This window comes from Gymnogyps californianus, chromosome 15 (genome assembly GCF_018139145.2).
Source record: "Gymnogyps californianus isolate 813 chromosome 15, ASM1813914v2, whole genome shotgun sequence".
Lineage (NCBI taxonomy): Eukaryota > Metazoa > Chordata > Aves > Accipitriformes > Cathartidae > Gymnogyps > Gymnogyps californianus.
Window position 1 is genome coordinate 18,134,442 of NC_059485.1, and position 70,070 is coordinate 18,204,511.

General features: G+C 50.0%; 2 protein-coding genes across 2 annotated transcripts in view; both read left to right on the top strand.

Moving 5' to 3' along the window:
• Nucleotides 1–2,387: 2,387 nt before the first annotated feature.
• LOC127022641 (syntaxin-binding protein 4-like) lies at nt 2,388–50,016 on the top strand. Its single transcript, XM_050906301.1, has 22 exons — nt 2,388–2,455; nt 14,775–14,848; nt 20,446–20,541; nt 21,351–21,420; nt 22,456–22,530; nt 29,655–29,740; nt 30,541–30,661; nt 33,310–33,451; nt 33,647–33,753; nt 34,187–34,340; nt 35,983–36,055; nt 38,887–38,984; nt 41,455–41,551; nt 42,756–42,883; nt 43,443–43,535; nt 44,088–44,153; nt 44,249–44,437; nt 45,331–45,447; nt 46,675–46,724; nt 47,587–47,717; nt 49,062–49,119; nt 49,911–50,016. Exons 1-22 carry the CDS (start codon nt 2,388–2,390, stop codon nt 50,014–50,016), a joined length of 2,199 nt encoding a protein of 732 aa, XP_050762258.1.
• Nucleotides 50,017–60,261: 10,245 nt separating this feature from the next.
• The window catches only part of SEC14L5 (SEC14 like lipid binding 5), a 35,907-nt gene continuing 26,098 nt past the window's right edge, over nt 60,262–70,070 (top strand). Inside the window, exons 1-2 of the mRNA XM_050905899.1 lie at nt 60,262–60,331; nt 62,283–62,358. Of these exons, the coding sequence (XP_050761856.1) occupies nt 62,296–62,358 (63 nt within the window). The 5' untranslated portion in view covers nt 60,262–60,331; nt 62,283–62,295. The remainder of the gene's footprint in view (nt 60,332–62,282; nt 62,359–70,070) is intronic.

Genomic DNA, 70,070 nt, shown 5'->3' on the forward strand with positions numbered 1-70,070 from the left:
GGGATGCTGTGACCCCCCAGGGTTGTGGGCAAGGTGGGGGACGCATCCGTGGGGCATCCCTGCCGGCTCCCGGCAGCTGCAAGGAGGGAGATGGAAATGATGCTCCAGGGCACCGAGCACCTAGGCGGAGCTGGACCGCTGGCACTAGGGCAGGATCTGGGTGGCCTCGCCGTCCCTGCGGCCCCTGGGTGCTGTCCTGCCCCGAAGCAGGGTGACACCGCCTTTGACAATCCCAACCGGTGAGACCGGGAGAGGCCAGCCCAGCCCCGAGCCAGCCACGGCACCCCGGCACCCCTGCGCCCGCCTGTTCCCAGTGGTTTCGGCAAACCCTGCTGCCTGGCCTCTCCCGGCGGCAGAAACCGGTCCCGGGGCTCACGCCCGGCACCACCCGGCCCCGGGTTGCGACAGCCCCGGGAGCAGGCGGCTCTCCCCGTAGCAGCGTGGGGTACCGGCACCCCTCGGCAGGAGGGTTCACTGGGCTGGGGAAGGTGGTGCACCCCAAATGCACCATGGGGTGCCCCTGTGGACAAGAGTCCCGGCTAGGGATGCGTTGCAGAGGGCTGGCCGGGGGCAGGGTGTAAAGCAGAGCTGAACCCCTAAAGGTACGTAGGGACGAAGCCCCGGCGGTGGCGGCTGTCCCGGGCGGAGGACTGTGCCTCCTCGGGGGACCTGTCACCGGGCTGGGAGGCGGCAAGTGAAAAGGCTTTTGCCACCGGCACAGCCTGCACAGTCACCCGGAAAGGATGCTGAGAGGGATCAGCCTTAATTCCCCCCCTTCTCCCAGGCAGCTTTGTTAACGCCGGGTGAGCAGTGCCTGCGGGCTGTCACCCCGGGCACGGGCGCATCCTCCTGGGCGGCTGCCGGGTGCCGCCGGGCACCGCGCCCGCCTGTCCTGGGTCTGCCCACCGGCCTCCTCCCTCCTCTTCGTCACAGCATGGGCGGCGTGAGCTGGGGCGGCTGCGTTGACCCCAAGAACCGAGGTCTCCCGACTCATGTCTCGCAGGTGCTCATGCCCTGGCCGGAGATGCCACCAGCCGTCACCGAGTCCCCAGAGACCTGCCGTGCCCAATGCCCGTGGATGCCTCGGCTCAGGGCTGGGCAGCAGTGGCCGGAGAGACGGATTGCCACCATCTCCACCATTCGGTGTTTTCCCCAGTTAGTCCCCAAGTGTCCCAGCATTACCTGGAGCTGGGAGGAGCGGTGGGCACAGGACCTGGCCCCTGGTGGGGCTGGCGGCTTTCCCGGGCCATGCCGGATGGGGACAGACGGATGCATTTCCTAATTCCCGGGACTCACCTGATCCCCAGGTCCTGGCCACCCCAGGCTGGTGCCGTGGGACCACGCCTGATGGGGAGAAGGAGAAATAAAATACGCATCGTGCAGTGGATTGACGTTCATTTGTGTCTTTTCCATTGCCCTGAATCAGGGACCTGTCTGCCCGTCCTTCTGTCTGTCCATCCCACCCACAGCTGGATACAGGGAAGCATGACGGGACCGGCTGTGACCTCACCACTCTGGGATAATTTACACGGATGAGCCCCCCCGGCCTTCAAACAGTTTCCATCTGCCTGCCGGCGCTCGCTCCCAGGGCTTTCCTAATATTCTAAAGGATCGTTCGGATGCTGGGCTATGACCAGACGACCTTAAACAGGGGGGGAAAAAACTCCATGCAAGAATTGTGCCCCAAATTATATAAATAATTAGAAATGCTGAAGCCCTCTGGCAGCAGCTGGGGAGGAGGGGAGCAGTGCGTGTCGCCTGAGCCCGGGCTTAGCCACAGGTCTTTCTGGCGGCAGGTTAACCATCGATTATAACCACCGTTAATGATTACAACCATCATTAACAGCCACTGCAAGTGCAAGGCGAGGGGGGGACCTCACTGGTAGGGGGGTGAAGGGGTCATCCTGCTAAAATAAATGCTGAGTTTATTGAACCAGGGCCATGCTGGGCAGGGAGAGCGGGACGCGTGCCCCGCTGACGGCCGCACACCGGCGATGGGACACCTTTGCCGGGTGCCATGGGGGTTCTGCGGTGGAGGTGCTCGCCGTGCTGTGCCCCGAGCAGCTCCGACCCCGGCGAGGGGCTCGGACCTGGTGGCTGGAATTAGCTGTACCGCAGCATCCCCGGGGCAGCGGCACAGCCGCTCCGTGCCCGGCCAGTGCTGCAGAACTGGAGACATTGGCGGGGTTTAGCCAGGGGGGAGCCAGGAGAGGGGCGATCACATGCTTGCCCGCCTGGGATTAGGTGTAGTCGGCTGCGGCGGGGAGCCGTGCCGGGGAGCCGTGCCAGGGAGCTGTGCCGGCCGCTGGCACTTTGAGCCCATGGCCTCGGGCAGCGGGAGCCAGCCACGGCAGCCCTAAGGGCTCGGCGGGGACGGGTGGCCCCGGATGATGTCCTACCTCCAGCCCCCTGGCCACAACCTGGAGCACTTCGATGGGCTTTCTCTCATTTATTGGTAAGCAGGGCAGGATGCTGCCACGCCGGGAACGGGGCATCGCTCGGCATCTTGGACCCGATCTTCGGGAGTGGCGTTAGGGAGGATGCGTCCAGTGACCCCGTGGCTTTTTGCGAGGTTTAATTCACTTCATTTTGGCGGCCCCTCTCCGGAGGACAGGATCTCGTGGGGGTCCCACAGCACCCGCATCCGAGCTCCCCTGGGAGGGGCAGCGCACAGGTGAGGCCGGTATCGGCCAGGGGTGGGGAAGGGGATTTATTTTCCAAGCAGCAGCTGGGGAAGCACCCACAGCCTTTGCAAGCAGTTGTGGGTGCTCTTGTTCCTGTTGCAGCTCTGGTGCTGGGCTCTCTCATCTGGCAAAACCAGCTTCTACAGAGGGACTGTGTTCACCCTGTGCCGATGCCTGGGGGGGGGGCAGGTGGGTGCGGAGCAGGGACCCCCATGTGGGTGCGGGGAAGGTGGCGGGCACGGCAGAGGGGATGGGAGGTGAAGGCGGGTGCTGGGCGGCTGCAGATGTCTATGTAGGGCAGAGAGAGCCGGCGGGAGCGCGGCTGCGGCTGGGGCCAGGGTTCAGAGCGTGAGGCTTTAGCCGATTAACTGGGGGTCAGTGGGCCGGATCCAGAGCCGGCGGGGGCTCCGGCGGGCTCTCGGGGCCACCCTGAGGTTTCGCAGAGGCTTTCTTGGGCTGGCTGAGCCTGGGTGTCTCCCCTGGGGACTGAGAGCCCGGGCACCCTGCAGTCACCAGGGACCATGGACGCTGCTGGGGCATGATCCGTCTCCTCCTGAAGTAGGTCATTGGAGCGAGGGCTGGGGGGCTGTGGGGTGGCAGCACCCCACGAGGGTGCGGGCAGGCTGGTGAGGGCAGCACCCCGGGGTGACAGCTACCTTCACCTGAGAGGTTGGTTTGGGGCGCTGTGCTGATGCTTTCCTGCGGCTTTTGGGTGCAGAAAAGGCAGAATCGGTTGCCGGTGAGAAGGAGGTAGTGCGGGACAGGCTTGACCTCGTGGGGTGCATTTTGGGGAGCGCTGCCAGGTTGGTGCCACTGATGGGTGCCGATGTTACGGGGCCATGGTGTGTGTATGGGGGCAGGCAGAGCTACCCCCCTGCCTGGCAGCATCAGCAGCCTCACCGGGGTCCCCTGGCCATCCCTGGCTCCACAGGGCTGCTAAGCCCCGCTTCCCTGCACTTGCAAGGCAAAAATGCTCAAAACCCATTTTCTACCTCAGAAATCTGCTCATATGCCAGGGTTTTGGGTCGAAACCTCCCCCAGCTTTGTCCGCCAGGATGCGCTTTGTGCAGACGGAGAGCCTTGGCCGAGGGGCAGCCGGCTTTGTGTCGGGGGACCGGCCCCCGCGTGTCATGGGTGCCAGATGCACCGGCTGGTGTTTGGCTGTCTGCTGGCTCCGCCGGGATGCGGCGGAGGGTGGCGAGCAGATGGCGGGGAGATAACACCTCCCCGGCACTCCGATAAGTACGGCCCCGCTCTGCTGCTGATTAAAAGATTAATTTTAGAGTTTGAAATAGGAATTTAATAAATAAACGTGAGCTGCCAGTGGGACCTCGCCCGGCATCATCAGGGCGCAGGGTGGTGATTGTCGCGGCTGCACCAGCAGCTCATCCCTCAGCACCGGTTTCTCCCGGCAGCGATGCTGGCGTGACCCCATGGGGCTCTCCCGTACGGCTTCGCTCCTCCGGAGAGCGGCTGCCGGAGGCTGTAAGCAGGTTTTGCAATGGTGGCTTTTGTGCAGGATCTTTGCTAGACCCAGCGGGAAATAAAACAGCCCTGAAGGTGCCCATCGATGCCGGGCAGGTCTCACGGCTGGTAGCTGGACCATGCTGTGCGTGCCCCGGGTGGGTGCAGGCCCGCTGCTGGCTCCTCACCGAGCACGGCTGGGGTGCAAGACCAGCCTGGCGCTTCCCCAAATCCTCTTTGCATTATTATTGCTGCCGTGTTTACGGCTTGTGCCGGGGTCTGCGTTTGAGCACGGGGATGTTTGCAGCTCGAGGATGGGTCAAAGCTCTTCCCAAGCCTCTGCTGCACTCCTGGCTCAGTGGCACGTTCTGAAATCATGCCCCAAAATATGTTGTTTTCCCGTCTTTCCATACCCAGCCATTTTCCTCCCCTCCTTCTTTCCATCTGCTTTCTTATGGATTCACTTGGGTGAGTTTCCTGCCATCATTCTCATGTTTTCCCCAATTAATTTGGGGAGCACAGACCGGTGGCCTGGCCGGCAGAGCAGGGTCCGTAGCCCCCACCAGCGACCGTCCCCTGTTAATAAGTTTATAACCAGTCCAATCCCACGGCCCAGGGGATTTAGAAAGGCAGGGAGGTTTATAATCCTGCTAACCCTTCACAGGAACTGACGCCCAAACTGGGGCCGCAGCACAAGTCCCCAGGCAGAGCAGCAGACTGCCTGCCTCATGGGAGGGTGAGGAGGAGGAGGAGGAGGAAGGCAGGCTTCCCCGCGTGCGAGATGCCACCACGCCTTGGTCCTGCTGGGGTGAAAATGAAGAGAGCTCGTGCGAGCTTTCCTGCGTGATTGTATTTAAATTGCGTTAATCCCCATCTCGAGTGGGTACATCCAAGGTCTGGGCTGGAGCAGATGTTGGGGGACACTTCTCTCGGCTGGGTACAGGGCTCTGGCGTAAACACCTTTCCCAAAAACCTCTGGCAGACCAAGCCTGACCTCGCTTCCACCTGAAACAGCCTCCCTTCCTAATTACTGCAGGACAAGCTAATTAAAGAGGCCCTTTTGCCTTTTCCTCTGCCAAAGCCTTTCAGAGCAGCACGGGAAGAGCTGCATGTCGATGGAGGGGTCTGTCTGTGGGGAAAACACTCATAAGCCCTCCAAGCCCCAGCGGTCTCCGAGACCAGCTCTGCCAGGCAGGTACCCGCGGGCTGAGCTGCTTCTCACTGGGCGAGAAGCACCTCTAGAAAATGTTCCACCTCAGTTGAGCCCACCAGAAAAATATGCATCAAGTCATCTCCCTCCTGGAAGCCCCTGTCCTCACCGGGGTGTAGGTGGTGGGCAGCAGAGACCTGACTTTTAGACAGCAAAGGTTCATTGGGATCAATCCCTCATGCTGAAGAAATCCCCTGGCTGAGAAGGACATTGGAAAATGGGATGAAGTTTAGAGGAGGGTGACAAAAGGGGTTGAAGAACGGAAAAGCTGGGTCAGCAGTGAGAGATGGCATCTCCACCTGCCTGCGGTCTTGGTGGCTGGGTGGTGCTGGTTTGTGGGGCAGATACACTGGGAGAAGAGGGTCTTTCTCCTTGAAGGGTGAAGGCATCCGGCCCAGGCTGGAGATATTTTCCTTCAACAGATGGAGGGAGCAAGCATTGGGAAAACTGCCCCAGCTTTAAAACCTCCTCACGTCTCCATCTTTAGACTAACAAGCAGGCTTTGGTTCAGGCAGGAGTGAAGAGTAACCCACCAGCACAAGGAGTGGGGAGCTGAAATGCTCCCCGGGAGCCACCCTCTGACCTCTGCAGCTGGAGGAGACCCGCGCTTGGCTGCGGGGAGTGGAGGTGGCTTGGCGAGGGGGTTGTTAGGATGGGGTAGGGGTGCTACGGCCTCTGGCTTGCCTTGGAGGAAGGGCAGGTCCCTTTCCCTCCTGGTCTAGAGGACTGAGCCCCTTTGCAAGGAAGGGACACTGTGGAGGTGAGGTGTGTGACAATGACCAGGGCTGGCTGTCCACCTCGGGGAGGAGGGGATGGGTGTGCAACCACGCAGGTGGTGGTGGGAAGCAGTAGCTGCCCCTGGGCAGCCTCTCTGGTCCCCTGGGATCCTCCTCTGTGCCCCAGAGGAAGGGGATGAAGGAGCACTGAGGTCTGCACGGCCATCGGGAGGAGGAAGGTGCCCGTAGGGTGTGGAGACATCGATGTGTGACTGCTGCCAGCCCGGCAGCCGTGCTCGTGGGGATGAGGTTTCACCATGAGTGGTGTCACCGGGAAGAGGCAGGACCCTGGGCTCGGGGGATTGGTGTCACCCGGCCGGGGCCAGCAGCACCGCTTCATCTGCTACCACCCCTGTGCCTGCCTGCAGGTGGGTGGCCAGGGAGCTGCTGATGCCCAGGGCTGGGACGGGTGCACGGAGCCGCCGGTCCCTGGGTGTTCCCCATAGTACCCGCCTGCTTTCTTCACCGGTAATTTCGGCAGCGTGGTTTTGTTTGGGTACAAGTTACTCCTGGGGCGATTCCAATAGGACACAAGAGGAAAATTTTTCACAATGAGAGCAATCAGCCATTGGAGTAATCTCCCCAGGGAAGTGGTGGATTCCCCCACACTGGACATTTTTAAGATTCAGCTGGACAGGGAGCTGGGCTATCTTGTCTAGACCGTGCTTTTGCCAAGAAGGGTTGGACCAGATGGTCCTTGAGGTCCCTTCCAACCTGGTATTCTATGATTGTTTGTGCCCTCTTTTGTTCAGACTTGTCTGTGAACGTCCCTGATCTTATGAGCTCACCTGAAGCGACTCCACGGGTAACATTTATGAAAACGATGTGGGCTGCACCGTGACTGCGGACAGCGGGCAGTTGCTTCCCAGCTCCATAGCAGCCGATTTATTTTGTTGGATTTATTATCAACGCTTTGTAGCTGATCCTGTAAGCAGCACAGTTGCATTTTTCTGTTTTCTAATCAGATGTAAATGCCTCTTCAGCCTACGCTAATTTTGTTTTGTCATGAAACAAAGGTTGGGTCGTTATTAAGCAAGTGCCTGATGCTGCCCGGGCAGCCCTTTGCTCCCACTGCAGCTCCTGGCGTCGGTGGGATGTGGGCAGAGACCATAACACAGCACCCTGCCGAGGGCTGCACCCTCCCACCTCAAAACTTCTTACTACCGCTTTCCGGAGCCGAAAGCGCTCAGAGAGACGTCACCGCTGCTGCAGGATATCTTTCCACCTCTAATTCCCACCCACGCAAACCTGCTCGGACCCTGTTCCTCTGCTAAGCCGTGCACAGAGGCTCCCTGCGGGCTCAGTGATGCTGCTGTCAGCACAACCCACCCGTCCCCAGCTCTGGCATCCTTGCGCCGTTGCTTCGCCGAGCTCAGGATCCTGCCTGGAACCGCCACCTATTTGGGATGATTTGGTCCCGCCTGAATCGCCTGATTCAGTCAGGGATGCTTGCTGCGGGACCTGGCCAGGCTGGGCAGCCCCACGGGGTCCGGCCGTACCCGGGCTCGGCTGCTCCCCGCACCCAGGGCGGCCAAGCCTGACTGCTGGTGTGGGGCAAACCCCTCCCGGCTCGCTGGCAGGGCTGAGAGCGCCGGGTCCTTGTACCTGGCCCCCTCCCTTGACTTTCTCATCTTGCCCTGTGTTTCTGCCAGGGATGCACCTCTTCACTTCTCTTCTCACACTCACCAACACGCCTGTCCCTGTGGTTGGGTCTTCTCTCTTTCTGCAGCTATTTTTTCATCATAAATCTCACAATTCCCTATCCTGCAGCCAGCACCGACCGCAGTGAGTGCCTGCCTGTGAGGAGCCAGCCCTGGTTTGCGGGGACAACCACGCACGGCTCCTCCAGCTGCGAATGCGATTCGGCGGCCGCTGTTCACCTACTTTGGTGCTCGTGTTGGTCTTTCCCAAGAAGCAGGGAAGGAAGGAGACAGAAGACAGACCAAGGAAGAAAAGTAGAAGAGCCTTTTATCCACAGCCAGTCTAAAGGCTGCTTTCCTAGAAGCTCCTTTGACCAACACATAGAGCAGAGGTGGATAAGAACGTAGCAGAGAATTGCATCTGCTCGTGATTTTTTTTTTTTCTGTTGGATAGACAAGAAACTCTCATCGATTTTGTTGCATCCCTACCTAAACCATTACTTTATATCTCTGATCCTAATGGTGCTTTCTAAAGCAAGAAGACTGGGTACTGAAGGGGAGGGAGCCTGGAGGCAGCTCTCCCATCAGGCAGCACACGGCTTGGCTGGAGGCAGGGAGGATTGTGTAATCGTATTTAGGAGAAAATCCAAATTTAAAATGTGCTGCCAGGAAAACTCAGGGGGGAGAGAAGCAGGAGAGAGCACCCTTCCCATGGAATCTGCAGACCTTCACAAAGGGATTGAAAATGAACACCTTGGAAGTCCAGGAGCTGGTCACTTCAAAGCCTGGAAGTCCAGAGGTGCTGTGTGTCCTGGGGCAAACAGCCCTGCTCTGGCACAGCCATATATGCGGGTCCTCTTCAGTTGGGGAAGCGGTGGAGTTGTCTTCTTGGCCATCACACCAGCAGATAGAAATCTCCTTTGACACGCTGGAGACGTTTCTTTAGTTCTAGTTTCAGACAAAGTGGCTTTTCCACCTGCCAAAGGAGCTCCATGGGCTGTGGCTTGGGCTGCACAAGCCTTCCAGATCTCTTTGCCATCAGTCAAGTGCTGAAGGCTAAGCTGCATGAAATGATTGGTTCCTGGGTTTTAGCCTCAATGCTGGGGCTGGAATAATTGAGGAGACCGATGGCTCTATTTCTTTGCTTGTATGGCCTTAGCGTGACCTGGAGACGACCCTACCTGAGCGGACAGGCTGCAAAGAACTATTTGGCTGGGGAGAGCACTCACTGAACCCCTCAATTTCAAATGAAAGCGTGTTTCACAAGAGATGAGCCTTGAGCAACGTCTTCCCATGCAATTTTGCGTTTTCTGCTGGGCATCGCTCTGCCCCCGTGTTGACCACGCAGTGCCGACGCTCCCGATGACATTAAATCCATGACCTCCACCTATTGTGGGCCAGCTGTTCCCAGCACTGTTTGCTTGCAGTCTGGGTAGGAAGGGCAATGGGAGACTTGAATGATGAGAAAAAAATAACTTTACTGTTGGTTGTGCTTGTTTCAGCCATCCTCTTGCCCTCTTTTCTTTCTGAAACCCGGACAAATATATTGCCCCCATCTTCTCCACCTGCTTCCCCTTGGCGGTGGTCAAAGTTGGATGGTTTGGAGAAGGTGCGATGCCCTGGAGGAGGAGGTGGGATGGTGTGTAGGGCCCAGCCAGCCCCAGTAACAGCCTGCTCTGCCTCCGTGCTCCTCAGTAGGAAGCAGCAGCTCAGCCAGCGGCTGTGGGATGGGGGAAGAGCACCGCTGCAGCAGACGCAGTCGCCGGTGCGTAACCTCCCTCCCTTCCCAGCCTTTCCCCAGCACTCCCAGTTTCTTTCTCCCCCACTTTCCCCTTCGTAATCTCTTAGAAAAATGTATTGGAAACGCGCCTGACTTGTGCTATATTTTGCTGTCGGCATTTTTTTACCTTATGGTCCTGCTCTAAGACTTATTTTGATTCCACTCATAGCTTCACCCACCCCTGCTTATACATGCTAGCGTTAAGTAAAGCTGACTGATACAGTTTCACTCAACTTTTTATATTAAAAATATTTTTTCCAAGCAAAAATAACTTTTTACATAGGGGGAAAAAAAAACCCAAACAATTTTTTCGGTGAGTTCAATGAGTTTTCAAACTCATTTTTCTAGCAGTCAACGAAAAGGTGGACATGCAAGTTAAGCACGTGTTTATACACTGTCAAGCCCTGTGGTGTTAGTTTGTACTTAATTCGTGCTCCTTCCATTCACTCATTTATTTAAAAATGTAAAGTCTTGTTGGCAGTTCCCTGGGGTAAGAAGCCTGGGCTTTCCAGCTGACTTTCCTCTGAGTTGCTCAGCTAGGTCTCAGCTCAGTAAAGAGCTTGAGCATATGGCCAAGTGGGATGTTTGCCTTCCACACCGGTTATACAGAGCAGGACTGGGACCCTTGAGCAGGTTATATGTGGCTTATAAATCCTTCCAGAATGTGAGCCTGAGTTTTAAAACACTGAAAAACTTCTGAAATTACTTGCTGAAACTTTCTCTAAATAAGACAGATGTTAATCGGCAGGAGCAGCATCAGCGTCTGATGCTTTTGCCAGAGTCAGTCTGTGTTTTGGAGGATGGAGTCGAGGATCTGAGGGTTTGGAGATAAACTTGGAAGCTGAGCCCCGCTCCTCTTCCCTGAGGGCCTCTTTGATCCGATTTTCATTTACTTCACCACCTTGCAGACAAACGTGTGGTTTATTGCAACATCCCACCCGGCTGGTGTGAAGCATCGGCACGCAGGAAAGGCGAGCATCGCTCTGGGTGCAGCTGGCAGCAGTCGGAAGGACCGTGGTTGGTGGGACCATGCTTGGGCTGCTGAAGGATTTGGTTTCGAAGGTGCTGAGCACCCAAGCCCCAAACACACACATGTCCGCTTAACGTTGCGTGTGGAAATTGTTCCCTGAGATGTAGAAACCAGGATGGATGAATTACTGAATTGCCAGGCAGGGAAATTCTCCCGTTTGCCTTCACGTTTTGGGTCAGGCTGGCCTGGCTCCAGCGAGCTCTCCTGCAGCCACTCTGAAGCTGGTCAGAGAGGTCATCTTGTCTTGTTGACGTTGCCTCCAGTGCTTGTGCTATCCTGGCCCTTCAGCAGCACTGATTTATTCCAGCCAAGGCTCTGGCCCGTGACTCAAAGGCGTAATTCCGTGAATTAATTTATTAGCAGAGTCTCAAAGGACCTCAGAAGGTTGTACATTGAATTCTGGTGGTGGGATGGAAATTGTCTCTTACTGTGACCGGGCTGATTGTTAGGGCATTAGAGGACTTGGAGGATGATCATTAGTGTAACCGGCAGGAGGCTGGTGGGTGACGGCTGCTTGGGCATCCGTTTGCAGGTCACCAGCCCAAAAACGTCACCCCAAGGTGGGCATGGTGCCGGGGCGCTCCTGCCCCTCGAGGAGCCGGTCTACGGCAGGGCACAGCTCCCCGTCATAGAACAGGCATGGATGGAGGGTTACCACACCCCAGCAGAGTTGAATTTGTGTGTCTCTTCTGCCACAAAACTTTCCTGGCTAGCCTTGACCGAGTCACTTAGGGTCAGAGCTGGGGGTCACCGGGCACTTGGACCCTCCTGCCTTAACGGAGCGTGATGTTTGGCTCCCCGCGCCCTGGACATCATCTGCGGGACTGGCAGGAGAAAGAGCATCTCCCCGTCACCGGGTCACTGTGAGGATGAGTAGTTTTGTGAGGCTCTCAGTGCAGAGAAGGCTGCAGCCGTCCAGCAGACTAGGAAATGGCCCCACGTGCGGCCCCTCGTGCTTAGCCCCATTTGGCCAAAGCCTTTATGCAGATGTGGACTAGGTGCTGGGCACACCTTGCTTTGGTGGGGTGCGCGTAATGTATCACTAGATGGATCTACATTTGATGTCTAGTTGGCATTATTTATCCAAATTTTGATCTTGTAGCTAAATGAATTCAGTTTTCAGGAGAGTTTTGGCCACCTGAACGTCTAGTCTGCTTGAGTTTTTAATATTTCATCTGAATGCGCTCAAATGGAAGTCACTTAAAAAAAAAAAGCAATTAAAATGCAGGAAAACTTTTCACATTTGTCATTGTTTTAAAGCACCTTGCACTTGCCCAGCAAGGCTTCACACGGCCGTTGGGGAAGCTCTTGCTAATAAAACTAGTTGTTCACACATGGCAAAAGTAATATCCAACAGCATCAGATTCAAGGAAATGTTTGGCAAAGAGTTTGCAGTCCCAAGCAAGCACGTCCATAGCTGATCCCCAGCTGAGCTGGACTGAGGTACGCTGATGCTCAGCTAACGAGGTCTGGTACCGCTAACGGGGTCTGGCCAGGAGCCTGCAGAAAGATGCTGTGGGAACAGCACGAGGAAGACACCGTTGATGGAGCCAGGGCCAAGAGCTTACCTGGGACCTGAGCTGGCAGGGATGCAGGACCTGTGTCCTCCCACCGCCCGTAGTGCCAGGGGAGCATGTTTCCTGGGAATTTCTCTTCATTTCACGCTGTGCCCACCAAATCACAGCCTTGCTCCTGCCGAGCCCCGAGGCGGCTTGTTCCAGCTCCGTCCTGCTCACCGGCCAACCTTGGATAATCTCATTTCATGCCTCCATCCCCGCACCCCACAAAATGGGGCGACGCTGCTTCTGCGGCTGGGTGATGTGCATCAAGACGGGGGTGGAAGACGCTGTTTAAGGGCAAGTCACACTTTTGACCTCCTAACAGATAGTGGAACAGCTGAACTTGCTTTGTATTAAGGAGGAAATGCTGTGGGCTGGAAAAGATGCTAAAAGAAAAAAAAACAACCAACCCTAAACCCCTAAGTGCTACAGTCTGTTATTACTTCCAAAGCTTTGCTACAGATTTTAAGCCTTTAGGGATGGTGAGCACACATGTCTTGCACTGAACACTGCCCTCCATCCCTGGAGGTGCTCTTCCCAAAGGCGCACAATAGGATGCATCCAAATAATTACCCCGTTGCGTTAATGAGGAGTGCGGCAGCCCTGCTGGGGGGCTGGCAGAGCTCCCTCCCGCCTTGGTCAGGAAGGCGCTTGCGATGGGCCACGTTGGCTTTGGCTTGCGTAAGCTTTAATCTAAAGTTGGAGATGTTTTTAGCTGATCTGTGTTAATGTTGGGTGGAATTAACATGCATACGGGGAGACCACGTGACCCCCTCCGACCTCCCCCCCCCCTTTTTTTTTTTTGTTTTTTTTTTTCCCCATCATTTTAACGGATTCCTGCCAAATCGGAGTGGCTGGCGCCCGGCAGGGCTGGGCTGCCGCCGCCAGCAAAATGCCTGCCGTCTCTGTCCTCTACAAGGGAGCCATTATCATCAGCAGGTAATCCCCCCGCAGCCGGGGCAGGAATCGGGGAGGGGGCACGGGGCAGCACTGGGGGTCCCGGTGGCCACCTCCATCTAGAGAGCCACGGGTGATCTGCTGTAGCTTCTGCAGGACCAGGGTTCGGTGGCAGGGATGGCTCGCATGCAGCAGAAAGAGCCGAGGACATCGTAACTAGCGCCTGCTGTTGGGTTTCTTGCGTCTCTGGCATTAGCAAAGCTCGCTTCTGCTCCGCCGTTCGTGCATTGGATCGGGGATAAAAGTTGATCGTATCAAGTAGGCATCTGCTTTACCGAAACCTCTGTCCTTATGTCGTGTTTCAGCCCGGTTTGAGCTATTTCTGTTTACTCGTGGTGGAGTTGCCTCAGCGATTTACTGAAAATACTCTGAAAATCCTGGATGGTAAATTGAACCAGTCTGGGCCCAGGGCTGCTCTGGCTTCCTGGGACACCTTCAAGCTCTGTTTTCTGACAGCCAGATGTGGCCAGTTGTTTGTCCAGTCTCTTGAATACGTGAAACATTGCAAGAATATCACGGGGGGGTATTTTTAATGAGGAGAAAAAGCTTCCAGTCTGAATCTTGGAGGTGAGTGTTACTGGCTTTGCAGAATAGCTTGATATTTTGAGAGGTATTTTGGATGCCTGAAAAGAGAAGTCCCCGAGGTTTATTCCTCTCCTGCATCCGCCGGACTCGGAGGAGCCTGTTGTGCCCCACGGTGTTGTCCCTCCTCAGCTGCGTCCAGATTTGGGATCCAATATTGATTCAGAAACTCCTTTTCTCTTGCGACTTAAATCCTGGGAAGTGGCGTGTTTTGGGAGCCCCTCACCCCTGGTTTCCCACCTGGCACGCCTGGCTCTGGGTTTGTCAGATCAAGGTCCACCCATCCTCACGTCCACCCGTCCTCACGGGGGTGAGCACCACGGGCCACCCAAGGCGGAGAAGCACCGGTGGTCCCGGGTTTGGACTCTGGCGTCCCCAGCTAGGGCAGAGCGGAGCCGGGTGCTTTCGGTGTCATTTATTTGGGACACCCACCTTGCCAGAGGGTGTTTAGGGGGAGACTGTGGGGCGGTTGGGAGAGTTACTTGGCACGGGGGAAACTCAGGTGTATGACGCTTGAGTCATACACCCGCTTGGGCTTGCGATGAGGAGCTCCCACCCTCGACCTGGCGAGGCAGGGACTTGAAGCGGCTCGGCAGATCTCGCATCCCCCTTTTCCAGACCCCCTGCCAGAGGGATGGAGACTGCCTGAGTTACAAAACCTCGGGAGCGGATCACGCCCGACTGTCTTCATTACAAGCTGTCTGTATTTGTGAAACCGGTTTATTCCCGGAACATTGGTCTGAGCTCTGATCTCATTTCCCGGGAGCTGGACAGCTGTCTAGCCCCGTTAATCTGGGGTAATGAATCACAGACAGGTCCATCAGATTTGCTGGGTGGGGAGGATGATGTCCAACCCCACACATATTCTCTCATTTATCTGTATAAACTTCGGGGGGAGGGTAGGAAGGGGTTGATTTTTGCCAGTGAGGGCTTAATATGCGGGGCCGAGTCCCTCAACCTGTGTGTCTACATCATTTCGTGGGCAACGTCCGGGGTGGTGGGAAGGATGGTCTTGCGTGCATGTTGGTTGGGCATCTGTGCATCTGTTTATTTGAGCCCGTGAAAGAAAGATGCTTCTCTTCTCTCTCCCAGGACGCTCATGGGACCATACGGGATGGATCGAACTGTGCATTGCTTTGATTTCTACGACTGTGCAAACGGGCTGGGTGAGTACTGAACCTCTGCAAGGGATGTTAGGGTGGGCTGCGGCAGCTCGGACATCCCCCCGGTCCCCAGCACCTGTGTCGTGATGTGCCTCCCTACGTGAAGTCTGATATCTCACAGAAATACTGGTTCTTGTGCCTGCCTGTGTCGAGCATCTGATAGCACCTTTTGCAGCTGGGAGGTTAAAATAAGGTCAAAATCCCGACTAATTCCCCGTTGATGGTGAGCAGCCGCAGTGCTGAGAGCTGTGCAGGAGCCTGGGGCCAGAGCCCCTCCCCTGAGTGGGATGGGGAAGGGGGGGGAAAGGCTTTTTACAATTTTCTGAATTAATTAAATTAAAATTTAAAATTTAAAAAAAAAATTAAAACTTTAAAAATTATAATAATAAAAAAGAAATAAAATCCCAAGCACTTCCCAGCTGCCTGCCCCTGCTGGCTGCCCCTGCCCCGCTGCAGGCAGGCCCCCCAGGAAGCCACCCCGATGGGTGACGCAGGGCGTTGCATCTCTCCTGGGGACCGGGCTGTACGAGTTGGGTTTGGAAAGTTTGGCCCACGGGTAAGGGTATGAGCACCGAGCGAGTCAGATGTCCTTCCACGGTGCTCTGAACATCAAAGTACAGAAGAGAAGGGAAAAGAGATGGTCATATCCATCAGAACGTGAGAAAGAGCCACAGATTCATGCAACTCAGCCCAAAAGGATCCAGCATAGCATCTCACCTGACCTCTGTGTATCCAGCAGCGTAAATACTGGTGCTCTTCCATGGGCTTTATAAAAAACCGCCATCCTGCATCCGGATTTCTCGGGGTCCACCACGCAGTCTCCTCCGTAATTTTGAATTGCGAGTGCAGCCCATCGCCCCACAGAGCAGCTGTGGGCCCCTTGGTCAGGTCCCTGGGTGACCATTTGGGGACCCCTCCTGAGAAGTCAAACTCACCAGGAGAAACAAGTTCAAGTTTCCCGAGACCTGAGATTAATTACAGATTCATTATCGGCTGCTTCCAGCTCTTGGGTAACAGGGCTTTCTGCCATGGAGGAACAGCTTTGCTGACTCTTCCTCCGGTCTTCTGTTCATGAGGTTCACGGGAGCTCAGAGAAATGTCTTTGCTTGGGGAATATGATATTTTAATCTCCAGAGGTGGATTTGGTTGAGTTGATGGGATTTTAGCTGTTGGGTTAGATTAGCTCGTTAAAGGAGGAGACCCAGGAAAAGCCTGACGGGGCTGTCGCTGACCTCTGGAAGAAATGCACAGATGTTGCAGCCCACTGCGAGCCACTTTGCTGGGTCCCAATACTCCTCCTTTCCCCCAGTCTGTGGCCAGAGGGTCTTTGCAGGGTCTTGCAGACCCTCTGCAAGGTCTTGGGATGTGCTGCAGGAAGGTATAACGATGTGGATTTTCTAATGCCATCATCAGCTTTCTTCATCCTCTCTTGTGAGGCTTGAAACACTCAAGACAAACGATCGTCCTCCAGAAATCATCCCTCTCTGCTGAGGACCAAGCAGTGCTTACAGGACCCCATGTCTGCCATAGGTGTAGCTGCTCAGAGTGTGGGTTTTGGGGAAAAAAAGGTGCCTCCATGAGTTTCTTATGTTCAGATGCGGGTGTTATTCCAGCAGAGTTTCTTTAGAGCAGCATCAGCCCGCTCGGTGCCGGCGTGGCAGGTCAGCGTTTGGCCCCGGGTCTGTTGCTCTGTGGCTTTAGGTGGAAACCCACATGTGGACCTCAGCAGAAGTTCAAAGGGGTTACCTGGCGGCTCCTAAAACCTGAACTTTGAATTAAAGAATAGCCATCAAAGGGAAGCGCTGATTAAGAAGCATTTCTCAGAAACACCGAGATCCCATTATCTTGACCTTCATCTTCTTAGGACAGGGCAGCGAGTGATTCACCTCCAATCTGTCCCTTCCTCCAGACAGAAAAAGCTGGCCGGGGCTGCAAGATCAACAGAGGGATTAAGGGAAATGTAATTGAACATTGCTAGCTTAGGCGCAAAGCGGGCGGCCGCTCTCCATGCAGACGGCCGGGAGCGCGACACAGCGGCTGGTGGGGTCGGGATGCGCCGGAGATGATTACAGTTGGGCCAAACAATCAGATTAGCCAGGACACCCCTTGACCCCTGGTATAGGGAGCCGGGAGCAGGTGAGCTTATAGCCTGAGAATTTGAGAACTGTGGCACTGGCATTAGTGGGAGCCGGATTAGATGCACCAGAGAAGCTCGAGGGTCTTGAAGAAGTTTAAAGGATCGCTAAGAATCTAAAGAAAACGCCGTCTCGGTCAGTCTAACCTGTATGCCCACCTGGAGTTTCCCCGTAAACATTTATTCTGCAAAAGAGAAAATACCGGGGATGTGGGCATCAGCTCCAGGACCTTTGCCAGAAAGGAAAGATTAAATAGAGGGATCCAAAATAGGCTAGATTATCTGGCCCTAAGTATGACTTAATAAGCATTATACTGGGACTTTGATGCTGTGATAATTAAAGAGCCGTTATTTACCTACACTGGCTCCCAAATATACACTTGATTGAAGTAAGTGTTTATAAAATACGAAGACTCCCAGGAATGCTACCACCACAATCTCTGATGATTCACCTTCATTGCAATCAGTCCCGGGCTGTCCCACGGCTCGGTCGGAGCCCTGGCAGGGGTGAGCCCTTCCTCCTCCTCCTCTTCCTCCTCCTCCCCACCCTGGTGGGGACTCCCCGGTGCATCTCTCGGGGGGCAGGACCGGCATCCGCAGTGCCTCCACGGCGCGGCGATGGGTGAGAGGGCAGAGCGGGCAGAGCCGGGCAGCACCCGGCTGGTTTGCCAACAAGGGAGTTAAAAGTCAGGGTTTCTTCCTCCCCCTCGTCAAAGTTTGAGTGTGTCTGAGAGCAATACTGTGAGTAATCGCCGATTTTAATAACAAGATCGGATTTTCTCCTGACATCGTTGGGGATAAAGGAGGATTTGTAGATACTTCAGCTATATTAAGCCATTATTACAATTGATTTGCAGACACAAAAGGGAAATGAGTCATTATTGATTTGATACCTCAGCCGAGGAGCCTGTCACAAGCAGGTCCCGTTGGGCTGCTGGGTGACGCTACGGCTGTGCCTCTTCTGAGATGCAGATTTTTACGTGATTTGTCTAAAGTGTTTTATCGTTCCTAATTACTTCATGTTCCTGTGTGAAGAAAGACATAGGATGGCTTCTTGAGTCATCACCTTGGCTTAAGCCGGACTTCCAGTGTCCTCCCCATCCAGGGGAACTGATGGGGCTTTGCCTCTGCAGGACCCCCCCATGCCAGGGGTTTCCCAAACCTATCCCAAGTGCGAACCTGCTCCCCAGGGTCTCTCTACCAGCTGGTGGCAAAGCCCACCGCCAGCCAGCCCAGCCCGGTCGGGAGCCGAGAAGCTTTCCAGCTGAGCATCCTCGGTGATAAGCAGGTTTTACCTTCTGTCAGCGGGCTTTGGGGCTGCAGCATCTCTTCCCTGCTTTGGTCCACAGGTGCCTGACCTGCCCCCATGCCTTGGTGAGGCTGGTGCCGCTTGGAGATACCTCTTTTGGGCAATATTTCCATTTTTAGTGAATTTCTTTAAAAATGCAACGGAGAACAACATTGGTGCCTGTTCCTGAGGTGTTCTGCTGTGAGTTCCCAGTGCCGTCGGTAAAACAGCTCCTCACAGACGCCTGGGAGTTGTACGGTTAATGCATCAAGCTCAGGGAATAAACTCCAGCGCTCAGACGGGGCTGGGGTTTTGTGCTTGGGACAAGAGGCAATTGGTGCGTATAGGAACGGAATGAAAAATTGTAATAATCTGGTTTTAATCAAAATTTTAATGTAAAGGGGACTTGAGAGACAAGGTCTTTCCCTAGAGGTAGCTGAAAACTGCGAAGGGTCCTTAGAACAGAGCTTGGGTTATGAAAGGAGGGGAACTAGGGATGGAAATAGTGCCGTTGTCCCGAGTAATCCTGATCCAGGATCCACTCCTCTTCCCTCCTGCTTGTTTCAGAAAGGGTTCTAGTGTTTTGGGGAAGAAGCTGTGCTCTGCTTCCCTGGAGGGAGGTGTTTCTCGCCTGGGGTCACTTTGTGCATCCCAGGGCCTCACCAAGGCTCGGAGCAGCTCATCGCCCCAGCGCAGCAGCCAGAGGAGGAAGCTGGCTTGATGCTGGCAGTGCCCTTCTCTGCGGTGCCGCCTGTCCTCAGCGTGCCCTCTTGTCCAGAGCAGCAAAATGCCTGACTGGTGGCTCTCAGGAGAGATTTGTTAATTAAAGCCGGGCTTTTTAATCCTTCTGTCCACAGCCTGGATCTTTGAAGCGGGACTTAATGAGCCCTGGACAAATAAGTCTCTTGGGCCTTTTCCTGCCAGCTTACGCACGCCAGCAGGGACAGGTCCCGTGGCTGGAGCGGTGGCCGTGCGGAGCACGAGCCCTTTGCCAAGGTGCTACAGGGCACCCGAGCCATGCTGCCGCAATGGGGGGTTTCAGAGCCGCAACAAAGGCCATCTCTACACCCGGCTCTGCCTCTGGGCTGCTCCTCCCGGGTCCAAACGCTGATAAAAAAAGGCTGCTCCTGATGTGCATCTCTGCCATCGGTGGCAGCTTCAAAGGCTGCGGTGGAGATGCTGCTGGAGCCTGGCAGGCAGGCGAGCTTGCAGCGGGGATGTTCTCACCACTGTATTGAACCTGGGGCTTGGCCAGACGTTGCACCTCGAAGGGGGTCTCCTGGGGGAAACGCTTGTCTCTAGTAATGTTTCCTACGACAAGTCTTATCAGAGACATGAGCACAGGCTGAGGCCTCCGCAGTAGAATCAGACCCTTTTCCATCAGTGATGAACTTGGACCTGTTGGAGCGGGTCCAGAGGAGGCTACAAAAATGGTCAGGGGCTGGAGCACCTCTCCTGTGAAGACAAGCTGAGAGAGTTGGGGTTGTTCAGCCTGGAGAAGAGAAGGCTCCAGGGAGACCTTCTAGCAGCCTTCCAGTACCTAAAGGGGGCTTATAAGAAAGACGGGGACAAACTTTTTAGCAGGGCCTGCTGCGATAGTTTAAAACCATTACGCCTTGTCCTAAAAGAGGGCAGATTCAGACTAGATATAGGGAAGAAATGTTTTACGCTGAGGGTGGTGAAACACTGGCACAGGTTGCCCAGAGAGGTGGGAGATGCCCCATCCCTGGAAACGTTCAAGGTCAGGTTGGACGGGGCTCTGAGCAACCCGATCTAGTTGAAGATGGCCCTGCTCATGGCAGGGGTTGGACTCGATGACCTTTAAAGGTCCCTTCCAGCCCGAATTGTTCTATGATTCTATGAACTGGGGGTTGGGGAAGGTGGTCGCTCCTTGCCTGTGCCTTTCTGAGCAGCTTCGTCTCCACAGCTGGTGCTCCGAGCGGGTGCTCTCATCCGATGCCTTCAGCCTTGTGTTGTGTCAGCAGCCGCATCCTCTTGCTTCTGCTGCTGCTGGTGTAGGGCAGGGGTACACGGGGCTTGCCACAAATGGTTTTTAACAAGGGTGTCAGGCAGTGCCGGGGTGCCCGGGTGCTGTACCTGAGGCCGCATCCCTCCGAGGCAGCCTGTGGAAACTGTGATTCTTCTGCCTTTGTGGCATGGGCACTTCTTTTCCTCCAGGTATTAAGGTAATCGGTGGCATCAAGGAACTCGCTGGAGAAGAATATGGAGTTTATGTCAAGAGGATCCTTCCAGGGGGTGTTGCTTACGTGGACGGTGAGTTAAATGTGGTGCGGAGTACCATGAAGTCTGAGAAAAGCCAAAATCCAGTGTATTTATATTATACGTTGCCTTATTAGCCATTTCAGGTGCTTCTTCCCAGATTTTCCAGCAGTGGGGGGTATTTTTTTACTGTGGCAATCATTGTAACATCCGACTGCAGCCTCGTCTTGGCTTCTACAGCATATACATGATTGCTTCGTGTCTTTAAAGCAAGATCCATCTCTGCCACACAAAGAACTTCCCTTTGCTGCCTGTCCTTTCCCACATGCCACTGACTGCCCGTAGCCCCAAAATGACCTGAGATCCTTTTGCGAAGTCAGCTCTGCTCTAGGCCACTGATTTCATTCTGAGTATCTCCAGATAAGTAGGTATTAGGCAGGAGTTTGCAGAGTTCACCTTTTATAACTTAAGCCAAAAAGATTTTTTTTTTCTTTTTTTTCAAATGTTACAACATCATTTTTCCATCCAATAAAGAAAAATAAATCCAGAACAGGTGGAAATGCCACTCGTGGTTTTCTACCTGACCTCAAACTGAATTAAGTAAAAGCTTTACTGCATTTTTTGGTATTTACTTTCGTAACTTCCTACAGCAGAGGAAGTGCTGCAACATCGGCACGGGTTGTTCAGCGAGGTTGCAGAAACTCCGTCTACGGACGTCTTGAAAAACAGGTTGGATGAGCATCTCAGGAACGACCTATGCATATTTCATCCTGTCTCTGGGCAAAGGGAGGAACAGCCCAACCTCTCCCAGTCCCTTCAAGCTGTATTTTCTGCAGTTTCTATCCATTAGTTTTCTTTTCTAGGGCGCCTGCAGCCAGGAGACCAGATCCTAGAGGTCAATGGAGATTCCTTAATTGGGGTTACAAGCGAAAGGTACCATATCGAAATGGAAATTTTGCATTCCTGTTGTTTTTGTATAATTCTGTGAAGTGCTTTAGGCTGCGGGTTGCACGGAGGACACCAGGGCATCACTTTGTGCTCTAACGCAGCCAGCGCTGCTCCCGAGAGCCAACTTGGGAATTATCAAACGAAAAGTTTCTATATAAAAAGAGACCGGTGAACCCAAACTGTATTTGTGCGATATTCAGACGTTTCCCCCAAATGCTGTTTTTTTTTAACAGCTCCTGGCATCCCCACTCCATCTGCTGCAGCTTCCCAGCAAGCCCCGCAGCTCCTAGCACTGGAGATTAGCCGGTGCCTAAGCCCGACAGCGCTGCTCTGGGCAGGGGGATTCCCTCCGGAGCTGCAATCCAGCCCCTCAGCTCCCTGCCAAGAAAATAATTAACTGATCCAGAGGAGTACCGCACTTTTGGGGCACCCCTTTTCCATAAAACGTGGTGCTAGCCTGCTGGCTGCCTTGCATTCCAGCATGGCGTGCTTAGGCTGGCTGGATGGTTGGGAAGGAGCACAAGGAGCTTATCCTGCTCCCAAACCCCCAGAGCTGCTGGGTTTGATGCAGGAGGTCCCCGAGGACATGTCTGCAGCTGCAGGGAGGCTGCGTCTGGCCTCCAGCACACTGCCCTGACTCCCACGGGGACGCGTGTATTTTGAACCAGAAAGTGGCCGTCCCTGAGACAGAAACTTTCCCGAGGGATGAGATGTGCTGAGAGGTATTTGCTCACCACCGCGGGCATCTTCTGGGTCTGCTTCGTTATCAGGGACTTCTAATTTATTGCAGAAGTGGGAAAATCAGGCTGTGACTTGCCTGCCCTCTGGCCCCGCTGCCAGGGCAGGGAACGGGGGTGTTCCACCGGCATCCAGCCGAAAAAGGTCACTTGGCTGCTGACGGGGTTTGCCCAGGCCATGGGTCTTTGCCCAGTTTGCCATGAGCTTTGATAGGTGGCTGGGCGAGCTCTGTGGAGCACCGCTGCGAGCCGGCGTTGACGTGCTGCGGTCCTTGTCTCGCAGGGCCGTGGACATCCTGAGGACGGCGTCGGCCACCAGCCACATGCGCCTTCTTATAGCCCGCGATGACGACGCCAGGTAAGGGGTGTCAGCTCACGCTGGGAAGGGGGCTCGCAGCACTTGTCGGCACCGCACTGGTGCCACCGCTGGACTGACTTTGAGCTAACGGGGCTCGAAGCCCATGGTGAAGCGGAGGTGGCCAAGGCTCTTTGATAACTGTACGCCGGTGGGAACGCGCTGGAGCTGTAATGGGAAGGGAAGCAAAGCTGGTGGCTCCCAGCTGGAGATGTGGCTCCAGCCCAGCCTGTGCCAGGTCCGTGGGGCATCCTGGCATTGATCAGATTTCTGCAGTTGTTTCCCCAGCGAGGACCAGGGCAGCTCCTGCCTCGGCTGTAGGGTGGCACAGGCTCCTTCGCCTCTGCTGTGCGGTGCTGAGCTGCCTGTGGCTTATCACGTCCTGCACAGAGCTTTGGATAAAGACATCGAGGGACAGCAGGGCCTTCCCTTTCCTTTCCAGTTAGACACGTTGAGTTAAGGTCTTCTTTCCCCAGAAGATTCCTCCTTCGCAGGGAGGATGAGCAGTTTCTCCCTGAAATCTCTCCCCTCACCACTCCCTGGAAAACCTTGCTTTCTCTAGAGAGGCTTGGAGGATTCAAAAGGAGAAGGAAAGAGTTCAGTTTTGTCTTGGCTGGATTTAAGCTGTGTGGGACAACGATGGTGTCATGAGAGAGGGCAGGGTGTGGAAACGGAGGTGTGGGATTAGTGGGGCCCTTTGCTCGCATCCCCTGGGAGATCTGGCACAGTGTGCTGGAGCATCCTCTGCCTGTCGAATAGAAACACAGGTCTGGAAACTTGAGGTGCACCAGGAACCACCGAAATGAGAGTGGGTTTAGGCAGAGCGCGGTTATGGGCAGGCAGGCTGGTGGCACCGAGGCTTTGCACTGCGTGTGGGTGGCTGGAGATCACGGAGTCGTTTGCTCAACGTACCCGCATCCCGTTAGCATCAGAGATGATGGTTTCATTCCTTATCCATCAGCAGCCGTGGAGCGTTACTGCATTAGCAGAATAGTGAGAGTGCTGTAATGACAGGGATGAGACTAATTTTGACACAGTAATATACTGGTGGAAGAATTATTTGCTATTAATGACAGACTGCTTTTTACCTACGCTCTTCCGGTGAAAATAACATCTCAAATTATTATATTAACTGCAAGTCCTTCAGCAGCTGCTGAGGAAGCACGGGGTGAAGCGAGCAGGTCACTAGAGCTAGGCTCGGGAGTTTGACCCTCTTTTGGTCCGAGCAAGGATGCGCAGGATGCGCTTCTGTGCCGCAGCGGTCCCCTGCGCTTGCCTTCGTGGGGGAAGTGGCAGTGGGCATCTCACACCGTCCCCTCCGGGTGGCTGTTGCCAGGGCTGGTCCCCAGCAGGAGGGATGGGTTCCCGCAGCTGAGCAGCACCCTGTGCCCATCAGCAGCAGGACTTGCTCAGGGAAACACTTTATTTCTCAGCCGGAGCCCCCAAAGCAGGTTTTCTGCCTTCACCCATGCTGATCTGTTCCAAGCTGTTCAGGCATCTCGATGTGCCTCCTAATATCTTAAATTGCAGCAGATGTTTCTTAAAACTTACGCGCGCGTGGCTTTGTCGGCAGCTCCGGCTCCTTTGTGCATCTGTCAGCGGTCCCCAATCGCCCTGCGAAGGAGCTGCTCGAAGGCCGACTGAGGGAGACCGGGAGGGCAACGAAACTTTAAGCAATTTATTTGGCTTCCGTTTGCTGTTGGTTATCTGTTAAATCTGCAAAAGGTTAGCCGGCGGGAGAGTGGGGAAGTAATCAGTTTATTTATTTATTTATTTATTTTAAAGATTTGCAGAGATTTCACTTACATAATCATCTCGCAAACTGTTTAATACACGAATACACATCTCCAGGATTAAGGGCTGTGGAAACAGGGGAAGGATTTTTCTGCTTTCTATTTTTTTTTTTCCCCCCTTAGTTTTGTCTTTATTTTATTGCTGCCCTATTATCTTTTAAGTCTGTCCTTGAGCGTGGGCGAGCAGACAGCCCTCGGTCTGGGTTGAAACGTGCTCTCTGACTTCCCAGGGACTGTCAGCTCTGGAGGTGATAGCCACGGAGATGCTGCGCCGTGAGCTCCCAGGAGTTGAGGGCAGCCTCACACCTTCCCACGGCCCAGCAAAGTGGCTCACGAGACACGAAAGCCGAAGGAAGGCACGGGGAGGAGTGTAATTCAGTGTATTCGCAGATACTCGCATGCAGGTCGTCTTCATAAACGCTGAGCGCACAAGGCACGCTGGAGGAGGAAACGTAATGGCTCCGGGTTTGGAAGACGATCCAACCCGCCTGCCAATTTTCCCAATGACTCAGCTGAGTAGCATTTTGTTGTGGTTGCCCTCGGGTGAATTTGACTCATAAACGCTATTATTTGTCCCTGGAGTTAATTATAGGCCCAAATTACTTGTGCTCTTAATGGAACTCAGTCCTGGCGTGTATAAGATGCATGTTTTCAGCCTGTCGCATCAGACATGCTGCAGAGAGCGGCAGTAATGCTAGGGCTTAAAGCAGAAAATTCAGATTTAGAGCTGGACACGCTGGGTTTGGATGATGGTTGGATCTGATTTTTGCCTGTGCTCGTCTTTAGCTAATGAGGATAATTTCATCGCATACGCATAATTATTGTTTATTCATTCTCAGCCTGAAAGTTACAATAGTTCCTTGTTTCTATGTGTTGCACAGATATCATCCTGGTCTTTCAGGTTTATCACTGTGAGAAAGCCAGTTTGCGCTGCACCTCCTAGTACTCGCATGATAAAATGCTAAATACATTGCATCTCCGCATGATATGCACAGTCATCTCGGTGAAAATGGGCGGTTGTATTAATAGAGCTTGCACAACAAGCAGTAAGGAAAGTAGTCTGCTTTGCTGCAAGCGCACACCCAATATCCAGGAATCAGCAGCGAGGCTGTTGCTGGAGTTCACGCCGCGGTGTGAATGCAAGGTAATCCCTTTTTTCCTGCAAGCCCTGCGTGCGACAGCGGCGGCTCAGCCCATGGGTTTGTTCGTCTGAGCGCTTGGTGCTAAACTGGAAGGCAGTGCTGGGGCTGACTCCGGCAAACCTGGGGTGTCCCAGGGGCAGCGGCTGCTCTTTGGGGAAAAACACGCATCCTTTTACGCAGAAGCCGAGATGCACCCGTGCGTCATGTCACCGCTTCCTAGGCATTAATGGAAAAGCAAAGCTTAGCAGCGCCGTGCCGTGCTGCCCCACGCAGCCAGTGCAGGAGGGCTCACAGCTCGGGATGTGCTGGTTCCGCACAGCTCTGTCCCCGGCAGGACTGTGCCGGGATGGACTTTGGCTCCGTGCCGGAGCTGCTGCTCCAGAGCATCATCCCACCCGGACAGCGGTGGAAATGCTGCGGCTGCTGCGAGCTGGGCACGAGAAAATCTGCTTTTGTGATGCTTTTGCAGTGCTTCGGGTTCACAGTTCCCACTGACCTGCAGGCTTTGGGTTTTTTGAGACAAGCTATTAATTTATCTGGTATCACAAGCTCCTCTTTCTCCCCCAGCTGTGGTGCAGAGCCGAGGTTTCCAGACCCTGTGCTCTCACATAACCTTTGATGTAGGATTCACCCCTTGTTCTCCCAAGAACAAAAGGGCAGGACAAAAAGGTATTACGAGATAAAACAACAATATTCTACGGGAAGACTGACCCCCTGCTGCTTAATCTGTAGCAAAGTCAGCCTACAGCTGGCTGCTGCTGGCAAACCCCATTATCCCACTCCACGCCGTGGGGCTCACTGAAGGCTGTGCGGGTCCGAGCTCTGTTACAGGGATCCTCCAGACCTCAAATATCTGCGTCTTAATGAAAAAGAACTGGAGAAGGGATTGTTAAAATGAACTTTTCACCTAATACAAGCCCATGATTTTTTTTTTTTTTTTTAAATAAAGCTGGGCATTTTCGTCCTGCAGGCACCTGACAATTCAGAAAGTTTTAGTAAGGGTCAAATTTTAAATATTAAAGACATCTTCTGAAGTCTCTTGTTGTCTGAAAGCACAAAGCGAGACCTCTTGGCACTCCTTCAGTGCACTTGTTCATTAATTGGCAATGTTTGGGCATCGTCTGCCCGCTTGCAAATTCCTTCAAATACAGCACTGAGCACAAAATTAATTCTCGGGAGATTGACACCAGAAAGTGTATTGCTTGCTGCTGGGATAACCGTGTGCTTCAAGTTACTCATGTGTTTATGTCCTTGGTGGAACTGGGGCTTGCAGCATTGACCAACAAAGCAGGAGCCGGGACAGTGGCGAGTGACGTAGCATTTAGTCACATCGCCCCTACAGCAAACGGCTGGGCTGGACCCGGGCTTGCAAAGCAGCCCTGGGCTGGGAGCTCGTTGTTCGGGCTCCTGAGCAAATAATGATAAATACTCCTTTGTGGATGAACTTAACGACATGAAATAAACAACAACAAAGAATGCTCAAGTCATACCTGCCCTTGCTTAGAGTTTGACAGCATGGATTGGTGATTGGGTTTGCATTGTTTAGCAGGGTTTAAAGAGCATAAGAGCTGCCAGACTAGTTGCATTTGCATTGACTAAGAGTTTTTTAGCCATTGTTTTAAGTTCATAACCTGTTCTGTGCTCTGATGGATTATTATCTGAGGAAAATGTAACAATAAAAACACCCAGCCCAAAACAAAAACCCAGCTGCTGATGTCTTGGTAAGCACTGGAAATAATGCGTTAGCTTCCAGCATGTCAGACCTGCCATCGCAATAGGTCAGGGAAGGATACGGCCATCGGTGCATCAGTTTCCAGTGCAATGGGAGCGTGAATCACTATAGAAACACAGAGGCTTTACTGGAAAGTCGGGAAAATTCTGCTAAGGTAAGATCCATCCAAGGCTTAACCCAGGGAACCACAGAACAGCAAACTGCTGTCCTACTGCTATAGGATCTAAGTTGTCCTTCCACTTTCTCAGTGCTTTTACATATGTTTCAGTGCCTAACGCTATGAAACTGCCTGTTAGAACAGTTTTGTGGAAGGTGGGGTTTCTGAACCAAGTAGTTGTCTTTTTTTAAGGTCACAGGTTTAGTTGATAAAGACAACAGTGTTGATGCAATGTATTGGGATTGACCAAGGCATTCCACTAAGTATTGTGTGACACTTGGATTTAAAATTAGCATTAAATGGAATGAATAAGGCATACATCTGATGGCGATATTAGATAAGGCAGGCACTGGTCTTTGAAGTTTGTTAATGAGCTGGTTGTTAATGGGAAGATGTAAATTACTGAGAGCATTTCCAGCAGGAACCTAAGGAGCTGATGATTCATTCATCATTTAATATTGTTGACTCTAATCTAGCCAATAATATATAACATCTGCCCCAGTAAAGTACGCAGATGACACAACGTCTGCTTGTGTGTAAGAGCAGTCTCCTCGCTGAGGAAACTTTGCTGTGGCTGGTTTCCTACGGATTTATGTCTTGAGCTTGTCTGACTGTCAAGTCTGAGAGCTAGCCACTCCTAACCAGGCTTTTCCTGTGGCTATAGCATCAAGAAGGCACCTTCCCATGGGGATTCCCTCATGCCTTCAAAGTGGACATCTAATGTTACTGTGGCCACAGAAACAACACTTTCAGCGTCTCTCCCCATTGTCTGGCTGCTTATTTAATGACACGTGTAAGAAATTAGTCATCCTTGAGGCTCTTCTCTCTGCCAAAAGGTTGGCTTGATCAGGTAGCGTTGAGTTATGAAGGTTATGAGAGGACCACACAGTCACAGAGGGACAGCACGCTCCTGGGAGCGAAGAGCCAACGTGGCAGGGATGGGCAGAGGAGGCCGATGCTTGAACATGGCATCCCCTTTCCGTGCCTCCTCATCCAAAAGGACGTGAGAGGCTGATGGCAGCTCAAAGAAGGGTTACAGAAATGATGCAGGAGCTGGTGAACATGGTCAACGGTGGTTCTTAATGGGGTTTAAAAACTCAACATGCTACACTGGGCAAAAGGAAGGTCGCGAAGCAATTCACCTGTTGTGTACAGGTAGTTACAGCTCATCAAGGACTCGACACGCTTGGGTAGTTATACGGTGGTCACACTGAACCTGGAAGGAAAGCATTAATGAAGGCACTTGGGCACTGAGCCAGCTTTCCGGGGATGTTGTGGATGAGATTGCTTTGCAGAGAGGTAATATAGGAAGCAGGGGGGTTTACCTCAAGACAAGAGGGATCATGCTAAATGTTTGTGGGCTGCCATTCCTCCCTGCTCTTGAATTCACCAACAAGCCCTTCTGATCTTGATATCTGTAAATTTAGCATGTGCCTGCTGGTTCAGCATCTTCAGCCAGGAGCTGCTGGGAAGAGTACAGAAGCCTGTGCTGCCCCAGAACACTTTATGCGTGCAGGTCTTCGTGAAGGTCTTATGCTCCGAGAGTTTATCCTGTGATGTTCATGGAGGATATCACCATGGATAGATTCAGAGAGTGGGACGCTCCTTTTGCATATGCTCCAGAAGCCACCTCCCATCTTTACCCCAGCAAGAGCTAGCAGGAACTGCTTTCTGTCTGGGAAAGGAGGAGAAAAAACAGAGAATAATCTACATTTAACTATTCTGGAAGCAGTCACAAATAGGCCAAGCATATTTGTTTTATGTTTGCGTAGTTACAGCTCCTTCTGATAGTCTGTTTAATTTGTGTGGTGTGTTAGCAAAACTTTTGAGCCTTATAGCTGGGGGTGAAATTATTCCAGCTGATTCTGGGAGGGTCCATGCGGCGGGTGCAAGGCAGGGGTGCAAAGCAGGGTGCAAGGCAGGGCTCCTGTGTTCATCTGCCCTCTCTCAGGAAGGACAGTCCCCAGCACCAGTGCCTGTCCATACATCCCTTCCCAGCTCCTCTTGCCCACGTTCACCCTGAATACTTTCCAGGGCAGGGAAGGAGCACATTGAAGCTCCAGCCCGTTGCAGGAAAGCTGCACTGCCATGAGGTTGATTATTGACCTTAAGCCTTGCGCAACCTCTTGAAACCAGGGGGCTTACCCTTATGCATGAGGAAGGTCTGTCTGCTCCCCATTGCTGGAGAGAATCAGCCCTATAGACTTGGTAGTAAGTCACTGCCATCAGAGGCACCGTTGTCATATAACCAGGTGGGGAATAGTTTTGAGCAGCAGCTGACTATACCATGTTTTTCTTTCCAGGAGAGAGTTTTCTGAGCTGCTGGAAAAGTTCGGCTCCCAGAGCAATACGGGCTCAGCGCGGAGCTCGCCGATCCTGCACGGCGGCAGTGAGTAGCTCAGCATGCCTTTGGAGGGAAACCAAAAGCCCCTCTCTCTGCTGAGAAAGTTTTCTTTATCCCAGTGTTATTTTGAAGGAGTTTTGATTTGATTTGTGTAGGTGTTTGGGTGGAGGTTTGAAGGACGAGAAGTCCTGCTCGTCCTTATTGCAAGCACTTAGTGCGTCCCCGGGTGCAGAGCAGCAGGCATGGCCAGTCCTGCCTGCACAGAGCAAGGACAAAGCGAGGCAGCGAGCCAGCATCCTCAGGTGAACTAGGGAGAATTGAGTTGGGGTCGTAACCGCTTCCCAGATGCCCAGACTCGGCTTAACTGACGTGCTGGGCAGGTAACCCCAGCAACACCCGTCTCTGTAGGTGCAGCTTTCGACTACGGAATTCAAAGCATTTCAGCAATCATTCATTCAATGATCAGTATTTTTCATTTGCAAACGGGAAATGTTTAATGAGATGCAACAAGGTTAACCTAAGCGAGGTCCCGGCACATCGCATCACGTGTGCGTGGGGAAAGAAGCTGTCCCTCTGGCTTGGCATCCCACCAGAAGGCTGCCAACCCTTCCCCTACGGCAGAGGTATGTAGGGCTGGCAGAGGGGTGACAGTCCCACGCTGGTATTGTGCCAAGGAGGCTGAATGTTTCCTCTCCATGAGCGATATATTGATGTCTTTTAACTACCATGTGGGTTTCCCCCCAAAAAGCTAGGAAAACGGTGTCAGCTCTCAGTGGTAGAGCAGGGGAGGAGGGCGATGCTGGAGTATTTGCATTCCTTGGACTGACTCTGACTTTGCTGTTCAGGTCGATACCTGGAAAGTACATCCTCGGGCTCCTCCTCGCGCTCTCAGAGCCCGCTGCTGCTGAGCCCCGCCAATTCCCACGGCCCCTTCATTGGGAACCCGGCGCACCCCCCGCACGCACAGTACGTATGGGTCGCGCGGGGCCAGCCCCGCAAAGCCTGTCCCTTGGTCAGTCATGAAGATATCACCGAATGTCTACCGCTGTCTTAGGGATAGATCCAGTAAATAATTCCAGTGCTTGAAGAACTGCTTTGTTCATCCTTATGTCCTCCATACTGTTGTATCACCACAATGGCTAGGGGACCGCAGCATCTTCTAGAAGTCCTTGTTGCGGTGGCATCTTGACTGTTCCTGGGGAGCCTGTGCCCAAGAGCTGAAAAGCTTCCCTGTTGAGGCAGGCAATATGTCTGCAATATGGTTAACCACGCAACTGCTCCTCTTCTCTGAGACCTAGGGAGAAGCCGTGGCTTACAGCCAGCTGAGAGGACCCTGCACATCACCTTTATAAACATATGTCATGAGCGGAGTGTTTCTGCGAGGCCAGTGGTGCTTTCAGAAGGTGTTTCAGGAGGAGCTTGTTTTCTGTTGCCCTGCTTCTGGCACGTTGACATCGTGCAACAAGAGCACAAGCGCTGCCCTCTTGATGCAAACACTCCTGACACCCTTTGCTTTGGTGTCAACAGCGGTTGCCTACAGACACCGCAGCCTTTTGTCTCCAGAGCATCTCCTGGAGCATCTGTTTTCATGTGGTCATCTGTCCCTTTCATATTTCGCAGGGTCAGAGATTTAGACAGGCAGAGCTTGTTTTTCTGTGGAGTCTCGTCTCCAGGGTGCTCGGGGTTGCCCTTCTCAAGAGGGACAGCTCGAAGGGTGTTAACAGTCATGGAATTGGGACCATTCGTCGCCAGGGTTTGCAGCTTCCCTTCTTTTGCCAGCATAAACAAGCCAAGTCGCTGGTAAAGAGAATCAGGTCTCACTGCAGAACCAGTAAATCCTCTTGCTAAATACCAGCTTATTAGGGATTTGCAGAGGACAAATATTTGGCACCAGAGGTTTAAGCTGCTTGCATGGAGTGAGAGACCCTTACAGAGGAGAGGCCAGCTCATCTACTTGGCAGCTGGTTTGGACAAACTAGACATCCTTGCTCTGCTGTTAACCCGCTCCAGGCTGCGATATAGGCTGGAGGGGACCTGGTTTGGTGGCCTCCTCGCTCAGCGCTGCCATGCTGTGCCATGTTCTGCTTGTCTCCGTGCCAGTGCCAGGGCCCAAGTGGCCTTCTCCTGGGAGCAGCACGAGCCATTTGAAATCACAGACCGTTGATTGCAGCTGAGCGTTGGTGGTCAGCTGCAGAGATGTCATTTGGGCCGCGGGTCTTTTCATGCATGTGGCTGCCATCCCTTCTGCTCACCGCAGGTTGTCCCCAGGCTGTGGCCTCTCATGGTGTCATCTGAGGTCCTGCCACCCCATTGAGCAGCGGGACTCGGATATGATTCAGTCTCGTCACAGAGAGCGTCTGATATTTTTATTTGAATGGAGGGTTTTAATGCTACATTTCGTGACATCGTTTTCCTAAAGCATTTCTTAGAGCAATGTTTTTTCATAAGACTAAGACGCATGCTGCGTGAATGCAGTCCCTTTCCCCCGCAAAGCCAGCTGGCTCTCCTGGGGGCCCACTGCCAGTTTGGGGGGTGCTGGCAGCACGCCGCTCTGTCACTGGGGTGTCTGACCACCGAGGATGGCATCGCTGGGGAGCACGGGGCGGTTACGCGCTGGTGTCACTGTGAGGCATGGGATGCAGAGCTGTCGTTGCGTCTTAAGTTGTCAGGTAACACAAGGAGGACCAGAAACTGCAGACCATTTGGTGAGTGGCTGCTATGGAAATAAACTGAAAAGGAGAAAAGCCAGCTGCACCCACCCTATTAGGAGGAAAAGGCTTGCTGACCCTCAGATCCCACCGAATCCTTCCCCAAAACCTCCCTGTTGCAATGCCGCCCACCGGCACGTGGGTGGTCAGTGAAATCTCTGCTCCCACAAACACTTACTGCAACTGCTAAACCTTCCTCCCGGCACGGAGCCGTCTGCGGTGGCCCAGCCTTGGTGGCCTGTTGGGTCCCGTCTAGCAGGCAGCTCTTTGAGGGTAGGGTCCAACTTTATTACTGCTCCATTTGCAGTACCTCCTTGACTGGGCGAGTCATCTGTACCACTGCCACAGAAGTAAGTCACAGTGTGGTGAGTATTGCTATAAAGGTGCTTAAGGGCTCATTTCTTAGGGTATCTTGCAAGATTTTGAGTCCAAACCTCGGTTAAGACATAGTCAGCTGTGTATCCTGAGCTTCACTTTGACGTTTGCTAAGGGCTGCTTAATAGTTGACCGATCTGTAAATTGCTGTCTGGCGATTTAGCTGGATTCAAACAATAACCACCTCGATCCTTTGTGTGCTTTTGGCTATAAAAACCAAGAGTGCCAAATATATTCTGGTTAAACCTTTAGTTTCTTCTCTCTTTATTTTCTAAATGCAAATGAGTATTCCCCAGCATTTGGGATTATGCAAGTCAGTCATCTTCATAATGCTGAACAATGTCTGCTGAGAAATGGGAGTCCTCTCCTCCTCTTTCCAAGCTTGGGTAGAAGAAAAGATGCAGAGGCAGAAAAGGTTGGGAGAAGTTAGAAGGATCATGCACGGAAAGAAAACCAGGCAGAGTTTGTTCAGCGACATGGGAAAATAAACCAGATCACCTTGAGTCACCTGCTAACATCTCTCCCTTGCAGCTACTCCATTGAATCAGGAATCCAGAGCATTTCTATAGCAAAGTCCTCCGGCTTAGGGCTGACAATCAGTGGTGGATCTAACAGGCCTGATGGCCCCATGATTTATGTTCAAGAGCTTATGCCAGATGGTGACTGTTATAAGGTAAGTCCGTGTGGAGACCCTCAGTGACTTTGCAATGGGGACCCCTCCTAGAGGCTGTAGCTGTTCTGAAGCAGCTTTTCTAAGAATAGATGAATAATGCACTGCACGGACTAATGAGGATTTGTGTTGCAGGAGAAGGCTTTGGGCAGAGAGACATTCCTTCCCAATGCTGTGACTTTCTCCCTCTTTGTTTAGGACGGTCGGCTCCGACCTGGTGACCAACTAATCGCTATCAATAAAGATTCTTTGGTGGGCAGCACACATGAAGAGGCCAGAAAAATAATCGCAAAAGCCAAATTCAGGTAGGCATATAACATATTTCCTGTCATCATCATGGTGCTGTTGAGTCTTAGGCAGAAACCCTTCACATCATACCAATGTTTGGCTTCAAGAAGCATGAGGCTTATTAGTCTTAAATGATGCTCCAAGATGGTCCTGATAGGTGGTCATAGAAGGCAATCTTGAATGCATGGATCATCCTGAAGTGTAATCCAGACCTTCCCAATGTTCCAGTCCTCATGAATATCCCATATCACTGCCCAGCAGAGCTCTGCAACAGAACTGAAGTTCAAACAAGCAATGTAGCTGGTGGAGATCCAGCTACACTGGTGCAGGCTACACGGGCATAAGTGAGATTGTCCTGGAGAAAGAGCTACAAGCATGGAAATTCTGCAAATTTGTGCTTTTTTTGTTGTTGTTGTTAATAAAATGTTCCATATTTGTGGTTTGTTTAAGACATGAGGGAAACACAGAAGTGGCCTTTATTCCTGGAAGGGGACGATTACATCCTGGACTATCAGTTCATAACAACAGCCCATCGCCACCTCCAAAGGCTGTGGGAAACGGTCTGAGTTCCTGCAGGCTGAAGGTCCATGTGAGGTCCCCAGAGGTAGGTTGAAGTTCATATCTAAGACCACAGACATCAGTCCTGTGATCTTTCTTTGATCAGAAAACTCTTCTTTAGGGACTCCATGGCAGTCCTTCTGGACGGTGGAAAGTCTGTAATGCTGATGTATGTGGCCCTGTTTTACAGCCAGGTTTTTTAAAGCTGAAATATTGTTTCTTCTGTCTTGGGTTTGAGACGGCGAAGGATCTGTGGAGGTAATGAGAGGAGTTTCATCTCCAGGGCTTGCATTCAGACCTGTTTCAGAAGTCTCAGGTTTTAAAAAGACAAAACCCTTCCGTGGATAGTAACCTGCATCTCATTCAATACCAGTCATAGAGCTGGAAGGGATCTCAGGAGTCAGTTTGATCTAGTCTCCTACCCAAAGGCAGGAACAACTCTTTATTCTTAAAGACCTCTGATGAGGATGAATCCGCAGCGTTCCTAAGCAGCCCATTTCTGTTCTTCACTAGCCTAATGATAAGCCAGGCTCATTCTTCCTGTGAAGCCTAGCTCCATGTTGTGTTTGCAGAGACAAGTGCTCAAGCTGTGCGTGGTGAGACAGGGTTTAACCACACAACCCTCATGATAATTTAGGTCTGCGGCTGGATTCTGTGCATTTGTCGCTCCTCTCCTGGACTGGTGCAATGCCGGGTGTATCTTCTGCCCTCTTCCACATAAACTTCCTTTAGAAAAGGCCGGCTGGATGTTCCTTTCATACAAGCATCATTCACAGAAGATCTTTCTTTCCAGATCCTGTGGAGACACGGACTTGCAGGAATGTTACATACACGTTGCCTTTGGGTGTACCAGGCTGGAGACGTGCTTATGAAAGTCAGCCTTAGCCCATACACATATAGCTGAGCAGTATAGTTAGATCCTTCATCACTCAGCAGAAGGTGTGCTTGTGTAGTGTTGTGCACCTATATAAAATTACATCGCTGGCTGGAATGAAATTCCTCCTTTCTTCACTTTGCTGCCAAAAGATGGAACTTTTAATGAGGTCTGGGCTTCCACGCTAGGGAAAGCGTGCTCAGGCACCCGTGCTACCTGTCCGTATGTCCTCAGCACCAGTCCTGTGCCCCTCTCTGCATGTACGTTCCCAGCTGTGGAAGCGCTGCCTCGGTGGTGCTCAGCGTATCTACCCTGTGACTCTATTTTTCCCTCTTACTTGTGCTTTCAGCCATGACCTGGCACTTATGAAAGGGTGGGCAATGGCCACGGCTTCCTGTCATGCTCAACTGTGATAATTATGTATTTTGGGTAAATAATACAACCAGCTGCAGTCAGACTCAGGACCTCACTGGTGGGTTGGATGCAGAGCTTTAGGGAGAACCTCTATGGAGAAACCATACAAGGTCAAATTCATCCTCAGCTCTCAATCACAGTTACAGTAATGACCAACTCGTTTTTCTGTGTGTGTGACCAGAGATTTTGAGATGGCTCAGGAACGTGCCTGTGCCAAGCGCTTCCAGAGAAAGCCCCGGAGTCTCTTTTGGCCCATCTGCACAAGAGGCGTACGTGGTGCCTTTGCTGTTTATGGGCCAGATGGGTTGCTCTCTCTTGAACACCTCTATCTTCTGCTGTTTATTTACACCAACAGATTCTGCTTAGCGACTGTCTGTGCCATTTTGTCTTGTTTTTCTAGAATAGACGTGAAAATCATTTTCCTGTGCCTTCTTCGTCACCGGACATTTGCCCACCAGAGCTTACTGTCTCAGGTAAGAGTCCTGCTAAATTGTTTGCTTTGTGTGGGTGACAAACACAGCCTTGGGTCCTCGGTGCTGAGGATGATGAAATTAATGTTGATCAGTGTTTATACTGCTGTAGTGGAATCCAATGGGGTGATAATGAGACTCAGCCTCCTAGGAGAGAGGGAAGGTAGTAGCTTGGCTTACTCAACGGGTAGTAAATATGTCTATGTTTGTCCATAGTAGCAAAATTCTTTACTGAGGCATTCAGAGGACTGAGGTATTCATAGGAGACAACTTCTTCCATTCTCAGCCTGTGGTTCATTTGCAGCAGTGTCTTTGCCCACGTGCGAAGATCACATCAGACTTGCATGCAGCAGGTCTCACTGCAGGCAACATTCCCTTCTGATGGGAATGAGTGGTCCTCAGAGACACAGTATAAAAAAGGTCAATTAATGATCGTTGTAATGTACACAGCAACCCTGGGCGTTATACAGGCATTAAGGATGCCCTCAGTTGGTCAAACTGGGAAATTGCTTATAGATGTGATTGAGTCAGACTTCTCTCTACATCCAAGCTTCACTTTTTGCTTACTTTTCCATGCTGTGTTTTCTCTCCATGCTCTGAGTCCTCTACTGAGCTCCTACCTTTTGCGGGAGAGACCGACTCTGTTCACTCGATAGGATGGCAGCGATGGGGGGTGAATCAGATCACCCTGCAGCTTCACAGGTCCCTTAGGAATCGCAGGAAACCTCAATAACCTCCATGATCCAGTGTCCAGGCAGATGACCTCCAGCAAGATACCCCATATCCCTATGATATGAAGGTTACTCCTGCCCTGAGGAAAAGATGGGCTTTCCCTAGTGAGTCCCTAGCAAGCGCTGCCCATCTTTCTCACGGCCGCAAGTCCGACGGCCCTTCCTTCCCCGTGCGCTGCGCAGGCACTGGCCCCGCGTGCGAATCCCTGTGCCGCGTTGTAATTTCCATCTGGAAGGCAAAGAGCGAGCATTGCAAGGTAAATTGTGTTTAGTCTATACCTGGGATTAGTGGGAGAGACAGGGAGCAGACGGTGCTGGGCTGGGTGTGCGTCAGCGCCCTGCTCCCAGGGATGCCTGTCTCACCTTGGGCAAGCTCAGCAGGCTTCAGCCTTCGCCTTCCATGCTCTGCACTGCAGAGACCCTGGGACAGGGACTGCCCTCGGTCTGTCCTCCCTGCCCTGAGCATCCTGCAGCCAGAGCTCCCGGTGACAGGGAGCAAAGCCCTGGGTCATGTAGGCAATCCGGCAAATAGCAATGACCTAATCACTTCCTGACTTAGCTAGGGGATTTTATTGCCCACGGTTTTTTTAACGTGAAATGCTGAGGAGGCTTTGTGTCGGTGTTGTCATCCATGAAAACAGACAACTGGCTTTCAAAGAGCAGCAGCCAGGCTTGGAGCCTGGGCCAGTGACTGCTTCTCTCTGGGTGCCTGATGGATGCCCTGGATATCTCCGTGTCCAGAGCTGACAGCGAAGCCACGTGGAGCTAATCCTGATTAGCCATGCGTCGAAGGGTAACAGCTCTGCCCTTGAACTTGGAGAGTAAAGTGTTGGTGGCCGATCCAGCAAACCCATTTATTACCTCTTGCTGCTTCCCAGCTGCTGGCGTTAGCAGAGCAGATGAACACCCGGATTAGGAGGATTACGCTTGTGCAGCACCTCCGCTGCTCCTCGCTGCCTTCTCCTTGCGCCCGGTCTCTGCCCCGACGGTCGAGGAGGGTGCGGTGAGAAGTGCTCGAGAGGTTCAGGAGAAGCGGTGTTACTCGGCAAGACGGGACTTCCCGTGGTGTTAATCAGATCCCAGGCAGGCGAAAGAAATTGCTGCCTGGGCAAATCCTGTGCCACTGGCACAGAGAAGGAATTCTGTCACTGACCTGGGCTGATAGCTTGAGGGTGAGCAGGGGCAGGCAGCTGGGCGGGCAGGCAGGCAGCAGGGCTGCAGGCACAGCAGTCCTGCACCTTTCTGGAGTCTGGCAGGGGAACTCCGGAGTGGGTAACGCCTTCTGCAGCCCTTTTCCCAGGGAATGTCACGGTTTCTTACGGACAAGGGTTAATCGTAATGGAAAAGGTGGGGTTCCCTCCAGGGATGGAGGAGCACAAGTGGCAGGGCATGGCAGCAGGGCTTGCGCTCTGTGGCGGTGCCGGTCATGATGATCTCTCTTCTGACCTCATGACAGCTTTTCACCTGCAAAGCAGCTGCTGTTTCTGCCTCTTTCTCCCTCTGTGCCTGCCTCACAATGCATGTGGCTCCTTCTACCCCCAAAAAAACTGCCTGTCCAGCTGAGGGAAAAGGGTTCAATGCTTTTTGCAGTCTTGGGGAGGGAAAAAGTCTTGCACCGGTGTTTTTCCGCATCGCTTTTAATCCATCGATTCCCTTTTCCGCGGGTGTTGTGAAAGCCAAGGCTGCATTTTATAAAATGCTGGTTTCAGTTTTGCTTAATCAATTAGAGAAGACAAGAGCCAGGCAGATTTTATTTTATTTTTTCACAGATCACCATAACTACAGACCCCAAGACTCCACAAAAACTTGTGATTGGAAATTTCCAAAGTGCTGTTTTTGCAGTCCTCGGTCCTTGGATGAAATGTCCCATTTTAAACAGTGCAGAAGCCCAGTTTCAGTAAGGGTTTGCCCCAGTATCCAGTCTTTTCAACGGTGGCCTAGTTCAGCCTTCCAGGACTGGATTTAGTAAATCCTGGTCTTTGATTTTCAGCCTGCTGCACACACATTATATTTCATGCAACAAGAGTTCTGAATTTTGCTTTGCAGGCACCTCTTTCCTCTACCCGAGTGCTCCTCCATTAACATTTATTTTTGGTTTTTCAGCACCTGCTTCGGCATCTAATCATAAAGCAGCTTCAGGCACCAAACCAAAAGTAGCGCTGGATCCCCATATCCGGCTCAAGGATGGGAAACTGGAACTGGTAAGTGGAAGGGGTCCCTCTCCCCAAAGCGAGGTCTCCTCTCAATCCTCTCCCAAAGTGCACTATGCAGAAAAGAGCCCACTGGCATGATGCCTCCTTGCTTCCAGCTGCCACATCATTGGCAAACACAATAAGCTTACGGGAATGGTCTCCTTGTATTGCTTTTCTGTGAAAGAACAGATCGAGGCCTTTCAGCTTTGATTCTTGCACCAATGTCGCACTCAGGCATGCGAGGACCGGGCCAGGTACTAGCATGGGAGTCACTATGTCACTTGTTTTTTGGAAGGATTAAAAAATGCAAACCTGAATAGATATAGTCGAAGCGAACGAGCCCGCCTATTTGCACAGAATAAAGCTATAGCACTTGATCAGTGCTCTAATCTACACGTACACCATCGTCTGCCGAACAGCCTGCTCCAGCCTAATTCCCCTTCACCTCTCTAGGACACCGACCAGGCTGTGTTGGGAATAGCAATAGCCCAGGCGACGCGGAGTGCAGAGCCAGCCACGGTGCTCAGAACATTGCTTTCCCTATTAGCATCACACCGCTCGCGTGCTACAATTAATTAATCTGTTTTTTGAGACAGAGGCATAAGAGCTGGCCACCAAACTGTATTTATTACCAAGAGTCTGGAAAAGAAAAAACAGGTCTTAACTCTTCAGTCGAGTTTGCCGGAGGCTGGGTCCAGCCTCTAAAGGTAAAAAGGGAGAAGAGGGCATAGTGAAACATCCCGATTGTGTCCGAAGGGGCATTTAAACACACCTCGGCTCATCTTGGCTATTTCTCAATGCTCCGGGGAGCTCCAGAAGTCTCCTCCTGGCAGTTGCACCTCCCTTGGATGTAACGCATTTGACTCAGGGCTGTAGGTGCAGGCAGCTGCCCTCCAAACTTTCCGGTGCTGCTGTCGCTGCTGGGATGACCTCGGGCAGCCTGGCGTGGGCGAGGAAAGGCTGAAATACGAGATATCTCACCGAGGATCCAGCCAGAACCGCTGCTCCTTTCATCATTTTATGGAAAATCTATTCCACAGGCACCATCAAAGGGCAGGGAGTGGAGCTGCCCGTTTGCTTGCCGAGACCCCGGCGAAGGGCAGAGTACCCCTGGGGGGGGGGGGGGCCATGCCCCCAGTCTGGTTTTGGGGTGCATGTCCCCCCTCTCTCCCCCAGGTACTGCTGGTATTTGAGGGGGGAGCAGAGGAAGGCAGCCCCTGCTGCAGGGCCGGGGGGACTCCACGGAGGACCCGCTGCCACGAGCAGCTGCTGCCACCCCACGGCAGACGCAGCGCTCGCCCTTTCGCTGCTTTCGCCTCCCAGGAGGGCAGCACGCAAGCAGGAACTTTTCTTCTAAGCCTGCATAATTCTCCTAAAGCGGGATTTAGGATTGCATTTTTGCAGCGACCTCTGCTCGTCATGGGTATAAAAGCAGCTCTTCTTTGGTGGGAGGAGTGGAGACGCTTGGCTTTCCCTTTTAAAAGCCAGTGTTAGGAGCAGGCAGCTGCAGCAGTGCCAGGGTCAGGAGATGCACACTGCCCGGCACACATCGGAGATGCTTTTGGGGTGGCCCGCGCCAGATGCCAACATCTGCAGACTGAGGATCAGGGCATCCCGAAGCCTGGGAGCCGGCAGCGCTGCCTTGTGCAGGGGTGGCGGGCAGAGGAGCGGGAGGTGGGACTCAAATGGGCCTCGCAGGCAGGACGTGAGAGCAGACGGGCCCCGTGGGCTTGCTGGTGACGGAAACGTGAGCAAGGACTCGTCTCCAGCCCCTTTCCAGGGGACCATGCGGGAGGTGCTGTACATGCATGAGCAGGAGCCGCGGGTGCAGCCTGGGACAGGGGAACATTTAACTGGGGCTCTTTCCCAGAGTCTGCTGAGCTTGACTTTGTCTTTTAAAAGCTTTTACTTGCTGCTGCCAGCAGCGAAGTGGGGTTTGCACAGGTTTATCTGCTTCTGTGTGGTGCCCTGGGGTTGAATTGATAAATGTCAGTAGAAGACAGGGCATCAGGCGTATGAGAGAGCAAAAGAATGCAGTGGAGAAGCAAAATGTTTGAATGTCTCCTGTTGCCACGGGAAATACTCTGTGAATAGCTTTTATCTTCTCAGTTCCAAACACAATTCCTGGGCAGTAAAAGAAAGAGGAGAGGCCGAGCTCTTGGCAGCTGGGCCTTGCTGCAGCTCCACCAGCTTTTGATAAAGCTCCTGACAGCTTGTCATCGCTGCAAATCTGCTTGCAGTCTGTATCAAATGTTCTTGGAGGGATGGGAAAGTGTCCCTGTCTTCAGGAACAGACATTTCTGTACACGTGTAGGAAAGGAGAGTCTGCAAATCCAGCCCAAGCCTGCTCCTTTGGGAGATGCTGCCTGGAGAGTCGCTTCCAGGAGAAAACCCAGCACCAAGTCTCTTCCCAGCACCTACTTCAAAGAGTTGCTTTTCCAGTATTTTTCTTTTTAAAGGTTCATTGTTTCTGCTCAAGGTTCTGCAGTATCTTGGTCTGGATGTGACCGAGGAGAAGAAGAGGCAGTTACGGCAAAGCTTGACCACAGACTCGCAGGGGACGGTGGCCTACGGAGGTGAGCGGGCAGCTCTGCGCCTGACGGGCTTTTTCATTTTTGTGTAGCTTTGCTGGAGGCTGCGAAAGGAGAGAGGCAGCTGCTGAAAGGTGGCAGGTAAGATACCTGGCTGGGTATTGATGTAGCCTCAAAACAGCTAAGAAAAGTCACAAAACCAAAAGAAGTTGTTTGGTAGAAGCATACGCAAAATGAAAATATGAGAAAGTCGGTGTGAGGGCTCACTTTCCTTAACCTCCAGCTTGCCAAGCAAGAGCTGGCCAGAGGACACGCAGAAAATAAAAGCCTGCTCTGCTTTCTGTGACCTGCCAGAGCACATCTGGCCCGCAGGGTCTGCTCCCCAGAAGTTTTTTTGCAAAAATTCAAAGCCGTCAGCAATGTCCCCACCAGCAGCAATGTCCCCACCAGCAGCAATGTCCCCACCAGACAGAACAGGCTTGCAAAGCACAACGCCTCTTGGACCGATGTTTTTGTGCAGAGCGAGCGATGGGATACAGAACCGTATGCCTCTCCTAAGAGCGACTGGCTTTGTAGGTTGTGGCAATAGAAATAAGGATGATTAGGGGTATTTGGCAAATGTGCTGGCAGCGAAGATGCCGCTCTTGCGGTAAAGGCTCCGGTTCCTGCTGCAGCCCCGGGCTGAGGACTGGAGGGGCTGGGACCCCGGTGCCACCTCCCCTCCGCTGCGCCGGGGCCCGTCTGTCCCACACAGCCCCTCGCGCCGTGCTTTCTGCCATGTCTGAAAGCAAAATGAATCTGGATTTTCAGACTTGTCAATTTAACACCTTTTCTAAGAAGTGCTGAAGTCATTGAGTTGGTTTTTTTGTTTAAATCAGCAACATGAGAAATGCCAGCAGGCAGGCGGGTGCCTTTTGTCAGAGGAATGTGGCTTCGGCTTAAAATTTTAAAACTCTCAGAACCACAATCATGAAAACTTTGCTGTGAAAATATCTGGGTTTTTTTGCTTTTTAAAAGTTTAATTTTTTTTCAATTGGATAAGAAACAAGAGCCTGGTAAAGATTGTCAACAACTTGTTTAAGCTTGATGGGATTGCCGAAGAACCCAGGAGTGTTAGAGAAGACTGTTTGGCATCTCTAAACCCGCTCTGCTTGGCAGTCAGTGGATGTCCCCCAAAACCGGTGGCATTTTCTCCTAACACACAGCGCTTTCCTCTTTTAGCCCGGTAAAAACTGATTCTTTCTCGCAGATCTTCTCCAAGCACTCAGGGATCTGATGCAGGAGGAGCTGGATGAGGCTGGTCTGGATTCCAACTCCATGCTCTTTACACAGCACGAAGTGGCGAGTTTGCTGGATACATCGGCTTTTCACTCTCTGGTCAGTCAGTCCAACGCTCTTCTACACTGAATCCATGAAACTTCTATGTGAAATCCATGAAATTCTGAGATGGGAAAAGCTAAATTACCATTTTCTGGTTGTTCTAGAGTTATAAAGAGAAGGCAGAACTATGCATTAATCATTTCGATTATAGGAAACTCTATAAATACCTCAAACTTCTCATTTTTAATAAGGAAATAACAATATCAATGGGATGATATGAAGGAAGCAGCCTGGCAGTGATGCAGAAGGAAAATTAGCCATAATTAATCGATTCCAACTAATTTCACCTAGTTCACAAAAGGAAAATTCACTGTAGCACAGCTATTCCAGCTATGTCAGAGATCAGAGAGTGAAATCCTGTGGGGTAAAAAAAAACCCTGCAGCTGAATTATTTAATGTGCCTTTTGATCCGTTGCATAAAAATGCCAACTCCTTTTCAAAGTGATTTTGATTCATCGTTATTCTGGGCATGGAAGGCAATATGCCTGCCGTGTAGCCCCATGCTTTTGGTAAAGCACAAGCAGTGCATGATGCCGTCTGTCCCTCTGCCTTGCAGACCTTCGACTCTCTCAGCTGTAATGGCAATGAGGAGCTGGAGCAGCTACAACTGGAAATGATGGATCTGCGGCAAGAAGTCCGAAGGCTGAAGGTGGAGCCTCTCCTCTGAGCAGATTTCTTGGCTGGTGCCTTCTGCTGTAGCTCGCTGTAGTGGTACACGAGGGTAATGGTGTAGCCTGTCCCTCTTAAGAGGTCACCAGTTTGCATTCTGCGCGCTCCTCGTTACAAAGGAGACTCTCACCCTCGGCTCTCCTTAATTGCCTCTTTCTTGGTCTCAACCTCAAATGAAATCTTATTTGTACTGAAAGTATGCAGTCACTTTTTAGCAGTGAGTAAATAGATTTAAAAATACAAAAACGTGTCTCACAAATAATTCAAGTCCGTGAATAACAGAAGCACCGCCTGTCCTCCCAGCCTGACCTAGCTGCAGATTGCCGGCATGGCTGTTAGCACCATGGCGGTGTCCAGGTGGATTTCTGCAGGCATGCAGGTCGCAGCCCAAAAAGCACTGTGGTGGGGGAGAGTGCACACAACTGCTTCTGTAAAATATTATTCTGGTGGGTAGGGGCTACAAGACCAGGGCATCTTCTAGAGAACGCCCTGCTGCTTGTTGCTTCTAATCCGGTGAAAATATTTTCCGTAGTCTCTCCTGAAAGAGGTGGAGAACAGCAAGAAGTCAATGGAAGATGAGCTTCAGAGACTGAACCAGGTTAGTGAAGAGATTGCTGGGGGCCTGGGGTGGTTTTGGTGGTTGGCGGCTGAGGGGGATGTGGTGCATTCATCAGAACTTCTCGCTGCTTCCAGAAAGCACTCGGGTTCCTCTCCGAGAACCGGACGCTGCACAGCAAGCTGCAGATGGCGGAGGTCGTGCAGAGACAGGCTCACAGTGCAGAACAGGACTACGAGGAAGTGATCCACTTGCTGGAAGCTGAAATTGCAGAACTGAAGATGCAGTTGGCGGGGAAGAAAGCAAAACACGTCTCTGAAATAGAGGTAATGCAACCCCCCAGCCTGGGAAAAAAACGACAACCCTCTTGACTCTTCTTCTGTGGGTTCCCCTCCTATTGATAAAGGAGAAAATGAACATAGCACTGTCATGGTTTAACCCCAGTCAGCAACTCAGCACCACGCAGCCGCTTCCCCCTCCCCCTCCCAGTGGGGTGAGGAGGAGGAAAGGAAAGAAAAACAAAGTAAAACTTGTGGGTTGAGATAAGAACAGTTTAATAACTGAAGTAAAATATAATACTAACAATAGTAATAATGAAATATAATAATAATAGTAATGAAAAGGAATATAACAAAAAAAGGAAGGGGGGGAGAGAAAAAAAAAAACAGTGATGCACAATGCAATTGCTCACCACCCGCTGACCTATGCCAGAGCCGCAATCCGCCCCTCCCAGCCGACTCCCCCCAGTTTATATACTGGGCATGACGTTCCATGGTATGGAATACCCCTTTGGCTAGTTGGGGTCAGCTGCCCCGGCTCTGCTCCCTCCCAGCTCCTTGCACACCTGCTTGCTGGCAGAGCATGGGAAACTGAAAAGTCCTTGGCTTAGGATAAGCGCTACTTAGCAACAGCTAAAACATCAGAGTGTTATCAACATCATTCTCACACTAAATCCAAAACACAGCACTGTACCAGCTACTAAAAAGAAAGTTAACTCTGTCCCAGCCGAAACCAGGACAAGCACATACGTCATTTGTTGTGTATGACCACAAGGCCAGCATGGCCTCTGGGTCTGTGTTATAACTTGTATAATGTCCACTGTCCATTCCAAAAGGACAGCGGTTTTCTGTTTGTAGCAAATGTCATAAATTGGTGTTTCCAAAAGCCAAGGCTGGAGCGTCATCATCGCGTTTCTCTTCTTCCTCTGGCCCTGTCTCAGGAGGACATCCTGGAACTGAAAAGACAGTTGTCCCTGGCTGACGGCCAGTTACGAAAATCAGAAGTCTCACGGAAGCGCCTGGAGATCTGCAATAGGAAACTGCTCCTGTTTGTGCAGGTGAAGTGCTGAACCGCCCCTGGTGCTGGTGGCATCACTGTGGCCTCTTACCTTAAGGGTGATTTTGCAAGTCCAAATAACTTCCTGCTCCACAAGCAAGAGAGGGGTTTTTTTTTTTAATTCTATCTCATCCTAAAAAGGCACTGTCTGTTGGTTAGGAGAAACTAGGGAACGAACTCATATATACTCATATACCTATAAGCTACGTAAACGCTGTGGTGCAGGTTTTGCCTGGTGGCTCTGCTGTCCCCGGCTCACCGGTCCCCCCGTGATGCTCTGGTTGAGGCTGCTCCGGGAACTCTGTTGGACATGACAGTCGAAATCGTGCGGTTTAACCTTCCCTTTGTATAACTGACAGTTGCTTCTCTACACAACAAATGTGAACTCGAAGAGTGGTTTTGCTCTTCCAATGCTTTTTTCCCCCAGATTTCCTGCAAAATCTCACACATAATTGCTTTAGTCTTTTAATTGATTGTTCTTCCACTTCACTATCTTTATTGGGAATACAAGCTTGTGTAATTAGTAAACTGGCCAGCACAGGATCACTAGTATTCAGTATATCTGCTACAGCTACTGGTAGCCTATCCCAAGAGCTCTTGAAATCAATAGGAAACAGTGGAGTGCAAGGAACTGTAGATGCTGTGTCCTCTGCTTCAGAGAAGGAAGAATTAAAGTGCCTCTAGACCTGCAGCACTACGTGCTGGTGCCTGTGGGGTTTGGGGCTGGACTTTAGAAATGGATTTGACTTGGCCCCAGAGTCAAACATCACAGGATTTTGACCACTGGAACAAACTATCTTCCTTTTTTATACATCCCTCAGTAGTGTTTGAGAATTCACTAACCGTGCACGGTAATGAGAGCTTACGCGTGCAGGTGCAATCCAGAAACCTGGGATAGCTAGTAGCGATGATCAAGGCTCGTTGAAACGTAGCCTGCAAAATTGTTCTTTGGAAGAGTATTTTTATGTTGCATTTCATATATTTTAGTGCTGGTATTAAAATGCATAATTTAAATGTGTCTGTATATTTGCATAGGCTGTGAATGTTGCTTGAGTTGCAAAAGGCCTTGAGATATTCACTTCAAGGGCAATGAATAAGCAGAAGCTGATTACTGTCATATTAAATCTGATCACCAGGAAAAACCCATAGGGTTTGTTCTCAGGAATTATTCATTCCTACAAGTTTGAAACCTTTTTTTTTTTTTTTTTCCCCCCTTGTTGCATAGCAGAACGTCCACAAGGTCCTCAGCACACCCAGTCATTTACCAGATGAGAAAAGGTAGGAGATGGCTTCTGGGACTCTTGAGCAGGAACATGAAATGTCCTTTTCTGACCTTTCTCAGGGGAAGGTGATTCACATGTAACCTACCCAGAGTTTCTAAACTTACTGTCGCTTTGGAAATGAAACCATTGGGGAAAGACGATCTGGAGGCTGCTGGTGGATTGGTACTTGAGGGGGTTGGCCTCCGTTCAGGCTTTTTTGGGGAGTGAGTAGGTGAAACACTTCTCTGGTTAAGTTGCTCGTTAGCAGAGAGCCTAAGCAGGTTGTTTCAAAGAAGCAGAGTTTTGACCCACCTGCTTGTCCTAACATAAGTCGGTTTTGGCTTTAGGACCATGTCCTTTTTTATTAACAGTTACAGTAACTGATAGAGTGTAAGCAAAGAGCTAGCATGGCTCTGAACTGCATGAATGGTTGCAGAAACAGAGTTCAGGCTTCTGGACTCCCCTTCAACCTGAACCTATCTCCTATCACTTGGAAAAAAATGTGTCACAACTCTATGTGTGTTTTTAACTGATTAAATTGTTGAAAGGTCACTGTCTCATTGATAATGACCAGCCCCTTTGAAAAAGCCAGTGTTTAAGAATGATGGAAAACAATTTTTAAGTTTCCAAGATGGTCACTTCTAATATAATGAAGGAAAAATATTTTTGAGAAATTCTAAAAAATACTTTGATATCTGTCTGTAACACAATGACGCAAGTATGTCTAAAAGAGTGTCTCCTGTGCTGCTGAGCGATCGAGTTGCAATCCCCCCTGAATACACAGAATTTACACAGAATATCCTTCACAAGAGGCTGGCCAGGATTTTCAATGACCCTTCTATGATAGAAGCATTGATGGCACTTTCCATATTTGTAAGAGTCAACAGTGAAACAGAAGAGGATAAAACAGACGCGGTCTCAGATACATCTCTTCCATCTTCAGATCTTGTTGACCTTTTGCTATCAGAAGCTAAAGAACTGTTAGCACCAATCCTCTCCAACAAGGACGGTAAGCACTAAATTAACTGGAGAAACCTGAATCCAAACAAGTCTCAAGGATGTCTGTTAGTGTTATTTACAGTTTCCACCACATTCCACATTTTTTGCCATACCAGTTAAGCCTCCCATACACGTACCTGATTCTCTCATGCTAACCGAGATGTAATTGCCCTCCGTGTATCCATGTGACTCATCTTTCAATCTGAAATGCAGACTCGCAGTGTAAGGAGTCAAAGGGTGTGACTTGTGCCCAGGGCCAGAGGAAAGGCATTTATCCAGGGAAAAAACCTAACAGGCAGGAGGATGGTTTCACAGAATCGTAGAAATGCTGGTTGAAAGGGACTGCTGGAGATCAGGAGTCGAATCTTCTGCTCCAGGTAGGACCTTCACACTAGATCGGACCTGCAGTGGGTTTAGCCAGCTGTGCTTTCAGCCTCCAAGGATGGAGACCCACAGCCTTTCTGGATAACGTGTTCCCGCGCTGCATTATGCTCTGTGACAAAGATTTTCCCAGCATCTAGTCTGAACTCCCCCAGGTGCAATACGTGGCCACTGCCCCCAGTTATATTGTCTGCCGCTGCCAAGAAGAGCTTGGCTCCAGTATCTTTCTAATTGCCCTTGAAGCAGGAGTGGGTGCTGCGAGATTGCCTCTCAGCCTCCTCTTTGCCAGGCTAAACAAGCCCAGCTCCCTCAGCCCTCCCCAGCCTCTCCTTGCAGGTTATGAGCCCTAGGGCTCCCTTTGCTGGACCGTGTCCAGTTTCTCAATAGCTTTGAACCGGGGATCCAAACCTTCGTTACGCCATCCAGGTATGACTACAGCAATGCCGAGCGGAGGGGAATAGTAATCTCCCTGTTTCCTTGGCGTACAAATCAGCCTAGACTCCCTTCCCCTCGCATGTCTGTGGAGAAAATCAGAGAAAAGGCATCTAGTTCCATGGGAGTCTGAATTAACTTTCCCAGTCTCGGACTCTGAGCTTAGTCCGTGAGCCATAAACATTTCTTGGCAGCAGTTATTTGACCCGCTTGTCTCCTTCCATGCAAAAGGAGAGTTTCTGATCTCCTCTGTGACACGATCGGGTGAGCGTACAGCCCCAAATAGGTGCCCAGCCTTTACTCCTTGGTGCTGTTCACCAACTAAACATGGCCGTGGTCCAGCATTGTCTTTGTCTCAAAGCACAAGACACAAGGAAAAGAATTGTAGCCTTTAAGGAGCACCTCTGATATATGAGCGTGTCAGCATTTTCAGAGTTCCTGCATCATTTAAATGTGCATTATCATAATGCAGCAGTGCTACTTGCATTGGGCATGTTTTCTAACCCTTCACTTATACTTGGCTGTGTGCTTACATTTGCAGCTTTGCCATGTGACAGGGACCAGTGCCTGCCTGCTGAAGGAATCCCAAATTACAAGGAGTAGGTGTCAAAACTGCCGTGGTCTGTAATTTTGACAACACACATACTAAAAATTCCTGTTTGTTTTGTTGGGTTTTTTAATCAAAAATTTTGCTTGACAACTTTTAACCAGATAATCGAGTAGAGGCCTCCAGATGGCCATGTCAGAGAAATACGTCCCTTCCTAGACAGCAAGAGACTTCCCGCCCTGCACAGTGAAGTACGGTGTGAATTCCTGGATCTCTCTTTTGTTTTCTAAAATGTTCTTTTTCCTTCAGGCCAGACGGGAATTTACGGTTCTATGGCTTGTCTAGCTAGCATTTTTATAGACTACTGTGAGTTCTGAGTAAGGGAAAAAGCATCACTGAATGTGTTAATCTTTCACGTTGTGGTATCAAGATGCTGTGACGTCCCAGCCAAGGAGAGCAGGACAACATGGCTTTGTTTGGACCTTCAGTATCTTAAGAATTTCCCCTTAAATGGCTTATATTTAACAGAGCCATGTCCTAAAGATATCTGCTGAAAGGGCACTTTGAGACCTAAATGTCTACTACCACTGTCTTAGCTGATCACCTTAACTCAACATGAAGGCCTGCCAGCACAGTTTTTTAGTTAGGTACAAAGCAGACATTTGCAAACCGTGATTTCAAGGTTATGAAAAGCATTTTCAGACAAAACAGATGGCCAGTACAATCCACTAGCCATGCAAGATCCGTGGCCTCCTCTTTTCTTTCCTAAATAACCAGTGTTGTCTTCATGTTATCCTCTGTGTCCTTCTCCCAAACCACGTAAAACATATTTCTCATTTTCAGCCATCTTCATCAGAAGACCACGTGGCCCCCTCCTGCAAGCCAGACCAAGAGCGATCAACCGCAGCCACCAAGTCCAACCAATGAACTGCCTAAGAAGCCTACATAAATCTCCCATGGCTCGCTCCTGCTCCAAACTGCAACTGTCCATAACACCGCTGCTGCTGTGCTGGGAGATGGGAAGGACACACCACGGGTGCTTCAGCTTCCAGGCAAACCAGACTGAGAAACAAGCTTTCTAACACGAGAGTAATTCTTCCTAACTACCCAAGACTTTTTCAGCAACCTCCCCTGCGCGTCTACCTCTCAGTTATCATACAAGGCTATTTGCTCATGGTTTTGCAGCTTTATAGGAAAAATATTCTCAAGAGGCTACAAGGGCCTGGATTTCACTGGCAGCCTTTTAGAGCTTGTATATCCTGGGTAGTAAGAGGAGCATGAACTTACCCAAGGGACTCAGGGGTCTCCAACAGATTCCTTTTGGTATTTCATATAAAAAACCAAAGTATATTTAGTGACTGTAATCAAAGCAGCTTAATCTGTAGCATCCTAGCTGTCTTGGGATAGGTACTTCTCTTTTTATTCTTTTTGTATAGCTTATCCCAGCTGCAATGCTTGAAATGGAAAGCACCATCTCAGCTAGTTGGAGAAAGAGTGCAGAGATAGCCAGCCGTATGCTACCGGTCACGATGTATTGCTGAACACCAAGCACTCCCTGGAAGGCAAGAGAGGACAGAGTGAACGTATTTCCATAAAGGCCCGCAGTGTCACTTGGAAATTAGATACACATGACGCAAGATTGTATGTGGTTAGCAATGAACGGGGTAGAGATCCGAGACGAACACAAGGTCTGGAAAATAAAATGGAAACACTGCTCACAAGGCGTTTGCTTTCTGGGTTATGATTGCAGTTGCTGTGTTCGGCGTCTCTGAGACAAATACCCTGCCTGGGTCCATTTTTTCCTCCCTCTTATTTTGGCAGCTGGTAGCAAGATGCATTGAGAAGTTGCAGGAAAATGGGGTGCAATCTGGCTTTTACACAAATTGTTACGATTACTTCAAATCTCCTTTGTGGGGGTTCAAAGCATGTGGATCCTTTATAGCCTAAAATAAAGGCTTAGGAGAAATCATGACCCTCACCAGTATCTACTGTACTGAAAGATTTCACAGCACTGCTAAAACAGTAACTCTGTGGTGGAACTTCACAGTCACATAAATGACCAGTCTGAAATTTTGGTTAAACTTAATTTCATAGCTCAGGGTAAATTAAATCTTTTGAACGTATGCCTCAATATAAATTAAAGTACCTCTTTTAAAAGGAAACATAATTCTTTGGACCACTCACAAGGAATATTCCCAGGAAGGAAATACTTTCAAAAAATATTAATCTTGGGATACCCTATGGTTAATAGCTTGTTCCCCAGTGCTCTCTGTTTCGATGGAATGATAGTAAATACCGGTGTTACTTGTGGCTTCAGCCCTATGGCTTTGTTCTCATCTCGTGTGTTATACAGACAGGGCAAAGCTGCAAGAAGACAGGTAAGAGGTGCACAGAGCAAAATCCAGTCTCACCAGTTGGGTCTGCCCTGTCTCTGGAAAAACATCTCCAGTTCCCCTGGAGTTAGTATGGCAGATACCAATCTGCTCCTCGCAGTGTGCCTTCAAAAGCATTTGGCCGGAGGTTGCATCCGAGGCAGATGTCTCCGGCCACTGCTCGCCACACTTGCCAGAGAAGAGTACCAACAAGATTTTGGGAAGTAGCAGGTCTTCAGCTGTACTGTGTCATTACATACACCCAACGGCGCTTGAGAAACCTAGTAGAAAAGGGACAAGTTATGGGGAAAACAGAACTCTTTAGGCCAAGCTTTAATCCTGTGGAAGTCAACAGGAGTTTTGCTACCAACTCCGAGAATCATGGAATTTTCTCAGAATATGAGTCTTGAACTCGGCCTCCCTGAGTGCTGGAAGGGCACAGCCCAGTCCTGTCCCAGCAGCGATCAGCTACGTGGCCTGAAAGAGAATATACTTGATGCTGCTTCCGTAGTCAAGTGATTTGTATTTTAATGTCCCAGGAAAGAAGATTTTGTATAAATGTATCACAGCGGGTGAGGGCTTGGATGAGACAAGCCTGACAAAGCACAAACATTGTGCAATTGATGCTAACACATGGCAAAGGGTGGAAAGAGCGAGATGCTGACCCAGGGCTGCTGCATTTTGTGTATCCTGAGCTGTCTGCTAGCAAAAGAGCTGTGAAGCTACTAACCTTTCAAAAAGCCCAGACAGTTCTGTGCTCTCAGCTTACTGGCAACCTCTTTGGAAAAGAAATCCTCCAGGTTCCTATCAGCCACTGGAGATCCTTGCATCGAGCAAGGATCAAGCAATGTGTGCTTTCCAAAGCAGTCATATTTCTTAGCTCGTTTCTGTTATTTTCTTTGAATTTATCATGTTCCCTTTGCCTTTGCTTCAAGCACAGAAAACTTTCCGTTCTCTATTAATAGCGTTGTTACTAACTGCTACCTTTTCACAGCAACGTTGAAAGCTATGACGAGAGTTGTGCTCCTGGAGGTGATGTTGATTTCGGTGACCCAGAATAACAAACCTGTGTCACGCTTTACTCCCAGGCAAGTGGAATTAGGCAGAACTCAGCAAGTCATGGCGTGATGTCTCCTCACAGAGCTACCAAGAGGCAAAAAGGGAAATGCATAAAGTAACAAACAGCACAGAAAGAGAAGTCACAGAATATGTCATTTAAACAGGATGCATTTTATTTACGCAGGGCCTGTCTAGCACTCTTGCAGAGAGCTGAATTCTGTCTTCATCTGCAATATTATAGCTTGCTTGTAAGGCTGTGGAGATGTGCTGCTGCCGCAACGTGCTGTATCTGTCTAAGAGGGTCCCAGTATGACTGAACAGAAATGAGGAGGAGAAGGAGGAATATTGCTGATAAAAGTGAGTCCTGCATGGTATCAGATCATCCCGAGTGGATAAGATGGAAAATGGCAAGTATTTTATGAGCCACCGGAGAAAATGCAAACAGCCCCCATAAATGGACATAATAGACTGCGTTCAACACGTTGCATGTGTATAAACTCATAAAGATCCATTTAAAGAGCATCAGCTCGGTCAGTTGTTGACCTGGAAGCTTTGGAGGTTAAATATCACTGATGTGATGGTTTTATTTTGTATTTTTCTTATGCAAAGCAGAAATTCAGTTCCTAACTGTTGGTGGGTCAGAGGTTGGGAGACCTCTTTCCCTAATGAAATAAAACAAAACAAGATGTGACTATCTAACTGTTTTAACAGCTGCAGAAAAAGGGAAGGTTGGGCAGGTAGCCACCTAGGCATTATCTTGAAAGGTGAATGTAGCAGAGAGCCATTAGCACACTGTTTATCTGCAGTCTGATGGGTAAGGTAACTGAATCTGCTGTAAATGTGCTGGACTAGAGCTCATTAGATCTCCAGTTTCGTCTCTGCCAGTGATCTCTGCCACCTCACTGTGTGACCTTGGGCAGCACATTTCATCTCAGTTTTGCACCAGAAAAAATGGGACTGACTATCAGCTTCTCTCAGTGGCATGGGGAAGGCAAAGCCCTAGGGACCCATAGGATATGGGGCACAACGTTCCGGCACAAAAGGATCTGGCGAATGGTGTGGCATGATGTACTGCTGATCTGCGTTTTTGCATGAAAAAAGCCTCAATGTTTTAACTTTTGCTGGCTCTCAAAACAACAGACCCAACTTTTGCTTAGCTTTCGTGAAACAGCGCTAGGTTAAGTGCCAAAAGGTTTCTCTACAGAGATGTAGAGGTAGCAGAGGTAAAAGCTAGCCCTGAACACTGCTGTGGAGTAGGCTGGCATGTCTGTTCCCAGCGCCAGAGGCTGCAGAGCCTCCTCTTTCTCCCAGCTCCACTCAGTAACACGGGCTGGACTGAAGCCCAGTTTTAGAGAGTGGAAATACACTTCCACGCCACTTTAAATATGGCTCTAAAAACCAAGTGAACTTTGCCGCTGCATTTTTAAAAAGACTCTTTAATGTTTAAACAATGCTGATTTTCTAGGAGTTGTTGAACAGGTGAAAGAGGGCTGGAAAGGACCTCAGTGTGACGATGCAGAAAGGGCTGGGCTGGCTGGCTGCGTGATGCTGCCTTTCCACTACACCGTGATCTTTCTCCTGCACAGGGCTGAGTCTACCCCACCACCTCCAAGAGAGACCACAGAATTTTCTGGCCTCGCTGACTACAGCGTTGCCACAAACATCCTTTGCAGCTTCTTCAGAGGTCAGCTGCTTTCAAAATCAGGTAAATAGGAATAACAATACCACGAACAATCCCTACAAGTCTTTTTCTGCACGTGATGCACCAGCTTACTTGAATTTCTGTTGAGTTTTTCAAATTTACGCCCACAGATGAGGCACGGAAGTTGAGAGGAAGAGAGAGTTTGCAGTGAAAAGCCCTCGGTAATGGGGGAAGTGGAAGCTGAATGGTATCTCCAGACCAGATGTCCTTCCTGGCAGACGTTCTCCTTTCTAACTGCAGAGGCTGGCAGGAGTTCCTGGGCTGGGCTGCTACCGGGTGAGAACTTCTTTCTGAGAAGCTCCCACGAGAAATACTGAGGGCTGAATGCCAGCCCTTGAGGCAGGCACCCAAGCCTTGTAGGTGGAAGGATAGCAAGAGACTTCACGGCCTTTGGGAATGCCCAAGGAGAATTAGCTCTGTGTCAGGGGAAAAGGTAGCCTACCGACACTGGAAAATGCCAAGGTGACCTTTTGGCGGCAGGAGAAAATAAATGTTGGGAAACAGGAATTATAGTCAGGGCTGCCCAGCAGAGGAAAGGATGGGAGGTTACTCGCCAAAATCTTGACCAGCTTTGATGACCAGAACTAAAGGAAAACTGCCGCTATTAGGTCACGAAGTAGTAATGGACTGCTGCAAGTTTTGTAGCAAGAGGGTGGAAACAGTATTTTATTTTTTTCTTCTGTTTTCTCTGAGGAGATTTAACAGTGATCGAGGAATGGGAGAGAAATACCATTTCTCTGAAAAAAACCTTGCATTCTGAATGCGAAAAGACAGCATTTATTTATAAAGTGAACGTAGATGTTGCAGGCCTTGGATAACTTTGTGGCTTTCGATGCCCGGTTGTTTTGTGAAGGCCTCTAGGAAAAGCTGCCTGCCCTGCCTCCGCAGGCTGCAGCCTTGAGTGCTTTGACATTTGATGGCTCCGTGGGTTCATTGTTTACAGAGCAGTGTCAGGCTGGTGTCCTCGGTTTGAGATAGCAGAACGGTTCAGGAAATATTGCTGATTAGAAAGAGGACCACAGCTTCCTGAAATACCTGCCCAGATAAGGGGACGCTCTACAGCTAGAAGTGATGAGACAGGAAAAGAAAAAGCAGCAGTAAATGTGAGTGCGATGTTTTTCAATAACATCACACAAAGCGGCAGCCAGTCCCTAGGGAGATCTTGAAAGGAAGCTTTGAAGGTGCAAAACATTCCCAGGCTGGTCTCCCACATTCCTCTCCTCCACTTCTCGGTGCCACATGCTCCTCCTGCCCCAGGACCATGCGCCTGCTCAGCAGCTGTCTCTGCCACCCCAAAGTGGCTGCAGCATGGGCATCTTTTCCTCCAGCAGAGCCATGTCCTCGAGGACCCTCACCAGATGGTGACAACTATCTGTTACGGCCTCTTTCTCCAGCACATGGCTTGACGAACAGGGTCCACTCTCACCATGTGCTCCAAAGCACAGGGGATGAGCAATCTCCCCAAGGTTCATGAAACAAGGTATAGATTTGCAAAGATAACGGGAGGAAAAAAGGCTGAGAGGTGAGAATGCACCCCAGCGTCCGCCTCAACGCCACTTAGCTGGATGAACACCTTTTACCTTGTCGGGAGAATTCAGTTACGGGAACATTTGCTCAAAGTGTGAGTTTGTAGCTGTGTAACAAGTCATGTAATAAATCAAACCTCCATACAATGCAGTGATAGAGTTTAAGGGCTGAAGCGAGCAGGCATCTCAGTTCACAAAGGTCTGATCCGCCCCGTGACGAGCGGGGTTGGGTCTTGTTTGGGAGCTGTGGCTCTGCCTCCTCCAGCCCACACCCTGAGTGGGTTCCTCCTCCGCAAGGGCAGGTGCTGGTCTGGGAAGCTCAGCCTGCAGGCCGGGATGAGCTCATCTCCACGCACCCCCCCTCTTTTAAGGCAGATAACAGTCTTAAGTTAAAGCCTTCTACAGATTATGAGTTACCCCGGTTCGGCCTGCTGCACCGGGCCCACAGCAGCAGCCTAACGGACAGGGAGCTGGAAACCCTGTGCTAAAACCTGTGGTAAAATCCCCGCGGCGGCCTCGCCGTGCTCTGTCAGGCGCTCCTTGCCCAGGCCCTGCCTGCCCGGGCCTGCGGCAGCAGCCTAACGGACAGGGAGCGGGAAACCCTGTGGTAAAACCTGTGGTAAAATCCCCGCGGCAGCCTCGCCGTGCTCTGCCAGGCGCTCCTTGCCCAGGCCCTGCCTGCCCGGGCCCGCGGGGACCCGGCCCGCTTTGCCGAGGCCACCGGGGGCCCGGCCGCGCCTCACCCCCGCGCGGCGACATGGCGGCGGGCGGCGCACGTGCGCGGGGGCGGGGCCACTGTCCCGTTCCCACCCCCCCGTAGCACAATGGACAGCGCTCTGCGGCGCCGCGCGGGGCGGGGCTGGCGGCGGGGCGGGGCCCGCGCGCGCGGCGGTTGAAGCAGCGCGTGGAGCCGGTGGCGGCGGCGGCGGTGCAGCGCAGCCGGGGCTGGGGCTGCGGCCGCCGCGCTCGGTATGGGCCCGGCCGGGCTCCGCCGTGCCCGCGGTGAGGAGACGTGGGGTGGGGAGGGCAGGAGGGAGGCGGCCGCGCTGGGTTCCCTTCTGCGGGGGTCCCTCGGGGCGGCCGTGTGAGGGAGGGGGGCGCGGGGGGCTGAGGGGCGGCCGCCGCCGCCGTCGTCGTCGTCGTCGTCGTCCCTCGCTGTGTGCCCGGGCCCTCGGTGCGGCGGCGGGGGGCGCGGGGGGACCGGTGGAGCGGTGAGTGGGTGTGTGAGGGTGCCGGGAGCCGTTATCCGTGCAGCTAAAGGAAACTGAGAGGGAAATTTTAGTCATAATCCTGCGGGGATTAGGGAGGGAGCGGGTGAGAACCCGAGTGGCGGTGAGCGGCAGGCTCGAGCTGGCAGGCTGGCTGAGGATCGCTTCAGGTTTACTGAAAAAACCCACGGTTTTAAAGTTTGCTGCTTTCTGTCCTACTTAGAGGAAGTTGGATAAACGTTGGATCTCCTCTTGCTGAAGGCTGGCGGTGGTTTGCTTCAGAGCGGGCTCACCCGCAGTGTGGAGGGAGCAGCGAGTGGGACCCCAGCTCCTTTTGTGTGCAAGCATCAGCCTTGCTGCTGGTGTCGCTCCTAAGAGCGTGGTGCTCTGTCTGCTGAGCTCTCTCTGGGTATTAAAGTTTTTTAAAAAACCCCAAAACCCGGCCTTGAAGTACTTGTAAACTCAAAGGCTAACCCTGGTAAGTTGCTACTAAATGTATTGATGTATTTGGGTCAGCTTCTATATAAAACCCCACTGGCTTTAGGGCAGGGTGAAACCAAGCATGTGCTGTTCTCCGGGTCACTTGACTTAACTCCTCCAAGTAGTAAAATTGGCTTGCGGACAGTGAGAAGGGGGTTGTGCTGGTGGCACTGCTTGTCTGATTGGGCTAATGAGTGTGCCCGTGTACAGCATGCCTGTGTTCAGAGAAAATATGACTGCGAACTTTACTCAGAGCAAGGTGAAACAGTTTTGTGCTGGTGCTTTGTTGGACTGTCAAGTGACCTGCTGACTGGACCTACTCTTGTTTTAGGTGTTAAGCTGAAGCATGTCTCTGTTCTTAAATTGAACTTGAGTATTGAACTATTGATTATAGTGTTGATGGAGAAAATGGCGTAGTATGACTTCCTATGGAGTAGCAAGGTGAGGAATGAGGGGCTTTCCTTCAAGAAAGCTTATCTACTGCTGCAGGATGGCAGATACCAGGGATTTAGTATGCGGCTGTGTGTGAAAGGTTGGTAGTGGTTCTTTGGTGAGAAAATTAACTTACAAGATGAAGGTGTGGAAGTATTAGGCATGGAACTTATTTTGATACATACATGGAAGAAACTGCTAGCTTTACAAGGCTTTGACAGCAGAATGCTGTACACTGTTCCTTTTTCTTCTTTCCCCTCTCAGCCAAAGAGACTGTTCCTTATTGTGTTGTAAAGAATGTGTGAATGTTGTTGTTGTTTGAATGTTTGTGTTGCTTGTCTTTGATTATAACCCACAACAGGACCCCAGGCATCTCTGCAAGGTGTACAGAGTGGTGGCCAGCCTCCATGGCAGTGTGCTGGCTTGCAGCTCTCTGTGCTGCTTCACCCCTGCACCACAGGGGTTTCTTGGGGGTAAGATGAAGTCCTGCCTGAGAAGATGTCTGCTTCTAAAAGATAGTAAAGGCTTATGCTGGCACTGTTCCGCTTTGAGGCTTCCTTATATCAAGCTACGAAAGACTTGTTCTCAAGTTCTTATGTGAAAGAGCTCTAATAAATATCCTGCAGCTTGGTACCATCTTATTATTATGTGTGTAAAGCATCAGCTACTGTGTCAACATCTACCTAAGTGAAAGGCATTTCAGGCAGAGGAAATGTCACACACCTTTCTCTCCACCTTCCTCTAGAAGGAGGGGAAAAAAGACTACAGGCCTGCAGAGTCCCCCTTTTTCTAACTGGAAATATTTTTTCTAACTGGAAATATCAACTTAGCTGGGTGCCACAGCTGGCTTTCACATGTTGTAATAGTATTTGAGGAAGTCTGGAATTCTGCTATTTTCAGCAGTTCTTTGTCAAAAACAAAACAAAAAAATTGCTCAGATGTTCTCTTCCAGCTGAAGAGAAGCCACCACAGGTGGGAGAAGTTAATAAAGTCACTTGCTGCTGAGTTTCACCATCCAACAGGCAGCTCTAATGTGGAAAGAGCTGGATGAGTTCATACTAGCCTGGATGAGAAGCAGGGGTTGGGGGCTTTGATTCGGAGCTTTATGTATATTTAATATATAAACTCAATTTCTGATTTCCAACCATCTGGCTGTATTCTGTCAAGTAAGCCTCTCCTACAAGTAGTAGAATAAAAGTTAAGCATATGACAAATCCCTCAGGTACATAGTGGATGATTCTAAACAAAATGGAAACATATAGTTAATATCACTGCCTCTCTTCCCTTTGCTGTGTGTGTAGTGAGGTGTATTCCTCATGGGAGCTCTCACAGTCTTCAAGCTCGACTAATATGTAGTGGTAGCTTTGCATTCTGCGTGTACACCACTTCTTGTTAAGAATTCGCCATTTCTCTGAAATGCTACCAAAGTTACAGCAGGGAAATGCATGTGCCATCAGGGGTTCATATCCTTCCGTTTCATGCTCCCTTCCGTGCCCTCCTTCCCCTGGTACAGTGCCAGCTGGTGTATCTCAAGCTTATAATTAACTCTCTGCCTTCTAGGGTTTGGTTCGTCTGTGAATTGCTGTATGGGTTGTAGCAAAAAGGGGTACGCAGGCCAGCTGGACTCTGCAGGGAGCTGCAGGCTGTTGAGTCTCCGTGCTGTTGGTACTGCTGTCAGTGTGTCACGGGATGCTTTGTGAAATGTGGTAGCTGCCGCTGTTTTCTGGGTTCAGGTGTGCAATAATTGAAACACTTTTAATATCTGATTGGGATGGTTAAAGTGATTATTAGCTAGATACGTTGCTTCAATGCATTGACAGCTCCAGTCTCTCTGAATTTTTACAAACTGTACTGGGCTTGGCTGGCTGAAATCATGCTCCTCCATGGTGTTACCCAATGGATGGCTACAGGTCTGCCTCTAGCTGTGGATTGGGGTTTCTAAGTGATCGAGCTGCAGTTTAGTGAGTCACTGCTCTTCAGCCGAGCGGTGTTTCCTAATATGTGCTTTTAGCCAGATGCAAATACGAAGTAGAGCAGGTAGCCTGGGCCACTGTAGAGGCTGGAGTGGTTTGATGGATGTTTAAGGAGCAGACGTAATTTGTAGTTGCATAGTTTTTTTCTGGTTTTCTTTACACGGTGGTTGAACATATCTGTTTGTAATTTGAGTGGAATACATGAGAGGACTTGAAAAACACATCTGTCTTTTTGGTTCTAAAGCCCTATGAGGATGCATGTCTTTAGCTAATATGGCCCAGCTGCTCAGTGGTAACACCTGAAAATCTTGCATCATTATCAGTGCTGATCATCCATCTGTATCTGTGTGCACTGAGTAGCTACCTTTCACTGCCTTTTCTGATTTTTTTTTTTTTTTTCCTTTCCAGGAGTTATAGCTGGAGTCCCTCTTGCTTTGAGAAGCAGAATGACTGTCTCACAGCTCTGTTTTGAGGAGAGGGCATAGAAGGTCTGCCACTGCATGTTCCCCAAGGTATGAAAGGTTTCTAGGGCAGGTGTGAGTTATCAGCTGTCTTTCTTCCACAGCTTCCCGTGGATATAATAGTCACTGGCTCTTTTTCTCAAACCTCCCTCAGCTAGAGAAGTACGGGGCAATAAACCTGTGGCAGTCAGGTATTGCAGCTGCCAGGGAGCAACAGCTCTGTCCAAGCAGCATGGTTAAGGCTGTTGAACTACAGCTTGTGCCATCCTGTTGTTCTGTTGCTGGTGATGTTGTTTCTGGACTGCGGGTGATTCTAGACTGACTGGTCTGTCCTGAGACTTCCTCCTGTGGAGGTCCCCAACACCCTCCTACAGAGGTGCAGGAACTCCTAGTTTAGCAGGCGAGGTCAGAACGGGGAGCAAGATCACAGCTAAATACGTTTGACGAGGCTTTTCTTGCTATATTTGCGCTTACTCGGAAGGTTCCCGCACAGCCTAGGTATCGCGCTTGCGTAATCATATTACAGCGTTGCGTTACAAGGTGCCCCGTGCCTCTTGGCTCGGGTATCTGATATGTGATAGCAGCCCGGGCTTCCTGGGTGTTTGCTTGTCCCTGCTCCGCTCACTTCAGTTTGAGTTGGATGCTCTGCTGATGCATTCTCTCTGCGTTTACTTGTTCTGCGTGGACTGACTTTTAGTACCAGTAAGAATCCTAGAGATCCAGCAAGTCCTGAACGTTGCTCCTTGAGTAACGTGATCCTCTGCAGAGTAACTGTCCAATTGCGAGACCCTTCTTCTACAAACATTCCCTGTTCTCAGGTACTCAAACTTTTAAAAGCCTTTTTCCCCTCTCCCTTGCTTAGATTTTACTGTGTAATGGCGTTTTGCAGCAGTCTTTCTGAGGGAGAATCTATTGCCGTTTGCCTTTTAATTCATGTTTCACCTCCATTTTTGGGCTTAAAATGTCAGGGATAAGTTGTCTTAATGCTCTGACTGTTGAATTCAGTGCTACACTGTGTCATGTTGCCGAAGGCTGTGTCTGCTTAGCAGTGGAATTTGAGTGGGGTGGAATCAGCATAGTGTCTCAAACCAGCCGTCCGGTCTTTTGTGTTCCTGTTGTTCATAGATGGTATTAATAGGAGTGATATAAAGGAACCTAAAGGAATTGCAGAAAGCAGCCTAATAACCTTTTTTTTTTAATGGTTTATGTTCTTCCTTGAGATGCTGGTTATTTATGCATATTTGAGGGTTAAAACCCCAGCAAGAGAGTCTGAGGGAGGAATCCTGATGAGAACAGTGAGAGGTGGCTAGGAGAAATGAAATGCTGAGAACTGAATTGTTTCCATTGCATGCAGTTATTTCCTTAGTTCAGCTGGAAGCAGTGGGCATCCAGTCAGTGGGATGTGATTGCTAGCTTAGCGTCAGGCATGTTCTTTAAGCATGCTGTTTCCTTTTCCTTTCTTTTAGTGGGTTAAAACAACTGAATGCTACTTTGTGCACAAAAGCATTTAAAACGCCACACTATGGGAAGCCGTGGAGGCTTTCAGCAAGGGGGATTTTGCATAATGATTACAAATGTAATGCAGAAAAGGGGGATAGAGGGAAGAATTGCCATTTAAGCTTTGCAAGGCTGCTAAGACAGGCTCCTTCTCCAGAGTACAATTGATTCTGGCTTTACAGCTCTGTGTTGTGCTTTAATTATCGTGAGTTTTGTTGGAGCTCTACGTTGAATTTACTGCAGTAGTGTTGGGAAACAGCAAAGGACGCTACCGTGTGCTGGACACAGCACTGGACTGGGACTGCAGAGGCCTGCCTTTTGTTCTGTCTCTGCTACTGACTTGCTAAGCGATGCTGGGCAAGGTATTCTACCTAATATGTGTCCTCCTCCCTATTTGTGAGAAAGAGTTGAGGCTTCTAGTAAGGTCTGTTTTTGAAAATTGTTAGAATGTATTGCGGTGTTTGGTGTAAGAGATTTAAAATTTTCCAATTTCTTTCTCTTACAGGTGCGTAGTAAAAATGGTGCAGAAATACCAGTCCCCAGTTCGAGTCTACAAATATCCTTTTGAGCTCGTCATGGCAGTGAGTAATACTCAGCACTTTTACTTCTCCAGCTGCTAAGGGCTGCAACCTCAGGCCAGTGGGAGGTGGGCGACTGCAGTTTTGGCTAGCATGTCTTTGTGGCATTCAGGTGACGTTCAGGTAGGCAGGGTCCGTTTGTGGCCAGACACTGTCTTTGCCTTATCACCAAATGCCGTTCAGTTTAGAATCTCTCTAGATGTGATCCCAATCAGTATTGTAGGATGTACGTACCTAGAACTTGATTCTAAATCATACTGAGCTTTTTGATTTGGTTAAAAGCTAGAAATCTTTGGAAAAATTCTTCCGTATTCTTCTTCCTTGTTCACTCCGTGATGGGAGACATTTCTCTCCAAATTTTGTGATTTCCACAAGGTGCTTGAGGGCTGTTATTGAAGTTCTTTTGCTGGTGATGCAGAAAGCTAATGTGAGCGTGGCAGCTTCCTTAGGTAGAGTTTAGAAGACATTTGTGATATTCTGGACTTTGCCACTGCTCTTCAAGGTGTGAGTCAAATATCCTTCTGAAAGGTTTGCTGTTTGCATTTCAAGGGCAGCCCTGAGCATTTGGGCATTTATCTGAGATGCTTGCAAGGCTTTGTTTTGTAATCTGTTGGGCGTTTCAGCCTACTGTAGGGATCCCCGAGACTTAGTATTTGCCACTTTTAGTCCGCTGCTTTCTCCATTGTGTCTCTTCCCTGCTGAACAAATACACCAGTTTTCTTTAGTCTGTTAGAGATCAAGAATGAAGATGGAAAGCTATAGCCATTTCAGGTAGCTGACATCATTCCCATGAATGCAAGGGAGAGCCTGACGTAATACATTGTGTTCCTCTTGACAATGTTGCCTCTTCTAGATTCCTGGAAAATAAGTGCCATAAGATTTGTTTTATCCAAAACGGCCTCCAGTCTTCTATTTCAATAGTTAAAACTGGGGGAGAGATTCTTTGTTTGGTCCTAAGTGTGAATAACGGACCCCAAAGGTAGCAGCAGTTCCTCAGCTGAGAGTGGTTGCCATTCACTTTGATGCTCTCTGATCATCAAAATGAACGCTTTTTTTTTTTGACAGTTGGGCTCCCTCCCAAATTCCCCCCCCGCCCCCTTTTTTTTCCCCAGTCTTATCCAGATTTGCCAGGTCTGTTAACAGCTAAGCCAGTAACATGCTGTAGAAGTGCCCCAACCAGTCTGGGGCTGATGTTTGTGGTAGTGAAATGGTTTTGGCCATGTTCTTTGCTCTCTCAGTGCATCCTGTATTAGAATAAGACACCAGTACTTGTTATGAAGATACTGGTAGTCTTTGCTCTATGCATACCTCTCCACATTCCTGTTGTCTATATTAGCAGGATAAACCTAACACCAGATGCCCGTCAATAGATTGGCTGCTAATATAGGAAGGCTGCCTCTAGACAAATCCTTTGTAAGCTTGTTAGCAGAATGCCTAAAGGCCAGGGTTTGATGGGTTTATTTTTCAAGTGGTTTAGTTTTATTTGCTTTCAGTTTTTCAACATAACAGGACTTAAAATTCACTGGGATTTCAGGGCTGGGATTGTAAATGTCATCCTTTAGTTGTTCAGCAAACTCAAATTCCCATTACCTTAGCAAAGTTATTAGTCCTCTTTCTTAAGAAGATCAAGTTACTTGTCCAGGGTCACCCAAAGGACTGTGTAGCGGAGCAGGGAGCTGAATATAGACCCCTTAGTCCCACTCTAATGTCCTGTGAAAATCATGTGTTCACAGCAGGACCTGCTTTGTTATGAAGACTGGCATTATAACGTAGTGTTTCAATCTAGTGGCAGTCGGTGCAGGCTGAGTAGGATGCAGGCTTTGTTATCGCATTTGTTATGTTCAGATGGAGTCTTCCATTTGTGTGGAGGCAGTGCAGATTTCACAGAGCTGTCAGGTGCTAGCTGTCAGTTGCTGGAAGTTTTGCAGGGAGAGTGGGCGTACAGCGAAGCTGTTTTGCTCCTCAGCACGTGGCATTGCTGTTAATCTGCTTCAACATAAATCTGACAGCACCTTCCTCAGCACTGGGAACCTGATACTCAGCTGCTTTCATCTTTTCCCCTCAAATGCTTGGTGTGAACATTTGGAGTGCCAAGGTCTCATACTGTGGTTAATGGTAGGAAAGCAGAGGTCATATGGGTGACCTCAAGACACCTCCTTGTTTTATGGGTCTCTGTGCACCCTTCAGCCTGATACAATTGTGCTTGATTCTTCATCTGTGTAACGGGGAGAGTCATACTTCCTGTGGTCTGTTCAGGCTACGTCAGGAGGTAAGTAGTGTTTGTTAGGAAAAGTATTTTTCCCCAGAACCTCGGATGTTTGGACCCCGCTATAGAAAACAGTGCGTGTGCTTCGTTCAGATGTGAGGGTCTGAGAAATAAGGTTGTCATAGCCAAATGAGGCAGATGATCCATTGCTTCCTGGCGTTGTTCAAACACACAGTGTTTCCCATGCCGTTTGTTGAGCCCTGTCATCAGGAACACAATTTATCTTCCTTGAACTTGTACAGAGCGCATGTGTGTGCAGCTCGTCCTCTAGACAGCATGGGGCTGTGCTTGACAGATGAGCCAGTGCTTTTACTGTTAATACCTTTGTTATTGTGTTTCTCTGGATAATTGTCTATGGCTTTACACTCTGCTGCTTACTAATGCTTCTGCAGCTTGCGTCCTGGCATTTGCAGGCAGTCGATTTCACGTATCTTCCAAGTCCTTGGAAGGAGGACCACGTTCCCCTTCTTGCTCTCTTTGCCAGTCCTGTGCATCTGAGGAAGTAAAAAGGAATCAGCTTACCAAGTCTCTTCTGGTCATTCAGGAGTTCTGCATTTTTTCTTTTTCGTGTTAGAAGATTCCTCCTTTCTAAAAAGATTTAAACAGAGGACAATCTTTCCACACCTGTCCAAATTCACAGTAGTCATTTTTACCTGCTTTGTTCCTGATCTGCACTCGCATTAAAGGATCAAAAATGTTTTGCTCTTCAACTTATAACCAGTGCCTGACATCTTTATCCCTTATACTTGAAAAGAACCTTGACGTTTGTTATGCTTTCTTAACTTGTCATGTTTTTTCTTTCCATTTTATCTCTCTGGTTTTTTGTATGTGTCTCCTTTTAAATGGAGCTGTTCCCTCAAATGGGTTGTCCGTGCCTCTCTGGGCCCTATCTTGTCTTCTCTTCAATTAGATCAGCAGGTTTGAAATTGCATGTGTCTCCTGATTTTTATTTTGCAGCCAAGAAAATCCTCAAGTATAAACATACTTTTTGTTTTCTTTGTGTAGTAGTTGTAGTTTTAAAGCTAAAAGGGTTTTTTTGCCAAAATGTTACAATGAGGGAAAAATCCAGAAGGAGAGGTAATTCTGCCGCATAGCTCATGAGTGATAACTTACTCTGATGTAAACTGTTGTGAGCCTTCTCAGATGTATGGAGATGAGAATTTGATTTGGTGAGCACGGCCAAAATGCATAGTTGTACAGGAAACGGAGCTGAGAGAGATGGCATATTTAATATTATTTGTTGCCAATGAATTATTAGGTTAGATGAGATAGTTTTAGCTGGAGAGTTTTAGCTTTGAAAGTGGTAGGGAGTTTTGTTTCCATTAATTTTAGCAGTGCACTCAGCCCTTCGCACTTGCAATTGACATCTGCCATTTTCACATACTGTATAGTATACACTAAGTTTGCTTAGCATGGTTCCTAAAGCTACAGATCTGAAATAACCCCCCAGGGACTCTTACATGGTCTTCTGTACTTGATGTATAGTTTGAGTTGCTGCAATAGTGGTGTAAATGAGAAACTTCATGACAGCACTTCTGTCAATTGTTTGGTCCTCTTGCCACATTTACAATGCACTTCACGTTCAGCTCTTATTGCTACTAATAGCAATTTATGGTTTCTGCTGCAAGCGAGGGGTCTTTCTGCACAGCCTGGTGCCAAGGGAATGGTAAAGAATGCGGATCCTGCAAAGGGGAATGTTCTGCTTGCAGGTTTTACACCTTGAACCAAATCAAACCTTTATCGCTTTACTATCTGAGATTCTATCTTTTCTATGAAACGAAAGCTCTGCAAAACACACTAGTAGGTTAAAGGTTGGGTTTAGTTAAAAGCTAAAAAGCTATATGTATATGTGAAAAAATATATATGTAACTTGACATTTAAGCTTACTGCATACAGGATATCAGCTTTACGTTTGCAGCCTTTGAGAGGTTTACTACTGTTATCTAAAAATATGTCATGGTCTTGAAAAGACAGAACAAAGATCAGGCATTTGGAAGTTTGCAGTAGCATCAGCTCTCATTGCGTGTACCAGTTTTCCTCCGTGCTTAAGACGAGACTGCTCTTGAGCCCCACATGTGCACAGTGTGAGCCAGTGCTTCTTTCTGCCTGACCTCATTTCTTGGTGCTGCCCACGGCACGTGTTGACACATATATGAGCAGCTGAGAGCCCGACCTCTTGAAAATGCACGCGTGGACAGCAGTGGTGTATGTTTCCCACTGCACTGGTTGAGTGGTACTCTTCAGTCTAGGGTGCTTCTGCTATGTGCAACATTAGTTTGGGATGGGGGGTGGTTGTCCTGTGGGTGTGGTATAAAGGCATTTCTTATCTCGAGCATCGCTCAGACTCTCCAATAGATCTGTTAGGTGGCAACTCATGATTCCCTTGCCTGTGTCTGCAAGTGAAAGCTTCGTCATCTGAGGTCCTGGCCTGCCACCGGCACTTCCAAGCAGCTCCACCGGCACTTCCAAGCAGCTCTGTGACTCTCTTTTCTAGTTTTAGCGACAATTCAGTGTTCTTTGCATTTAGTTGATCTGGAGTTCTTTATTTTTCAGGTAAGATAAAGTAGGAAATTAATGGTGTATACTTCTGTTTCTTCTCAGTATGGTTTGAGTGTCAGGGACGCCAATAGGCTGGGTGGCAAATTTAGTTCAGGCTACAAATGTTGCAGGTTTATTTAGAGACAAACTACTTTACACAGAGTAAGCAGCAGAAAGTATTCCTTTTCCATCATCTTTACTCTCTCATCCTGTAACACAGGGTCATAGGCCATCAAAAGCAAACATCCGTGGTCCCTGTGTGAGATGTCTTTCTCACATGCCTGACCCTGCTGAAGCAGCCTTGATGATAGTCACTGGATTTGGCAGGGGTCCTCACTCTTGCCCCTGAATAATGCACCAGCAGATCAGCCTTGACTACACTGGCTATTTGCACACTGGCAAAGCTGCTTTGCAGCCACTGAAGTTTTGCTCATTTACAGCAGTTGAGGATCTGGCCCACAGTTACATGCAAGAGTCAAACATCTAGTACGACTAAAATCAAAATGCATCACTTACTTCACAATCATCCCAACATTCTCTTGTGCCAACAGCGTTGGGAGGCTTGTATATGCAGTCTAATTGAAAGCAGCTCCTTGCTATTTTAGCTGTCAGGTTTAGCTGCAGGAGAAGAAACTCTGAATACTGAAGTTCAGGTCCTGACAGCTAGAATTTTTCAAAAATTCTTTTTGAAGCACCTTTTCAAAATTATTTTTATTTGTGCCTTTTCAGCATCAACATGCATTGTGTTAAAGATGTTCAGTCTTTAAGTAGATTTATTTAATGACTTCTTCCTGTTGCATTTAGCACATTGAGTGTGTAAAGAGACTGCTTAAATCTTGATGTATCGTGCATGCTCTCCTCTCTAATGCTGTGGTGTCTTAAAGGATTCAGTATTTCACTGACTGATGTGGTGATGCTTTTGCAACAGAACCTCTGAGCCTTCTTTTGCTAGGTAGGCACCACAGTGTGGCCCAAACAGCTTGCAGTACACATTGGTAACAGATCAAATGGTGTGTGTGTGTGATAAGAGAGCAAATGGTGTGTGAAAGCATTATAATGTACAAGCAGACTGATGTCTAGCAAGGATCACATTAGTTCTGTGGGTTTGTTTAGCATGACAAGTTCAATGTGTGTGTTCATAGCCCATCCAGGTCTCAAAGGCTGCTGCTGTCTTGCTACACAAGATGTGCAGATTGGCTGTCTAGGTCAACTACAGTGCAATATCTTACAGTGCCTACAGCACAGATGCACCACAGAATACATTTTTGGGTGTTCCTATATACTTAATTGTGATTACAGACTGGAATACCCCCATCTGGAGCTCCAAGTTTGTCATTATTCTAGTATCACCACAGGCTGGTTTTAAATAAAGAAAAGTAGAATCTTAACTAAAATATTTGATGCCGGTCCATAGCCTCTGCTTTCAAGTGTAAACTCTGGAACCAGAAGAGCACTTGCTGCAGGGAGAGTGGAGCGGTTTCTGGCAGCTGGAATCCCGCTGAAGCAGCAGTGATGGTGCAGCTGATCAGAGGGCTGGGCAGAGTAGCCAAAGAGATTGGAGTGGAGCTCTAAGCGCAGCATCTGCAGGAGTGCCAGAGAAGAGGTTCCTGCAGTGGCCTGCTACCCACTGTGTCCTTGGATAGCTGCAGATGACACTGGGTAGAGCTTTGCAGCATGTAGCCTGCATGCCCAGTGCTCGAAAGCTCCTTTGGAGCTGCTGTGACGTAGATAATGACACAGTTTTCAGATACTGTCTGAAATGGTATTTCTGGTTGGCAGTACCCTAGACATTGAGAGAGAATCCCTGTGCAAGGGGGAAGATGTTTTAAAATAGTTATTCTTTGGTGTTCAATCCATGTACATATGACATGAAATGTCCCGATAGTAATCTGAGCAGTAGTTCAGAAATGGATACTCCCCTACCAAACAGAATCTGTTCTCTCTGGCAGGATTGTTAGGTCTATAGAACTTGCCTCTTGAGTGCAGACAAATCATCTTTGGATGTGGATGGTCTGTCTGCAGCCATGGTCTGTGCCAGGTATTTTAAAGAAGGCAGCTTCTGTTGTCTCTTTGTTTTGCCATGTTTTGAAGGTAAGTTTGTTGTGACTGTCAGAAGCTACTGGGTTAACATTTTATGCACTTACAGAGGATCTAGTGTTGACTCAAGACGTGATGCTTCAGTGTGACTTGATGGTTTGAAACCATGCTGTCAAGATGCACTGTAAATATCCCATCATCTTACTGCTGAGAAGCATTTGGCAACAAAAGTCTGAAAGTAATGATCTCTGTGTCAGCTGGGATGATTCTTCACAGCTGTATTCATGTGTTCAGTCCCTGTGCCCTGCCGCCACCTCCTCCTGGTATTAAGCAGGTTGAGAGTGAGCAATAGTCAGGCTGAGCAAAGAGCTGACGTTTCTCTTGAGACTGTGGTGTGGGACGTTTCCCCTCAAGCGCGTAGAAAATGTTTGCTGAGTGCTGTTTACCGCAGCTGCTGGAAGCGGATGGAAGAACTGCTTATTCATTCAGAGTTCTGGAGAACTGCTGGCAACATCTGCACATCTGGCCTGCTTAGTGTGTCTTGTGGGGATCGTACAAGTCTCTTTGATAGCTTTGCATTGCCACCCCTAAGACTCTATTTGCTGGGCAAAAGTGGTTTAGGAGTCGATGGTGCTGGCACTGTGTGTGGATTGGAGAGGAGATTTACAGTAATTCAAAGAGTCTGTACAGGATAGTCCGTGTTTTCCTTAATCACCTTTTCCAGCTGCAACATGGAGGCTTAATTCCTTGAAGGATGAGCTGTGTCTCAAGCTTAATCTGATCAGCGCAGTCTAGTGCTGGAACGGATGAGCTCTAAAGTAAGCTATAGTTCAATGGCACTGCAGCATAGCACAAGGAGACACAACATAGCTGG

Bases quoted from the DNA above. Each gene is read 5' to 3' on its own strand.
- LOC127022641 (XM_050906301.1), top strand. From the start codon at position 2,388: ATGATGTCCTACCTCCAGCCCCCTGGCCACAACCTGGAGCACTTCGAT. The intron at 42,884-43,442 runs GTCAGTCAGTCC...TCTGCCTTGCAG, and splicing joins CATCGGCTTTTCACTCTCTG to ACCTTCGACTCTCTCAGCTG. The intron at 47,718-49,061 runs GTAAGCACTAAA...TTACATTTGCAG, and splicing joins AATCCTCTCCAACAAGGACG to CTTTGCCATGTGACAGGGAC.